The sequence below is a fragment of the Tasmannia lanceolata genome, unplaced genomic scaffold, assembly GCF_043159265.1.
Source record: "Tasmannia lanceolata isolate RefF3 unplaced genomic scaffold, GAP_Taslan_0.1 ptg000018l, whole genome shotgun sequence".
Classification (NCBI taxonomy): Eukaryota; Viridiplantae; Streptophyta; class Magnoliopsida; order Canellales; family Winteraceae; genus Tasmannia; species Tasmannia lanceolata.
The window spans coordinates 30,296,049-30,368,137 of NW_027518695.1; the positions used below are offsets into that span (position 1 = coordinate 30,296,049).

Here is a 72,089-nt window from a genome sequence, read left to right on the forward strand (position 1 = left end):
TTTATCATTTTATGATTGCTATAGATTTTTTTTATTGAAAATTCTTCTTTGCTTAGCACTTGATTTATTTTTATAAGAATATAATGGAATTTGCGATTATCTGGTAGCCTTTTCTTCTTTCTTTGATAGACTAACACAGTCTTATAGATTTCTGTTAATTTTCTTTAGATACTAGAATCCCCTCTCATTGCAAGGGCTATGAAGGAGTCATCCCGAGCCCATTATTTTAGAGGACTTGCATAGTCCTAGTAATGTTTTCCCTTCTAATATTTTCTTCATTTTATGAGACTGTTTAAGTCTTTTAGGTTTCTTTCCTTTGTCATTTCAAGCCTATCTCTAGGGGACTTGCACAGTCCAAATAGCATTCCATTTTCTCAAAAGACTTGCCTAGTTTTTTAGATCCAAATCTTTGGAGACAGGCATTGTCTCATTAATGAATCAACCTGAGTCAACCCCTAGGAGACTACCTCTAGTCTCACAGGTCTTAAACCCTCTTCTAGTCGAAGACTAACTTGGTCTGTCAGTTATCTCTTTTTCTTATCATTGTTTAGGCAATGATAAGGTTACTTGGAGCCCATCCTTATGCTTAGGAGACTTGCCCAGTCTTGCTAGCATTTTTCTCTATCCTACCTCTGTGTCTAAGAGACTTACCCAGTCTCATTCTCTTGCTAAACCTCCTCTTTGTGCGTCGTTTAGTTTTGGGAGAACACCTTCCTCGGCTTGGCAACATACCCCTACCCTTATGGGTATTGGGTTGCACATTTGTTGCACCCTAGGGCTAGGTAGCTGTCCGGCCCGGCTGGGTGTTTTTTTTCCTTTGCCAAATATGCACAGGGTCTTTTTTTTCCTTATTACTTGTGAGCTTTATTTTGGTTTGATAGTCCACTAGCATAGGAATCCGTCCTTAGTCTAGAGAGTCAGTCCTCTTGTTCATGAATGAAATTCTATTATCATAGGGGTTAGGATTTTATCCAACCTTTCATCAGATCATGTTCTTCTATCCGCTCTTGCAAGGTATAGGATGCTGTCCAACCCTTGCAGAGTCGTGTTTCTGTCTTTTTCCCCCGCAAAGCATAGGATGCTGTCCGACCTTTGCGGGATTCCAGAAGTCTACCCTACCCTTATGATGATAGGATTCTATTCTCTGGTGTCAAAAACAACAAAAACATTTCAAAAATACTTGAAAACAACAAAAACATTTCAAAAACATTCAAAAATTTCAAAAACACTTGAAAATTCAAAAACATCTAAAAACCAAAAATCCTCAAAAATCTGAGTCTTTTAAGAGTAGTTAGGAAATCATTTCCGAACTACGTTGGCTTGATCCCTTTCAACAGGGTATGTAATGCAGCTTGGGATCCACATCCCAGGTCCAGCCAAACTTTTAAACATAGACATTTCAAATATTCCCAAAAACACAAAAAACTTCAAAACCTTTTCAAAAAAAGATCTTCCCCTAGAGTTAGGAGTCTGTCCTAGATATTTAGGGTGTTTTAGAGTTAGGAGTCTGTCCTGATTTGTATTGATGTAGTGTGTCCAGTCGTGTGAGTGTCCTTAGAGTTAGGAGGCCTCAAGTTGATCGGTTAGACATTTAGTCGAACTGATGGCTAGACTAGGAAGCATATAGTCAGCCCATAGTTTTCTTTAGGATACACAGCCTAGTTATACATAGGATGTAGGGCCCACTTGCATTAGCTTAAGGCTAAACAACTTGCATTAGTTAGGGCATATAGAGTCCTAAAAATCACAATTCATTTGAACTTAAGCAATCGCACAAAAAGCTTTAAAAATCAGTCAAGTCTAGTGGAATCGAGTCTAAGATAGCGGTTCTAGATGGTTAGGCATCGTAGTTTATAATAGGTCATCGAACTACGTTGACTCCGATTCTTCCCGAGGCCGGGATACTTAGAGCAGCTGGGATGGACGGCCATCTTGGTCCGAGTCAGGTCGCATTAGAGTTAGGACTCATTTTGTCCAGTCATGTATAGAATTGAATTGTGTTGTGTGTTTTGCTGTGTTTCCTTACTTTAATGTACAGATCTTATACCTTTAGCTGTAGCATGCATGTGTTTGCACACCAGAACTCAGACACCAATTAGGTATGACACTCATAACCTAGTTATTCTTAGGCGACAGTTCTTTCATTTCTTTTTATGTGTGTGTTTATTAATCATCTCTGAGACATGCATGATTAGGTAGACGTCTTCTCGAAGATATTCATTCTTATTTCATGACTTTCGCCCAAAGCTTTTCAAAATCAATAATAAATGGCATAAGAGACCAGGTGTTTGCACTTGGGCGGATGAGGTGCTCTTTAGACCTTCCGATTTCGTAACCAGGCACGAACCCTCTTTTTATAATCTCTGGTTATCCGTTGCAACAGAGCATAGTATGGGATCCTTGGCCCACTTCCTTGGATGGCGACTCTTCTTTGTTTAAGGTACGCCTCGAATCTGGGCTAGTCCCCGAATCGAGAGGTATCTCACCTTTTATATCATCACTCATGCTGTGAGAGGCACTTCTTTCGAGAGTTCGTTGGTAGAGCTCTCCATTCACGTGGATGATCCTGAGACTGTTAGCGTGTGGAGGCACGTCCCTGCCGCCTCTCTCGGATCGGGGTCCACAGTAGGTTCATATCTGTAGACACCCCATTTTGACCGGACCCAAGTTCGCTATGCTTGGGAGAAACCCCATCCGATCATTTCCGCCATGTTTCGCATTTTTCCGTGAGAGGTTGAGAGAGATTATTCATAAGAATCCAAGCGAGGGAGAATTTGGACCCGTTTGGTGGGCCCGCATTGAACATTTGTTTAAAATTCGAATCAACCGAGGGCCCACATTGTGGGGCCCGCGTTGTGGGGCCCACATTGTGGGGCCTCAGTAGGGCCTCTTGTGAGGCCTCTTATGAAGAACAATAATGATGGATTCTCCACTAAGAAACATGATGGGCCCTCCACTAAGAAGAATGATGATGGATTCTCCACTAAGAAACATGATGGGCCCTCCACTAAGAAGAATGATGATGGATTCTCCACTAAGAAACATGATGGGCCCTCCACTAAGAAGAATGATGATGGATTCTCCACTAAGAGGGACAACATGATGAGCTCTCCACCAACACATCTCTCTCTCTCTCTTTCTCTCCCTATATATATCTTCCTTCCCATCCATAAAAAGGAGGAGAAAAAGGAGAGATTTATCTTCCATTATCTTTTTCTCTTCCATTATCTCTTCCAATCACTCCCTCCAATCCCTTTCCCTATATTCTTCTTCCATTATCTCTCCCAATCACCTCCCAATCCTTCCCTCTAAGAGAAAGTGAAAGACGGCGGAACGGATCGGCGGCAACATTTTTTTTTTTTTTTGGGGGTTTTCTTTGCTAATTGAAAGGGTAAGACAAAGCGTATATCCGAGGATTACTTACCCTAGAGACAAGGAGAGCTAGCAAGGTTGGTATTCCAAAACCCTCTTTCATATATCTTAAACTAGAAGCATGCTAGGATTGAATTTGTGATTTATTTTTATTTTTTCTTATTGTTATTCAAAATATGTTTTTTTCAATCTCTGAGTGTTTTGAACATTAAGAAGTGTAGAAATCTGGAATTTCGAAGAATTTTGACTTCGTTTTGACCGTAATTTGACCTTTTGAACTTTACCCTCAAAGGGGTAAAATTCTAAAGATTGAATTTAAGAAGATGTCAACATAGATCCAAAATCAATGAAAATTTAAACATAACATAATTGTAAGATTTTGAATTAGTACGAATTTCTTTATGAATTCTTGATTTGATTTAAAGGGTTTAAAAATTCATTTAACTCTAGGGGTATTTTTGGAAAAAACCAATTTTCAAAAACTCTATAATGTTTTCAAAAGTGAAATTTGGATGAGATGCAAATTAAATCTAATCTAATCTCCCGTGAATTTTTCAAGATTTTTGGTTGCTGTTGGATATTTGTTTATGATTTTGTACGTAAAATCATGCATGCTGTATTAAATCTGATAAAAATAGTAAATTGCAATGAAAACTTCTGAAAATATTTGTTTGATAATTACTACTGGAATTACATGTTTTCATAAAGTTTAAACTGATTTGGATTTGATTTACTATGTGTTTCTTTGTTAATTCATAATCTGGATGGATATTTGTAAAATCGTAAATTAATAGTAAATCATTTTTAAAATTTATGAAACTTTTACAGTAATCCTTTCTTATTGTAATACACATACTATAGAAATTTCATATTGTTTTGAATTGATTTGCTATACGTTACTGTGTTAATTCACAATCTGGACAGAAACTTTCAACATTGAAAAACTAATAGCAAACCACATTTAAAATCTATGAAATTTTTATTATAATCTTATATAATTAAGGAGAAGTTACTGTAAAAATTTCATCTTGTTCTGAAAAGATTTGTTATATGTTGATGTGTAAATCTACAATCTGAATTGAAACCTTTTAAAATCCTTGAGTAAATTGAATTCAAATCAAATTGTTTTAAAAATTTCCAGATCATAATATTCCATCACATATTCAATCATTAAATTATCAAAATAGAAACCTTAGGAATCACTGATTTCCTTTGTAAAATCCTGATGCTGTGATTAGTTTGTATGTTTTATTTTCTCATCACATTTACTCAAACTTAATCTAACAAAACCTGAAGGTATCATAGATTGCGCGAACTTATTGCACACACTTACATCACTTGCATCTAAACCCCTGCATCTCACATGCACACACGTCCTATTTTAGGAACCCGGAGTGTTATCTAGCATGGTTGACTGGGATTTCATCACCTGGTGCCTCTGTGCTAGAGAAGCATTCCACCCTTAGCCTAGTACCTTTATGGTACGTAAACGGATCTCTTGTTCACGTACTGATACGCCGGACACTGGTACAGTATATCGAACATGGATTCGCGCTAAGGGAACTCTTGGCCTTACCCCTAGATTAACCCACACATGCATGTAGTATACGAACACATGTGCATCACGTGTGTGAGCCTAGTTTAGGATATCCTACCCATTTATGTCTAGATTAGGCCGTAGTCCATCTTCCAATGGCTACGATCGGTCCTAGGTACACAAACAAAGTCATGAGTCGAGATCCTTTCTCCACTCCGCTAGATTAGGGTTAGGGTTGATGCCTTCAGGTAACACTGATAAAATGTGTGAAGATTAAAAAACTTTTCCTTTGGGGTTAGGATGTAAATCCCATTCATTTCCAAAGATCTCATATGATTAGTCATTCATGATCCATCCGTTGAAAGCAATCTTATGCTATCTCATTTCATCTTGATCACAGATTTTCAATCTTATATTATCTGATTTGACTCGTGTTTTCATCTCTTTTAGAGAGTCTTTGACTCATTTATCCTTTAGTTGGTGTTAGTGGAGTCTTTGACTCGTGTTTCTTTTCCTTTAGAGAGTCTTTGACTCGTATATCCTTTAGTTGGTGTTAGTAGAGTCTTTGACTCGTGTTTTCACCTCTTTTAGAGAGTCTTTGACTCATTTATCCTTTAGTTGGTGTTAGTAGAGTCTTTGACTCATGTTTCTTTTCCTTTAGAGAGTCTTTGACTCGTTTAGCCGTTAGTTGGTGTTAGTAGAGTCTTTGACTCGTGTTTCTTTTCCTTTAGAGAGTCTTTGACTCATATATCCTTTAGTTGGTGTTAGTGGAGTCTTTGACTCGTATTTTCATCTCTTTTAGAGAGTCTTTAACTCATTTATCCTTTACTTGGTGTTAGTGGAGTCTTTGACTCGTATTTCTTTTCCTTTAGAGAGTCTTTGACTCATATATCCTTTAGTTGGTGTTAGTGGAGTCTTTGACTCGTATTTTCATCTCTTTTAGAGAGTCTTTGACTCATTTATCCTTTAGTTGGTGTTAGTGGAGTCTTTGACTCGTATTTCTTTTCCTTTAGAGAGTCTTTGACTCATATATCCTTTAGTTGGTGTTAGTGGAGTCTTTGACTCGTGTTTTTCATCTCTTTTAGAGAGTCTTTACTCATTAATCCTTTAGTTAATGTTAGTGGAGTCTTTGACTCGTGTTTCTTTTCCTTTAGAGAGTCTTTGACTCATTTATCTTTTAGTTGGTGTCATTGGAGTCTTTGACTCGTGTTTCCGTTTTTAGAGAGTCTTTGACTCATCTGTTTTATTTGCAGTATTATTAGAGAGTCTTTGACTTCGTTATCTCATTTCAGTGTTATCAGTTGCTCTTATTAGAGAGTCTTTGACTCGTTTATCCTTTAGTCGCTTTTATTAGAGAGTCTTTGACTCATTTATTCTCCAGTTACTGTCATTAGAGAGTCTTTGACTCATTTGCTCTTATAATAGTATTATTAGAGCATAGTTGATTTGCCGTAAGTGTTTGATAGGTAAAGAGTTCGTTCCGAACTACGTTGGCTTGATCCTCTTCCACGAGGTACGTAGTGCAGCTTGGGATCCACATCCCAAGTCCAGCCAAACCTTTAAAAATAAAAATTTTAAATCTTTCAAAGTTACAAAAATATTCAAACCATTTTCAAAAAGATCTTCCTCTAGAGTTAGGAGTATGTCCTAGCTGTTTAGGTTGTGTTCTAGAGTTAGGAGTTTGTCTTGATTTGTATTGATATGGTATGTCCTGTCGTGTGAGTGTCCCTAGAGTTAGGAGGCCTCGAGTCGATCGGTTAGACATTTAGTCGAACCGATGGCTAGACTAGGCATATAGTCATCCCGTGGTTTTCATTAGGTTGCACGGCCTAGTTACACATAGGATTGTAGGAACCACCTGCATTAGCTTAAGGCTAATCAATCTGCATTTAGTTAGGGCATATAGGATGTCCTAAAATCCACCATTCATTGGAATTTAAATAATAGTTCAAGAAGCTTTAATAACTAGTCCGGTCTTTTAGATCGAGTCTAGGATAGAGGTCTAGGTGTCTTAGGCATCATAATTTTGAATAGGGCATCGAACTACGTGGGCTCCGATTCTTCCCGAGGCCGGGATACGTAGCGCAGCTAGGATGGATGGCCATTCTGGTCCGAGTCCAGTCCTGCATTAGAGTTAGGACTTGTCTTGTCCCGTCATACATAGCATAGATTTGTGTCTCATGTTTTGATATGTTTTCTTACTTTCTTGTACTGATACTATACCTTTGGTTGTAGCTTGCATGTGCGTGTCCACCAGAAACTTAGACACCCATTAGGCATGTCACTCATAACCTAGCTTTGCTTAGGTGACACATTTTCATTTTATGTGTTTATTTCTTCATTCTCAGGAAATGCATGCTTAGGTAGACGATTCCTGAGGATTGTTCCCATTTCATATGATTTTTACCCAAACTTCTTTGGAGTTAATGAAAATGGCATAAGAGACCAAGTGCTTGCACTAGGGCGAATTGGGGGTGCTCTCAGACCTTCCCCATTCGTAACCAGGCACGAACCCATATATATTTCTGGTTATCCATTGCACAGAGGATTTGATTTTAGGGTTCCATGGCCTATCCATGGATGGCGACTCTGAGTTCTTTTTAGGTACATCTCGGTTTCGAGCCCTGGCTCCTGATCAGGATGTATCTCATTCGTTTTGTATCGCCACTCGTGCTATGCTGTGAGGGTGGCATCCGTTTCGAGAGTTCCTTGGCAGAGCTCTCCTTCACATTGTGGAGATCTTAGAGGATTGCTGTGGGGACCTCGCGTCCCTCGCCGCACTCGTCCTCTCCGGATCGGGGTCCACAGGCTGGCGACTCTGCTGGGGAGTTCTTGAAACATTGCCTAACTCTTTAAAAATGCCATTTTTATTAACTTTGGAGAAATTTGAGCTAAAATCATTTTAAATGGGAACTCTATCGTTAGAATCCAGGGGCACCAGGTAGGTGCGTAATTAAAACAAAGGATTCACACACTGCACATCATGCATTGTCATATTTTTTATTTTTTTTATTTTTTTTATTATTTTTCATTGTTTTTCATTATTGGCTCCATGGGATAGATTCAATGCGTGCCTGACTGGGATGTTATTACATCCTGATGGTACTGTTGAATCTATTTCCAAGCTATGCGCCAGCGCTGCAGCATATTAAGTATGTTTCATACGCATAGTACCCATTAGATTGAGTCCGGAGCCCTACTTTGTTTTATATATATTATATATATACTTACTGACCTAGTGAAGCCCAACTAGGAAGTACCCGTGTTTATATAAGGATATTGCATTCATATAGGGTCGAACATGTGTTGCTCACACATGTGGAGCCTAGAGTTAGGAGCTTTGCCCCATTTGTAGACTAGGGTAGCTCATTTTATATGGCTACAACATGGTCCTAGCACACTCATCAGTCTGTCTTGAGTCGAGATTTTCTCGACTCCGCTAGATTAGAATTAGGGCTGGTGCCCCTGGTTAGGATTTGTGTGTATGTGTATTTACTTATATATACTGATTATGTATATTATGGTTCTCCTCTTAGTTAGAGATTCCTTATTCCTTTCAGTCGGTTATATCCATTCCGAATTTAGATCTAGATCTAGTCAGTGGATTTTGACCGTCATTACCTTGGCCGGGTTTAGCCCTTGATCTGTTGATTATAGGGTTTGACCCATTGTTGTATATTCTCACCTTTGGTTAGTCCATCTGTTGATCGCCCTTCTCTAGTAACCGTTATTCATACCTTTCGATTGAGCTAGGGTGATCCCTTGTATAGTCGTTATACTGCCGGATTTTATCTAGAACATTTTGAGCATGACGGCTACTCTTTAGAGTCTGTTTACTTAGTCTGGACCTTGACCTCCTCGTATAGCCGTTATGCTGCTGGATTTTATCCAAAAGCATGTTAAGCATGATTGCTATCCTTTGGAGTCAGTCTGCCTTGTCTTGATTTTCATGTATACATCATTCAGTAGGATTAAATCCTTACCCGTTTTGTCTTGAGATCTGGCCGATAGCTCGTTTGCTGTCCTTATGACCATGATCTACCATTTCTGATCATATTGATCGTACAGTTGTTGATATCCATCATTCAGATTTTAGATCTGGTCTTTGGCCCTACTTTTGTCATTCTTATGGCCATGGTCTATTATCTGAGCCATTGATTTTTTGATCCATGTTTAACCTATCATATATCTTTTACCCTTGGATCATATCGAAATCATTAATGGAAAAGTTTGATCTTACCTGTATTCTTTGAGTGCATGATCATTGCTGAGATCGAAATTTATTTTGATTATGGATGTTTATCGTTCCTGACTCTTTCATTCCCAAAAAGAAGAGCAGTTATACTCAAATGAGACTTCAAGGTGTGGATTGAGAATTCATTGAAACCCTGTTGATGTAGGTCATAATATCACTGTCTATTTCGCTTTGACCTTCATAGACAATATTTCTTTGATTTTTAGAATAAAATACCCTTTGGTGTATTTCAAGATTACTCTTTTCTCTGTTTGTTCAGAATCTTTATCCCATGACTATTGATCTAGTGTGTGTGCTTCCAAGTCAAGAGTCTATGTTTAGCGAAAGACCATTTTTTCTAAAGACTGACTATTTCTAATCATACTTGATCCAGGCAGTCTATTGTTTTACCCACATTGTCAACATAAGCCTTTTGTTGCCCCATTTAACCTAGACCTTGTGGAGTTGCCTTTTCTGTGATTTCTACTCCGGGATTGAACTTTATAGTTATCATTATCATGAGGAAAGGTGTATCACCTATAAGCTTTCAGTGTCAGTTCACTACCTTTGAAGAAGTGTCATGTATCTTTAGATTTGTCTTTCATTGAGTGTACATCAACTTTCTTCTCTCTAAGTTGAAAAAGTTCAGTTACGTAGATGTTAAAAAAAAAAAAAATGAAGTCATGTCTGTCAATCTTTCTTATACAGAGTCAGTATTCTGTTTTCTATCAGAACTGTTGAAGAGCCCATTGAGGTGTGTCAAAAATCATCAATGTACTTACAGTCCTGAATTCAATAAAATTGTTGATTTCGTATCTTTGATACTCTATGATTCACTCTTAGATCTAATGTTTAAACAACTAAAGACCCCCTTCTCGGATGAGAATGCAGACGAAATTCACCTCGAGATCTGAAAGATGGTCGAACGAGAGGAAGAGCGTCGAGCATAGCCACTTAAAGAAGAAATCAAATCCATTGATAGTGGTATCGAAATCCGAAACTCGGGATGGATGGATTGGAAAAACTTTATCTCCTAAGGAGCGCAAAGAATTGATAAACCTGTTTAGAGGGGTTTGAGGTAGTTTTGCTTGATCCTATAAGGATAAACCAGGGGAATGCCCTGTCGTTGATCAAAGCAAGACTTCATCTGCTTTAGACATCCAGTTGAGGAATAAAATTTTAAAGAGATAAGCGTCAGGCATCCTGTGGAGCTGATGAGATATTGAGAGAAGATTTTCAGACAGAGTTGTGGAATCTTGAGCATAAATTCAAGATCTTTGAGACGGGAGTGGAGCACAGTGGTTGAAGTTTTGCCAGAAAACCACCAGACTCCTCAAAAAAAAAAAATTTCAAAGGCTTTGAACCTTAAACAAAAGGGCTTGTACATCAAATACATCAGGAGGCCATCCTTGATCGTTTGAGCTTTTATAGCCAAAATCCTAATGTTTTAAAATCCATTTGTAAACCCTTTGGGCCAAAAGCAAAATTAAAACAACTTATTTTCAAACACATTATAAACCCGGGGCATTTATGCACCCGAACTACGTCGGACCTGATCCCCACCTCTTCAGGGGTACGTAGGCAACTTGATTAATTCAAGTTCGGTCAAACCTTGGGATAAAATCCCCTTTGAAAATTTTGAAGCTAAATGCTAAACCATTCTTTGAAAAATCCCAAAGCGAACTACGCGGATCTGATCCTCCATCTTTGGGGTATGTAGGTAGTCTGGCTAGACCAGATTCGGTTCAAATCTTTAGAACCTTAGGTATTCAACCCTTTCGAACCCAAGCCCACCTAGAAAGTCCTTTTGGTGAAACAAGCAAAGGTTCGAGGCGAATGAAAAGAAAAACAGAAAGAAAAGAATGAGAGTCTGAAGACCCACTAGGTTGAAAACCCGAAAGGGCGGCCTAGAGATATACATTTGCTAAGTTAACAGCCAAAAGAGTTAGCTTATGCAAAAAGTCAGGGTAGTGGTCTGCTGGATTGAAAACTTGAAGAGGTAATCCAGTCAAGGGCAAAGACTTCCCATGAACAGTTGAGTTGAATAGAAGCAGAAGGAGTTCCTCAGTTACGTAGAATTCCCAAGTTTGAGTACAAGCAAAAGTTGAGATAAGTGGTCTTTCAGACTGAAAGCTTGGAAATCAAAAGTTATGACTTCTTTTGAAGAGAGAAATCAGGGAGACGGAGAAGCCACCTCTGCACAGGGCAGAATCCTGGAATCCGAGTAGTGTCAGCGAGACTTATTTTGACACCTTTTTAAACTAGGGGCATTAAGACCGAGCAATCCGAAAGGGGTAATAACCATGACGGAGATCCCGATGGAGGAAATTAGGCCATCTTGACATAGTTTTTTAGACTACTCTGAGAGTGGCTGACCTTACCATTAAAAAATGATACATTTGATTTAAGAGTGAATCAAAATTTAGTCAAATCATTTGAATATTGTAAGTCTTCTTTGAAAGAGTCTTCAGGAGTCTGTTCCTTGTTTATCATTGTTTTCTTTTAGAATCAAAAGTGTTTGGCACTGGAGAGAATGTGTGTATACCTTCCAAAGTGAAAAGAAAATTCAAAGTAGATCCTGGTTTAAGAATCAAAGAAGGGCAAGAGATTTTTTATTCTGACCTGCCTGAAACATCAAAGCCTCAAACACTGAGCAAAATGAAGAATTCTTACGTTCAGCCTTTGTAGAGTTGGTTTTACCACTATACCAAAGAAAGAACCCATGCAAACTCAAATTTTTTCTACTTACCTTGGTTCTGCCTTCTTAAGACTTTGTCATGGAAGCACATCATACTAGGGGCATCTTTTATGACTTGCGTCATAAAAGATATTACACAATGATAACTGGGATATCTATTCTTAGCAAATAGAAACCAGAGAAGCTTGAACATACTCTTTGAGTTGAATTCCTTGATCCAATTGTTTCTTTTGGAGTCAGTTTCAGAAACTTTAATTCCCAGCGGAGTATAAAATCTACTCCTGCATCCTTCAAACCTCATCAGAATGCTTCTCACCTGTTAAAGAGAGTCAGCACCTGAAAATCTCATCAATCTATTTGAGTTTTGCTTTCAGCAAAGATCATGCGCTCCTAGTTATTCTTGGTAAGAGATGACTGGCCCATTAGTGAAATTGATCAAAGATGGTAAATTCTTCATTCCTTTTGAAAGATTTTAACAGAGTTTGAAATTACCGAACTTGTGTTACGCGGTTTGGTCTTTTTGAAAGATTTTAACAGAGTTTGAAATTACCGAACCTGTGTTACACAGTTTGGTCGTTTTGAAAGTTTTTAACAGAGATAGAAATTACCGAACCTGTGTTACACGGTTTGGTCCTTTTGAAAGATTTTAGTAGAGATGGAAATTATCGAACCTGTGTTACACGGTTTGGTCTTTTTGAAATGTTTTAATAAGGAAAATATTTCCGATCCTGTGTTACACGGATTGGTCTTTTCTTCCTTCTCCCGGGTATTTAGTACCCCGATGATTAGTAGTGTAATGTCAAGTAGTGACTTACCTAATCATCGTTCCGCAATGTGCAGCTTCTTAACGAGTTAGGAGTCATGTGTATCTGCGAAGAGGTTTGTAGGGGACTGTTTAGCAGGACCTACGAATTTGGGTTTATGTGGAACTGTTTAGCAGAACCGCGTGATCCAGAGTGATTCGCTACCTTGAAAGAGAGGAGTCAGAGTTACTCGGATAGTTAAACAGATTTATTTTTAGTAATGATCTGTATAACTATCGCTAGGCTTGAGACTTAGTCTCGCCTCTGGTACTTAGTACCCAGATGATTAGTAGTGTAATGTCAAGTGGTGACTTACCTAATCATCGTCCCGCAATGTGCAGCTTCCTAACGTGTTAGGAGTCATGTGTATCTGCGAAGAGGTTTGTAGGGGACTGTTTAGCAGGACCTACGAATTTGGATTTACGTGGAACTGTTTAGCAGAACCGCATGATCCGGAGTGATTCGCTACCTTGAAAGAGAGGAGTCAGAGTTACTCGGATAGTTACACAGATTTATTTTCAGCAATGATCTGTATAACTATCGCTGGGCTTGAGACTTAGTCTCGCCTCGGGTATTAGAAGTTTGAGTTTAGCTTGAATATTCGATTACCCTAATAATTGGTCGAGTCTTTGACTGATCGGCATGATTTAAAAAAAAAAAAAAAAAAAAAACTCTTTGAGTGTTTGGTTTTGAACTTGTTTTGGACGAGTTTCAATACATTGGTCTTTGGCCTATTTTTGCAGGTTTCTAAAAAGAAAAAAAACTCTTTGAGTGTTTGGTTTTGAACTTGTTTTGGACGAGTTTCAATACATTGGTCTTTGGCCTATTTTTGCAGGTTTCTAAAAAGGAAAAACTCTTTGAGTGTTTGGTTTTGAACTTGTTTTGGACGAGTTTCAATACATTGGTCTTTGGCCTATTTTTGCAGGTTTCTAAAAAAAAAAAAAACTCTTTGAGTGTTTCGAATTATACTTGTCTTGGACAAATTGCAATGTGGTTTCTAAAAAATTAAAAAAGAAAATGGAAGCTCTTTGAGTGATTGAAGTGATTAACTTGTTTCTTTGGTTGGTGCTCTTGGAGCAATTGTTATGTTTACTTTGGCTTAGCCTGATATATAAAAAAAAAAGAAAAAGAAAAAATGTTTGTGTTTTTGTAATCGTTCGTTCGTTTTTTATTAATTAGTCGAGTCATGAGTATTAGGGAGAGACTATCTCTTTGAGATGTCTTAGTTGCCGAGTTAAGAGTCGGTGAGAGACTATCTCCCTATTGTTAGTAGAGTTTTATCTTTGTGAATATCGTTTTAAAACTGAAAACCCAAAAATTTGCTTTGTTTTGGTTTCGGGTCAGTCAAAATGTGTCGTCTGTTCAGCTTTGCCATTCGCGTGTTACACACGCTCTGCCAAAGAGGGGCATCTGTAGACACCCCATTTTGACCGGACCCAAGTTCGCTATGCTTGGGAGAAACCCCATCCGATCATTTCCGCCATGTTTCGCATTTTTCCGTGAGAGGTTGAGAGAGATTATTCATAAGAATCCAAGCGAGGGAGAATTTGGACCCGTTTGGTGGGCCCGCATTGAACATTTGTTTAAAATTCGAATCAACCGAGGGCCCACATTGTGGGGCCCGCGTTGTGGGGCCCACATTGTGGGGCCTCAGTAGGGCCTCTTGTGAGGCCTCTTATGAAGAACAATAATGATGGATTCTCCACTAAGAAACATGATGGGCCCTCCACTAAGAAGAATGATGATGGATTCTCCACTAAGAAACATGATGGGCCCTCCACTAAGAAGAATGATGATGGATTCTCCACTAAGAAACATGATGGGCCCTCCACTAAGAAGAATGATGATGGATTCTCCACTAAGAGGGACAACATGATGAGCTCTCCACCAACACATCTCTCTCTCTCTCTTTCTCTCCCTATATATATCTTCCTTCCCATCCATAAAAAGGAGGAGAAAAAGGAGAGATTTATCTTCCATTATCTTTTTCTCTTCCATTATCTCTTCCAATCACTCCCTCCAATCCCTTTCCCTATATTCTTCTTCCATTATCTCTCCCAATCACCTCCCAATCCTTCCCTCTAAGAGAAAGTGAAAGACGGCGGAACGGATCGGCGGCAACATTTTTTTTTTTTTTTGGGGGTTTTCTTTGCTAATTGAAAGGGTAAGACAAAGCGTATATCCGAGGATTACTTACCCTAGAGACAAGGAGAGCTAGCAAGGTTGGTATTCCAAAACCCTCTTTCATATATCTTAAACTAGAAGCATGCTAGGATTGAATTTGTGATTTATTTTTATTTTTTCTTATTGTTATTCAAAATATGTTTTTTTCAATCTCTGAGTGTTTTGAACATTAAGAAGTGTAGAAATCTGGAATTTCGAAGAATTTTGACTTCGTTTTGACCGTAATTTGACCTTTTGAACTTTACCCTCAAAGGGGTAAAATTCTAAAGATTGAATTTAAGAAGATGTCAACATAGATCCAAAATCAATGAAAATTTAAACATAACATAATTGTAAGATTTTGAATTAGTACGAATTTCTTTATGAATTCTTGATTTGATTTAAAGGGTTTAAAAATTCATTTAACTCTAGGGGTATTTTTGGAAAAAACCAATTTTCAAAAACTCTATAATGTTTTCAAAAGTGAAATTTGGATGAGATGCAAATTAAATCTAATCTAATCTCCCGTGAATTTTTCAAGATTTTTGGTTGCTGTTGGATATTTGTTTATGATTTTGTACGTAAAATCATGCATGCTGTATTAAATCTGATAAAAATAGTAAATTGCAATGAAAACTTCTGAAAATATTTGTTTGATAATTACTACTGGAATTACATGTTTTCATAAAGTTTAAACTGATTTGGATTTGATTTACTATGTGTTTCTTTGTTAATTCATAATCTGGATGGATATTTGTAAAATCGTAAATTAATAGTAAATCATTTTTAAAATTTATGAAACTTTTACAGTAATCCTTTCTTATTGTAATACACATACTATAGAAATTTCATATTGTTTTGAATTGATTTGCTATACGTTACTGTGTTAATTCACAATCTGGACAGAAACTTTCAACATTGAAAAACTAATAGCAAACCACATTTAAAATCTATGAAATTTTTATTATAATCTTATATAATTAAGGAGAAGTTACTGTAAAAATTTCATCTTGTTCTGAAAAGATTTGTTATATGTTGATGTGTAAATCTACAATCTGAATTGAAACCTTTTAAAATCCTTGAGTAAATTGAATTCAAATCAAATTGTTTTAAAAATTTCCAGATCATAATATTCCATCACATATTCAATCATTAAATTATCAAAATAGAAACCTTAGGAATCACTGATTTCCTTTGTAAAATCCTGATGCTGTGATTAGTTTGTATGTTTTATTTTCTCATCACATTTACTCAAACTTAATCTAACAAAACCTGAAGGTATCATAGATTGCGCGAACTTATTGCACACACTTACATCACTTGCATCTAAACCCCTGCATCTCACATGCACACACGTCCTATTTTAGGAACCCGGAGTGTTATCTAGCATGGTTGACTGGGATTTCATCACCTGGTGCCTCTGTGCTAGAGAAGCATTCCACCCTTAGCCTAGTACCTTTATGGTACGTAAACGGATCTCTTGTTCACGTACTGATACGCCGGACACTGGTACAGTATATCGAACATGGATTCGCGCTAAGGGAACTCTTGGCCTTACCCCTAGATTAACCCACACATGCATGTAGTATACGAACACATGTGCATCACGTGTGTGAGCCTAGTTTAGGATATCCTACCCATTTATGTCTAGATTAGGCCGTAGTCCATCTTCCAATGGCTACGATCGGTCCTAGGTACACAAACAAAGTCATGAGTCGAGATCCTTTCTCCACTCCGCTAGATTAGGGTTAGGGTTGATGCCTTCAGGTAACACTGATAAAATGTGTGAAGATTAAAAAACTTTTCCTTTGGGGTTAGGATGTAAATCCCATTCATTTCCAAAGATCTCATATGATTAGTCATTCATGATCCATCCGTTGAAAGCAATCTTATGCTATCTCATTTCATCTTGATCACAGATTTTCAATCTTATATTATCTGATTTGACTCGTGTTTTCATCTCTTTTAGAGAGTCTTTGACTCATTTATCCTTTAGTTGGTGTTAGTGGAGTCTTTGACTCGTGTTTCTTTTCCTTTAGAGAGTCTTTGACTCGTATATCCTTTAGTTGGTGTTAGTAGAGTCTTTGACTCGTGTTTTCACCTCTTTTAGAGAGTCTTTGACTCATTTATCCTTTAGTTGGTGTTAGTAGAGTCTTTGACTCATGTTTCTTTTCCTTTAGAGAGTCTTTGACTCGTTTAGCCGTTAGTTGGTGTTAGTAGAGTCTTTGACTCGTGTTTCTTTTCCTTTAGAGAGTCTTTGACTCATATATCCTTTAGTTGGTGTTAGTGGAGTCTTTGACTCGTATTTTCATCTCTTTTAGAGAGTCTTTAACTCATTTATCCTTTACTTGGTGTTAGTGGAGTCTTTGACTCGTATTTCTTTTCCTTTAGAGAGTCTTTGACTCATATATCCTTTAGTTGGTGTTAGTGGAGTCTTTGACTCGTATTTTCATCTCTTTTAGAGAGTCTTTGACTCATTTATCCTTTAGTTGGTGTTAGTGGAGTCTTTGACTCGTATTTCTTTTCCTTTAGAGAGTCTTTGACTCATATATCCTTTAGTTGGTGTTAGTGGAGTCTTTGACTCGTGTTTTTCATCTCTTTTAGAGAGTCTTTACTCATTAATCCTTTAGTTAATGTTAGTGGAGTCTTTGACTCGTGTTTCTTTTCCTTTAGAGAGTCTTTGACTCATTTATCTTTTAGTTGGTGTCATTGGAGTCTTTGACTCGTGTTTCCGTTTTTAGAGAGTCTTTGACTCATCTGTTTTATTTGCAGTATTATTAGAGAGTCTTTGACTTCGTTATCTCATTTCAGTGTTATCAGTTGCTCTTATTAGAGAGTCTTTGACTCGTTTATCCTTTAGTCGCTTTTATTAGAGAGTCTTTGACTCATTTATTCTCCAGTTACTGTCATTAGAGAGTCTTTGACTCATTTGCTCTTATAATAGTATTATTAGAGCATAGTTGATTTGCCGTAAGTGTTTGATAGGTAAAGAGTTCGTTCCGAACTACGTTGGCTTGATCCTCTTCCACGAGGTACGTAGTGCAGCTTGGGATCCACATCCCAAGTCCAGCCAAACCTTTAAAAATAAAAATTTTAAATCTTTCAAAGTTACAAAAATATTCAAACCATTTTCAAAAAGATCTTCCTCTAGAGTTAGGAGTATGTCCTAGCTGTTTAGGTTGTGTTCTAGAGTTAGGAGTTTGTCTTGATTTGTATTGATATGGTATGTCCTGTCGTGTGAGTGTCCCTAGAGTTAGGAGGCCTCGAGTCGATCGGTTAGACATTTAGTCGAACCGATGGCTAGACTAGGCATATAGTCATCCCGTGGTTTTCATTAGGTTGCACGGCCTAGTTACACATAGGATTGTAGGAACCACCTGCATTAGCTTAAGGCTAATCAATCTGCATTTAGTTAGGGCATATAGGATGTCCTAAAATCCACCATTCATTGGAATTTAAATAATAGTTCAAGAAGCTTTAATAACTAGTCCGGTCTTTTAGATCGAGTCTAGGATAGAGGTCTAGGTGTCTTAGGCATCATAATTTTGAATAGGGCATCGAACTACGTGGGCTCCGATTCTTCCCGAGGCCGGGATACGTAGCGCAGCTAGGATGGATGGCCATTCTGGTCCGAGTCCAGTCCTGCATTAGAGTTAGGACTTGTCTTGTCCCGTCATACATAGCATAGATTTGTGTCTCATGTTTTGATATGTTTTCTTACTTTCTTGTACTGATACTATACCTTTGGTTGTAGCTTGCATGTGCGTGTCCACCAGAAACTTAGACACCCATTAGGCATGTCACTCATAACCTAGCTTTGCTTAGGTGACACATTTTCATTTTATGTGTTTATTTCTTCATTCTCAGGAAATGCATGCTTAGGTAGACGATTCCTGAGGATTGTTCCCATTTCATATGATTTTTACCCAAACTTCTTTGGAGTTAATGAAAATGGCATAAGAGACCAAGTGCTTGCACTAGGGCGAATTGGGGGTGCTCTCAGACCTTCCCCATTCGTAACCAGGCACGAACCCATATATATTTCTGGTTATCCATTGCACAGAGGATTTGATTTTAGGGTTCCATGGCCTATCCATGGATGGCGACTCTGAGTTCTTTTTAGGTACATCTCGGTTTCGAGCCCTGGCTCCTGATCAGGATGTATCTCATTCGTTTTGTATCGCCACTCGTGCTATGCTGTGAGGGTGGCATCCGTTTCGAGAGTTCCTTGGCAGAGCTCTCCTTCACATTGTGGAGATCTTAGAGGATTGCTGTGGGGACCTCGCGTCCCTCGCCGCACTCGTCCTCTCCGGATCGGGGTCCACAATATCCAAGACCGAAAATTCCATGGTTTGCTTTGATTGAGCGCCAGTGAGATGCCTTGCTTGGATCACAGCCCAAATTCATACCAGGAAAGTAATTCATTTTTCTCATTATTTTGGCAACCACAGGACTGATAGCAAAAGGTAAACACAACTCCTCCCGAGAGGCCTCTTCATAGGAAATAGCAGCAACGTCGAATGCGAAACCATTCAAGTTGTAGTCTTCTGCTTTTGCAACTGGAAGGATCAGAGTTTCTCCTGTTATCTGTCCTATTTCTGGCTCTTCATCACCTCTGACAGTGAACAACTTCCCATCTTTGATGAACTTCAATTTTTGGTGGAGGGTTGAAGCAACAGCGCCTTCCTTATGCAACCAGGGACGTCCCAGAAGCATATTAAACGAGGCTTTGATATCAATAACCTGAAACTCAACCTCAAATTCTTGACCGCCTATAACGATCTTGATGGTGAGGACCCCGACCACATTTCTGCGGGTGTTGTCATATGCGAGGATTCCAAGGGTTGATTCGGCAAAATTAGTGGGACCGAAACCCAAGGTAACGGTAGTTCTCAACGGACACACATTCAACGCAGATCCGTTATCCACTAACACAGATGGTACTTTCTTGCCTTCACAGACAATAGTGACATGAAGAGCTCTAGCATGATTCCGACCTTGAGGAGGCAGCCCCTGATCTGAGAAACTAATGACTCTGGTGGCCTGGGTTAGAGCAACAACTTCAGCTAGTTGCTCTGGAGATATTTTTGAGGATACCTGTGTGGTATTCAATTCTTTTAACACGGCTTCTCTGTGTTTCTTTGATGCTATCAACAATCCCCAAACAGATATAACGGCCTGAGTTTTCTTCAGTTGCTGTACAACTTCATCATCTGGGTCTTTCACATATTGCGGCTCCTCTCCTCGAGCTAATGCCCCTGTATTTTCGACTCTCAATTCAGCAGGTTTGAAAATTCTTCCACCCCTTGTAACATGTCTGACTTCATCCAATTCTGGCTCATCATAAGTAATAACTTGAGGGACTTGTGGCTTATAGGTGATCACCAAGGGAGGTATCGACTCTCTTAGGTATGACTCATCACAGAAGATGATTTGGGGTTCAGAAATGGGTTCTAAGGCACATATAAGGGTGAGAGGGTCAAACTCAGAATCTCCTATGGTCATGGCATTAACGGCAGCAGGAGGATTAGCATGACCAGGTAGCGGGTTTTGGGTAACATTGGGTCTTGGCTGGAATGCAATGACTTTCTCATCAATGAGTTTCTGGATTCTAAATTTCAAAGCAATGCAGTTGTCAGTAAGATGACCAGGACCTTTGTGATACTCACAGTGTAGGTTAGCTCGCCAATTTGCAGGTAGAGGATTGGGGGGAGGCCGGATGGCAGGTAGGGTTATGCGACCTGAAGCGAGACACTGCTTAAGCACCTCTGAAGATGGAATGGGAAGAGGGGTAAATTCTACCCGGGTTTGTTGCCGAGGTGCGGTCATGGGTAGAGCATAGTCCATTATTAAAGGTTCTTGGGACTTAGAGGACTGAGCACTGGAACGAGAGATACTACTGACTTGGGCTGGAGGGGACTTTTTGAAATCTCTGGGGTTTGGGTTGCTACGGTTGAATACACCTTGAGCCATAGCCTCCTCTATCTGGGTGCTTGCCACAATGAAGTGCTTGAAGTCTGGATAATATTGCAATGACATGTGATACTGGAGTTGGGGGGAAATATTTTTCATGATTATCTGGACCTGCTCTTCCTCAGAAGGGCGCTCCATCATCTGAGCTGCTAATCTCCTCCATCTTTTGACAAAAATTAGAAAGGATTCCCTCGAGTCTTGCTTGGTTCTCTCTAAATCCTTTCTAGTGATTTCTGTCCCATCATCATATTTGAACTGCCTGATGAATTGCTCACCGATATCCTTCCACGTCCTATAACGAGTCTTGTCTAGGACCATGAACCACCTTCTAGCAACCTTGGTTAGGGAAACCGGGAACAATTGAGCCATTTGCTCAGGAGATAAGCCTTGAGGCTGACACATGATGGTAAACATCTGCAAATGTGTGATTGGACAACCCACACCATCATATTTGTCGAAATCTGGCATTTAAAAATTAGCAGGAAGGCGGATTTCGGGGAACAATGTAAGGTCACTGGGATTGAAACCACCCTGGTCTTGAATCTGGATGTCTTGAACTTTCCTGGCAAGACTTTCTAATTTCTCCATAACTGTCTTATCAACCACGGACTGAGAAGGCCTATTGCGATCCTCGCTGTACTGCTCTTTTTTCAAATCTTCTTCGGCTTTATCAGGGATAGTGATGAACACTGGTTGGGCAGGTGCTGCTGAAGTAGCTGCTTGGTGCATGGGCCCTTTATCTTTGGACAACGACGGTCCCAACTTCTCAGAAAGCTGAGCCTTGATAACTCGGTTCTCTTCTTTGAGTTCTTGAAGCTGCTGGAGGATCAGAGTAAGAGTATCGGTAATAGCAGCGGGTGGAAGGCCATCTTGGTTGTCTGCCATTGGTGAGGATGAGAAAGAAGGAGATGCTGGGGTTCTCAGAGAGGATGGCGGGGATACAGATTTCCTCTCCAATCGTGAAGAGATCCGAATCCAAGGAGTAGTAGGGTTAACTATGGTGTTTACTGCCCTGAAATATTTGAAAAACATATTTTAAGATCACAGAGAAAACAGACGATGATACACACATAGACGAAGATAATGAAAGAGAAAGATGGACTTTATTGATTAATCGTTAAAGCTTGAGTACATGGTTCACTCTTTCAAAGATAAACGGATAAGATTAAACATGGAACTAAGCATTCTTTCTAGATTTCTTCTTTGGACGACAATTTTCCTCAGCTGACTCCTTTAAAGGTTTGATGATTCTGACATCCTAAGCAGATGAAACGGCTTTGACAATCTTGGGCTTGAGATCCTCAGGCGGATAGAAATGACGAAGGGGAGGCACAATGGATTGCCCCCTCCCATACTGACGCTGAATCCTGGCAGGAACATAGAAGGAAGTCTTTTTGAGACCAAGAAGACGAACGTAGTTAGCTTCTCCAGTGTTGAAGACGGCTTCTTGGATTCCAGAAATTTGCCAATAAATCTGATCTTGTTGGCGAGAATTTAACCATTCAACCTAATCGCTTTTATGATCGAAAGAAACATCATGACGCCATTCACTGAAGGTGTGTAACGTATGATTAAAATGGACAAGAGCTGCAATTTTTAGCTTGTGGCATAACCACACCTGAAGTAATGCAGGACATCCTCAGAAAGAACCAATGAAAAAGCGAACATAAGAACCTGGACCTGAGCTGGCACGAAGACGAGCCATATCATCCAATCCATTGAAGGTTTCTGCAAGCATAGTAGGAATTGGATTGGCGCCACGATCCATTTGATCAACGAGGTCCAAGAGAAGAGCTGACGCAAAGCGAGAAGGCTGGACAGTGAGGAACCTAGCAAAGGAGCAGAATCTCAGAGCACGACGTCGGGCTTTCTGAATATCAACAGCACCAATGTGTCCAACAGGAGGGTAAATGTCAATCAGTTGTTGCATGGACACTTCTTGGCCTTTCATGAAAGAGTTCATGGATTCATCTGGATTATTCATCAAGCGAAGGAACAAAGGACGATAATCTAGAACACAGGATGGCTTCACTAGAGGGCCATCCACAGGATATTCCAATAAGGCACACCATTCTTCAAAGGTGGGACACATCTCTTGGTTGCCAAAACGGAAGACATGATGATCGGGATCCCAACATTCTGATGCAGCATAAAGTAATCCCCAATCGAGCTTAATGGTCGCCATATAGCCGAAGAGATTTTTCTCTTGCTCACTTATGGCATAGATGTGAGATTCTCTTAATGTACCACGGATCCAATCAAGAATTGTACGAGTAGACATGGTGCCTGTGAGCCAAGAGGAAGGATACAATGATCAGGGTTATATGAACACGAGATTGGGATAAGTTCCTGCCAGTAAAAGAAAGTATGAATACATGATCGAATCACATGATAGAAGATTGAAAGGTGTACGATCAAAAGATGAGATGAGATAGCATAAGATTGCTTTTAACGGATAGATCATGAATGACTAATCCTATGAGATCTTCGGAAATGATGGGATTTATATCCTAACCCCAAAGGGAAAGCTTTTTGATCTTCGTACATTTTAACAGTGTTACCTGAAGGCATCAAACCCTAATCCTAATCTAGCAGAGTGGAGAGAGGATCTCGACTCATGACTTTGTTTGTGTACCTAAGGACCGATCGTAGCCATTGGAAGATGGACTACGGCGTAATCTAGACACAAATGGGTAGGATATCCTAAGCTAGGCTCACACACGTGATGCACATGTGTTCGTATACTACATGCATGTGTGGGTTAATCTAGGGGTAAGGCCAAGAGTTCCCTTAGCGCGAATCCATGTTCGATATACTGTACCAGTGTCCGGCGTATCAGTACGTGAACAAGAGATCCGTTTACGCACCATAAGGTGCTAGGTTAAGGGTGGAATGCTTCTCTAGCACAGAGGCACCAGGTGATGAAATCCCAGTCAACCATGCTAGATAACACTCCGGGTTCCTAAAATAGGGCGTGTGTGCATGTGAGATGCAAGGGTTTAGATGCAAGTGATGTAAGTGTGTGCAATAAGTTCGCGCAATCTATGCCTTCAGGTTTTGTTAGATTAAGTTCGAGTAAAATATGATGAGAAAATAAAACATACAAACTAATCTAACAAGTATATAAGAGATAGAGTTTTTATGAGCCAGTTAAATTAAATTCAAATGAGTTATCCTTTGAAGTTTTGATGAAGTTAGGTGATCCCTAGCAGAGTCGCCAAACTGTGAGACCCGATCCCGCAGGAGGGGTGGGGCACGAGCCGCCACGCTCTCTCTTGGTCTCTCGTACCCACGCGATTGGCGTGTGCATTTTAATTATTGATTTTAATTCATCTTTTATGTGAACTTGGGATCACTAAGGCAATCCGAATTCCACACAAAAGAGACTGACAGAGTCGCCACCTAGATGTGGGATCTAGGACCCGAAATTAACCAGAAATCTAGACTCGCTACCTGGTTACAAGAATGGAAGGTATGGGGAGTTATCCACCACATGCACCATTCCTGCCCGATAATCGGTCTTCGATTCCAAAAGCTAACTCTTTAAAATTTATTTTAAATGGCTCATTCAACTCTCTGTTAATGTGTGAACTAAGTGACATGCATCCTAAAATCTAATTTCAATGTAGATCCTAAGTGTGTATCTTGATTTCTTTATTTGTTTGAATTCAATCTAAGTGAAAGTTCTCCTAAAATTCTAATTTCATGGAAAATCCTAAGTGATTTAATTAAGCATTTACAAGAAAATTAATATACAAAACCCCACAATTTGTTGTGGAGCCGACTCGTGGTTGGTATGCCATCAGACATCCAAGCTGCCTACCCAAGCCTCACTGGGATCAGAGTCGACGTAGTTCGGTGCACCTAAGCTAAACTACTTATGCCTAACTCAACTAAGACACCGATCTAGACTGGATTGACTGTTTCAACAGTTTTAAGAGAAGTTATTTAATTCAGGTTGAAGATTTTATTATCCTAGGATTTCATCTAAGATGCTATATGATCCTATCTAAGTGCAAGTTGTTCCTTAGACTAATGCAGGTTAAACTACATCCTAGGTAACTAGGCTTGTCCTAGGGAAAGATTGGGTGACTAGTGCAACTAGATCTATGGCACGGTTGCTATCCATAGCAAACGTCCGTGATGAGGCTGGACTCCTAATTCTAGGACTCCCTAAAACCTAAGACTCCCTAAAACCCAAGACACGACCTGACATAAGTGTTCCTAAGTTGGGCTCTAATGGTTCTTATATCGGAAACCATAATCCAATGGTTCCGAAAGACTCGAGAGAAATCGATTCAAGTTCTTGAAGTTAATTAATTTCAGATTTCAAGGATTTTTGATTTCTGGACATTTAAGGAATACCAAAGGTTCTAGGGTTCACCAATTTCGGCCTCAAATGGCATCTAAGGAAGGGAATCGTGCGCTCTTTCCTTGTGCAATTTAATACTTAGGTTATAGCACCTTATTGCGTGGCATATCTCAGGATTTCCGTGGACAGTAACCTCGGAGCTAATAACATGCTATAGCTTAAATATTCAAATTGTCAAAGATCGGTTGCAATTGAGATACGATTATGGGTGCACTGGCCATTTTACCAGGGAAATCTAAAGATCCTAAGATTTCTGTTTCAATGGATTAAGGAGTGAACATGTGACAAAAATTCAAGGTTCTTTAGAAACTTTATGATGATTTTTAATTAATTTCAATTTTTCAATGGATTTTATCAATTTTAAACCATATGAGCGATTTTACAAGTGAAGTTATTGCAAAAGAATTCGAAATGAATTGAAATTTCTACAGAAACAAGATGGAAATGTATGTAGCTTACTGGAAGAGTTTTGCAGATTTTTACATTAAGCTCCTATTTAATTTTGATTTAACAATAATGAGACCAGATAGCAAAAATAACACAGAAACTACTAGAAATAGAAATCTAAATTATTTGAAATTTCTAAAGTAATAAGATATAAGTAAACATAGCATGCTGTGAGATGTTCATAAATTTTAGAGACTATTTACTACTAATTTCGGATTTTTCAATTTTAAGACCAGATTATAAATTTACACTACATCCCTTAAGAAAAAAGATCCAAATCAATTTAAAATTTTACAGAAGCAAGAAATATGGAATATAAGACTACTGTAAAAATTTTGAGAATTTTAATGGTGATCTGATGTCAGTAAAAATTCTCACAGAATCTGATAATTTTCAAAGAAAGCATCAAATAATATACCAAACAGAATCGAAATTTTTTTAAAAATTCATGGTTGAATATATCAGTACCATATTATTTTCCCACTAAATTGCATTAATTTTAGAATCTATTTAGTATATATTTTATTTTTCTTCATCAAAAAGATGTTTTCGAAGAGTTTTCTATTTTTAAAATATGATTTTTGAGAAAATTACGACTCCGGAAAATGTCCTTTAATCCTGTTCTGATGTGATGAACACAAGAAAAATTTGAAATTCCATAAGATAAATCATCCCGAGATAGCTATTTTTTCAAATTTTGTAATTTCTCAGCCATTATTTTAAATAAAATTCCACTCTTCACTCAAATTTTCAAAATCCTTTGATTCAATGTCTGATCCGATCCGATGGTTATTTTAGTCTATTTAAATAGATCAGTGTATTAAATTTCGGGACTAATCGGAATTGAAACACTCATGTAGATCATGATTTTGAGCACACACATATAATATCGAATTAAATTCAATTAAATGCTAAAAACCATGCAAAAATATATAAAGAATACCAAATAATCCTGGAAAAATCTGAGAATAGTGCACCTACCTGTGATGGAGATCCTCGCCGAATCCAAAAGCCGAAAATTCTGAAAAATCTCGCCGGCGCTCGATCGTACGTCCTTTCTTCCCTTTCTTTCTTTGTTTTTTGTTTTTTTAATTTTCACCACTGTGTAGAGGTAGGGAGAGAGATGGAGAGGGTGAGGAATGACTGAGAATGAGAAAGATTGAGATAGAAAGGGAGTGAGAGTGTGAGACAGAGAGCGTGAAAGATAGACAGAAAGTGATAGAGAGGGATATAGAGAGAGGGTGATATAGAGAGTGATATAGAGAGAGAGGGTGAGAGGGATTTAGAAAAATCCGAGAATGCTTGAGGTTGTGGAGCCGCTCCACCTTTGCCCAGATCTAGAGCTTTTTCTCTCTTTTTTCTTTTAGAACTGCTACTCTTGAGAAAACAAAGAAAACAGAGCCTCGGCTGTGTGAGAGGTATCAAGAGAGGGAGAAGAAAAAGTAACAGAGAGTGTGATGGGGGATGGAGAGAGTTCGAGAGACACAGAGAGTGTGATGGGGGGAAGAGAAAGAAAATCGAGTGATGGGGAGAGGGCAATGAAAACAGAGTGAGGGGATAGGGAAGAACAGAACAGCCGATACTCTGTTGCTTCTTCCTTTCTTTTTTTCTTTTTTTTTTCACCCCTGGCGAGAGAAAACCTCCTCCCTTTTTTATTCCCATCTGTCCATGCCTAGACTAAAAAAAGGAATAACTCCATTCCCCCGTACATCACTTGCCAAGAATAACCAGAAAGAAAAAAAATCATGCCATAGTGTGATTCTCTTTACAATATTTTCCTTGTTTATTTTTTAGAAAGATTCGATTTTTTTTATTTTTTTTCCTCACCACCTAAAAGTAAAACCTCAATAAAATAAGTAACCCCCCAATCGTTTAGTTTTGTCCACAACCCAAGTTAACTATTGCCTTGCATTATTTATAGGGAAAATGACCAAATAGAAGCGGTTTCTACTGAGAATGACATTTCAAAAGGGCTGTTTTCTAAATCACCAAACAGAAGTGATGTTGACTGGTTTGGATGACCATGGGACGGAAATACCCTTAGTTAAAAAACACGGTTTTAACTTTACTCTATTTCTCTCCCTCTGTTTTTACTCTCTTGATTTTTTTTTTTACTTTTTACTTTCCACTGTTTACTCTCTCTCTCTCTCTCTCTCTCTCTCTCTCTCTCTCTCTCGCTGCAAATACGAGCGTCGGCGGAGAAATTCCGGCAAGTCTCTCCATCTCTCCGTCTCTCTCTCTCTCTCTCTCTCTCTCTCTCTCTCTCTCTCTCTCTCTCTATCTCTCGGCCTCTCTGTATCTCTCTCTAGGTAAATCTGAGCGGCAAATCTCAGCGGGAAATCTCAGCGGGAAATCTCAGCGGCAAATCTCACAGGTTGGTAACCCATTTCTCTCACTGTCACTCTCTCCCTTTCAGTCTCTATGTGGTTTTGTCATTTAGGGTTTTGATAAGTCAGTGATTTAGTCGTTTTCTCAGTTAGGGTTATGAAAAATCAGTGGTTTAAACCAATCTCAGTGATTTAATTGATAAATGAGGGATTTGAAGTAACTATTGATGGTTATAATCCCCTAATTTGTTAGAAAGCAGTGGTTTAAACACCTAATTTCTGAGAAATCGGTGGTTTAAACTCCTAATTTCTGAGAAATTATTTGTTGAAACACCTAATTTGTGAAAAATCAGTCGTTTAATTGATAAATAAGGTGTTTGAACTAACTATTGGTGGTTTAAAAACCTAATTTAGGAGAAATTAGTGGTTTAATTGAGAAATGACGCGTTTATTCTCCATAGTGATTTGCTCAACACCCTAATAGGCTTGTAATAAAATGAATGGACATGTCATTGCTCTATAGGGGCTGAATTTGTTACAAATCAGTTGTTTAAACCCTTACTTTTTTATGTTAACAGTGATTTAATTGATAAATTAGGGGTTTATTCTCCGTAGTGATTTGGTCAGCACCCTACTAGGCTATTAAAAAATAGAATAGACATTTCAGTGGTATATTGGGTTTGAGTTTGCGAGCAATCAGGTGTTTAAACCCCTAATTTTTCATGTTAACAGTGGTTTAATAGATAAATTAGGGGTTTAATTCTCCTTAGAGATTTGCTCAACACCCTAATAGGCTTCTAAGAAATTAAATGGATATTTGTTAATTTGTTTCCTCACATTGTGTTTGAACAGGTCCACATCTGATTATTTGGATTCATATTCATCTTTTGCATATAGTAATCATCTCGTGAAATCATGGTAATGCCTCCTGTTATTCTTTTAAGTGTTGTATTTCTGGTAATGTGCTATATATCTAATAATGCTTTATTTTCCAGCCGTCTTATGTTACGTCAAGATGCTGCCCCTCCAAGTTTTACGACTTCTTCCAGTCCCTGCAGTTGAGGAATGTACATACTGATATCCTAAGTAGAAGCCCATTTGGAGGCTTGCTTAACCTAGAAGGTGTAAAATTGCACAAGGCAATTTTGACCACCCTCGTGCGATCCTGGATACCCAAGTCCAGGGCATTTAGAGTAGGCGGCATCGTAGTCCCCTTTGAGGTTAAGGATGTAGCATTAGCATTAGGTCTAAGCCTTAAAGGGGATAGAATAAGGATAGACTGGCATTCGACGGAAGAGGTCGAAGGTTGGAGGTTTGGCAGTCCAACGGCAAGATTCGCTGAGATTGCGAAGGTTATTAGGGCAGAGTCCATGTCGGACGAGATTTTATCGATCCAGGCGACAGTCAGACATGTCTTGCTACTCCTCTGCTGCTCTGTGCTTTTTGCACATGCCGACGCCACGGATCACAAGACGAAATCCTGCATTTTCCCCTACTTAGAAGCAGAGACCATCAGAAGAATTGGTTGGGCATACCCTGTCTATGACTTCCTCATAGAGTCATTGGATTCATATTCGAAGAAGGGGATGGGATATATCAACGGTTGTGCTATTCTGCTACAGGTAAAGAGTACATATAGTATGTACCATATAAGTGATATGTAAGTTAAATTTTTGTTCTCTAATCATCGTACGTCTTCATTCCAGGTGTGGCTATTCGAGCATACTACCCTGTGGGAACCTTCAGTTCCAGATGCGCGTCCACGCCTATTGAAGTGGACATCGAGGATCGATACACGGATGAAGGAGCAGACAACCCTCATTACCCTGATCCGTGATAGGAAGCTAAAGAAGAAGGAGGTGAGACATAAAGCTTCTGTACTCCTCTAGGTCTCACTTATTCTAACCGAAATGAACTATTCGATTTCAGGTTGTGAAGTGCTTACTACCTATTCCTGAAGAAGAGAGTCTCTTATCCATCGTAGCAGATGATGTAGACAATCTCGACGATCCTCTTCTTCCTCGAGAAGAGGGACAGCGGCAGTCCGTCGTAGAAGATGATGTCTTAGATGTCGAGAATGTGTTGATCGGAAAACGTTCTACTCCGATATCAGTGGTAAGGAACATCACTCTCTTGCTTACATAGGGTCATTGTATTCAAGTTATCTAAATTTTCTTTAATCTTCGTAGGTTTATAAGAGAAAAGATGTTGGAGACAATGATCGTCTCCAAGACATTCACATTTCAGAGGAAGAAACGATAGCGTCCCTGAGTCTACTGGTACGGTCTTTATAGTTCATTTTCAATAACTATATATTTCATATGTTATTAACTTCACATTTACGTTTTGCAGAGCAACGTAGCTGTTAAGAGAAGAAGATGGACAAAAAAAGAAACTGATAAGGAAAAGAATAAAGTGGATGGAGAAGAGAAGCCTATAAGCAGGGCTGAATTAAATTTCATAGTGGGGAGGTTAAGACAACTTGAAGATCAAGTGGCTGAGTTGGAAGATGAAGTAGCTGAGTTGAAGAGGAAGCTGGCTGAAGGGGACCAGGAGGCTGAAGGGGAGCAGGAGGCCGAAGGCCAGGATGGAGATGAAGGAGTGGGGGAGGTGATGAAAGGAGGGGATGACCGACAGTTGGTCATCATTCCCAGCCAGGATACACCGGAGGTGGTTGAAGGTGAAGGTCCGGATGGAGGGGACGACCAGCAGTTGGTCATGTTTGGAAGCCAAGACTGACGAAAGGGAATAGAGCCGGTAGTAATTTCCATCCACGACACTCCAGTAAAACCTATGGGTCGGAAAGTTTGGAGTATTGAGAGAGTAGTGAAGCTGGGTTTAAGAAGGAAGAAAGCCTCTAAATACACTAGTTCGCCGTTTAGAGGTATTGGGCGTAAGAAGACGAACAATAAACAGACGGTGACAGAGCCGCAAAACCATCGGTTGCTCGGACCGCTTCTTGCACTTCCGAAAAGGTAAATTGGATTGAAGCTCTTCTGTAATATAGTTATCTACCCTTTGTAAATGCTAAACAATTCGGAGTTTTGCAGCCACCGAGTCATACAGATCAACAACGAGTACATGTGTGCGGAAGACTTGGTTATTCTTAACGACCCCGTAGCGTGGTTAACTTCTCCGGTAAGTGTTTTGGTTATTTTTTCTAATACTGACTTCTTTCAGTAGTGATATTCGTCTCTAATATCTATATGTTATCTTACGTAGCTTATGAACGTATACGGCGAGTATCTGAACGTCCGGGATGAACAGAATAGAAAACCTGGAGAAAGAGCCTGTGTTTCCATCAGCACCTACCTCTACGTAAGAATAAATCGTTTTTCATTCCCAAACTTTCATTTTATAATTTTTTAGGAAGCTTTGAATGTGTGTTGGTCACGAATCACTTTGCTTGTATTGCTTCTATAGGATTGTATAACTGACAAGGGCTACGCCGGGCCCGACTCCGTTGAGAAGTACGTTTGCCGCTTGAATCAATGCCCGCCGGATACCCTAAAAAGAGTCCTCTTCCCGGTGCATGTCCCTCAACATTGGATTCTTCTGGTCCTTGATATGGTGGACGAAAAGTTCTACATCTACAACTCTTTGAAAGATGTTAAGTACTGGACAGAGGTTCGACCATTGGTGAGTTCGAGTCTCACCTTCCTTCGTTAAATTTGTAAGTATATAAAACTGTTACCCTGTAATGATTGTTTCATAGGTTCGATACCTGGAGGGGCTATACTTAGAAAAGTGGAAGGTGGACGTAAGTAAGTTTCTAGTGGAAGAACTTGACAAGAGGCCCATACAGAGAAACAGGTACTAAATTTCATTAGAATCAGGGGTTAGGAAACTTAAATTCATTGTGCCTCTTATTTGCGCTCCACGAGCTTGGTCGATGGTGTCTTCTTCTTTTGCAGCAATGATTGTGGGTTGTTTGTGCTGAAGGAGATGGATTGCCTGGCACGTGATGTGCCGCCAAAGTTCAGTCAGGCAGAAATCACGGTCATGAGAAGACAACTACTGGAGGATTTTTTAGATGGCCGGTGTGGCACGACTGTCAACTTGTAGGGGCTGTGGTGGTGTTGTTGCAGGTCGACGCTCTCGAGACATATCATTTCGAAATTGTAATGTCTGTAAATTGTAATGTATTATGGTGATTGTCAGACCACTTATTCCATTTCTTCAGTTCCAAATTGTAATGTGTGTAAATTTGTCCATTGTGTAAGGATCAGACAATCTCTTCCATTTTCCAACTCCAATGCAGGTTCAAATCGAATGTAACTTTCATGACCTTGGCATCTAATAATTGGTTGGATTAGGATTTGATTGTTGCGCATGGTCATGAGTTCACATATGCTGCTTGCAGTGAGATACACTATTCGAAACAAATTCAATTTTTTTTGTTTTCATGGGGATAGGATGGATGGAAAAGGCTCCAAAATAATGGACATAATGGAGGTGGTCAAACAAATCCAACATAGCACAATAGGGTACATATGATATTTATGTTAGAAAAAAAAAAATTTAGTACTGCTCGGAAGTCCGACATTTACTCGGAATTCCGCAGCAAAAAAAAAAATTTCTCGGAATTCCGAGAATTATTTTCGGAATTCCGTAGAACGTATATGCAAATTTATGTGTTTTTCACAACCCTGGTCGGAATTCCGAGAGTTTCTTCTCGGAATTCCGCAGTAAACTTCGACTTTTTGGAAAATGCAAAATCTATGTGGTCGGAACTCCGAGAATTATGTCTCGGAATTCCGCAGCGAGTCTGATGGTTTTTAAAAAACTTTCGGAATTCCGAGACATAGTCTCGGAATTCCGAAACTTATGTAACTCCTTTTAAACCCTCGAACGTGGTTTTTTTTTCATTTCCCTCTTCTAATCTCCCTTCGTTTTCCGTTCTCTCTGAAAACCGTTTCCAAACCCTAACTCCATTAACCATTCTCCCTTACAATCCGTTCAAATCTAACCCTAATTTATCATCTTCATCCTCCACAACCCTGTTTTTTACCCAAAAACCCATAAAATGCGTCATCCCTGCTAAAACCCCCAATTTCTCTTCCTATTCCTCAATTTCCTCCTCCTTTTGTCAATTTTCTTCCATTCACACTCCTTCTCCTTCCATTTTCTCTTCTTTTTCTTCCACATTCCTCATTTTCTTTGTCATCTCTTCCATTATAATCAATTTCTCTTCCATTTTCTTTCATAATCTCCATTTTCAGAAATCTAAGGTTTCCCATCTTCCGTTTTACCCTCCATTACAACTTCTCTTATTCCCTAACTGTTCTCAAGATGCCTCGAACCAAAAATGTCCAAATCAGAGGTTCTACCCAACGCCAGGACGATGAAGGACCATCGAGGAAGCGGTCTAAGAAAGCTACGGCTCCGGCTCCCGAACCGGAGCTTATTCCAAATTCCTACTTCTCCTCTGCACAAGCGAAGAAGGCATGGCCGAAAATGGCTAATCGTGGTGTCCGCACCGGACGCTTCATAGAGCCCGACGTCCTCAAACACTTCGACCTTAAAGCTCGGTTTGACGCTCTTGGATGGACACAATTTCTTCATCTTGATGAGCTTATCTATCCTAGATTGGTACGTCTTTTCTATGCCAATCTCACAATCAGTCCTACGTACTTCGAAATTGAGTCTCGCGTCAAGAAAACAACGATTCGACTCAATTATCATGAACTTGCTGAGATGCTTGAGATTAGTCCCAATGGTTTTGAGCATTACTTTTGGCCTGGAAATGGGATCCATTCACTTAATGATCTTGATCACGACACTGTGTATGGTCGGATTACCCGGAGTTATAGATCCAACATGATAGTGAAAGCCTCCCATCTCATTCCTGAAGCTAAGATGCTTCACAACTTCATGTTCAGCAACTTCACCCCTCGCGGGGGCATGACCGATGCTCTAAGGCCCTTAGAGGCCTACCTCATCTATTGTATTCTTGAGCGTCGCAAGGTTTGCCTACCCTATATCATCTTCCGTTTTATGTTCCAAACACTTAAGCGGTCCAGAGCCTCCTTGCCATATGGCATGCTCCTTACGTGTATCTTCCGCAACTTTGGCATTGCTCTAGATAGTGAGGCGACCATCATTCCTACCGCTCCATTTGATGATAAGTCTTTCCGGCGCATGGCTCTAAACAAAGAAGTAGTTGAAGTTGCAGCTGGAGAAGAAGACGAAGAAGGAGAAGAAGAAGGAGAGGAAGAAGTAGAAGAAGAAGATGAAGAAGAAGAGGCGGATCAGGATACTGAGGCACCTGTGGCACCACGGGCATCTCAGGATTTCACCGCTATGCAGGAGGCCCTTCAGCTATCCATGGCTTCTCAGTTTGAGAAGCTCACTACTCACGTTGACAGGGAGATGACCAGTCGCTTCGAAACGCTCACTACTCACGTTGACACGGAGATGGCCAGTCGCTTCCAGGCGCTCAGTACTCACGTTGACACGGAGATGGGTAGTCGCTTTCAGACTCTTACTACACACATTGATGAACAGTGGACCACCTATTACCAGTACCTCTCCGGTGGTCAGTGGGGTCAGCAGCCTGCCAGTTCCTCATATCCTCCACCACCACCTCCAGAGCAGTAGATGGCTTCAGTTCTCCGATGATGATGGATACTTTTTTGCTCAGACGCTTTATATATACTGACATATGATGTATTAAGCTTATCTTCTTGGATGATAATTTGGATAATGTAGTTCGTATGCTGGCCAAGCACCTGATAGGTAGATTCTGTGATCAGTCGCTTTCAGGTTTTGACAATTGTAAGTGCTCCTTTGCTTCGTAAAAAAAAAAATTCTCATTAATTATAGCACCCCATTACAGAAAACATACATGTACTCCAAAAAAACATACAATTATTCCAAAAAATGTTTATGAATTCCAAAAAATGCCGGGCCTGCAATTCATACTTACAGAAAAAACGGAGGCAGGCAGGATAGACCAGGCCTGCAATAAAATTTGCACGAATCGATTAACGCCAGCACGGGTTGTATCGAGGACTAGTAAAAAAAACATGTTAGATTGATCATACCTGTTCTCCATTGGTGCGGAAGGCCCGATTGGAGCCTCGTTTTGCTGACGATTTACGATGGGAGGATTCTTGCACGATCTCTTATTATGTCCAAGTTGCCCGCAGGTACCGTACTTATGATGCACTCCTCTTTCCAGTCCTCTCTCCACTCTGACTTTTTTTGGTCGCCCTGGCTGTCGTCTTACTTTTGGCGGCAATACCAACGGCAAAGTATGGGAAGGATCTGGCCATTGCGATCGATCTAACGTGGGATAAACTACTCCATCATAAGTCTTCCGATATGCATCGGCCAGATACCAATCCTGGCAGTAACAGTATGGATCTTGGTGGTTTAGTCCCATGGCTGCTATCGCATGCCCGCACGGAATTCCCATCGTTTGGAACATACGACACGTACATGTTTGCTTAGCTAAGTCCACCTGGTCAACGTGATACCTGGACGTTACTTGAAATTCGGTCCAACTACACTGCCACGGCGTATAGGCACCTGCTTCTTTACGTGCTTCCGCCAACCAGGATTCCGCTTTTGGTGTCAAACGAGTCGTCCATTTGCTACATGTCTTCTGACGGAACTGAAAGAAGTCGCAAACTTTCCATCTTGTGTGTTCGACAAGTGCTGCAATTGGCAACTCCCTTGCTCCCTTTAAAACGGCATTGAAGCACTCAGCTGCGTTAGTTGTCAACACATTATATCTGCATCCCTCAAAATACGCGCTCGCCCAATTTTCTTTAGGAATGTCCGATATCCATTGGTGTGCTCTTTTACTCTGACTTTTAATACTCTCCATCGCATCCTTAAAAGCACCCTCCCTTAGGGAATATGCAGCTGTCATAAAGAGTTTCCGGAGCTTTTCATTTTTAAAGGTTGAATGGAAGTTGGCACTGAGGTGATGGATGCAATAGCTATGGTGTGACCTGGGCAAAGCTTCAGTTACGGCTCTAGGCAACCCCTTCATCCGGTCCGACCCAATCGTGATGACATCTCGACCCTCTGAAATGAAATTATGACGGAACAAATGCAGAAACCATACCCAGCTTTCATACGTCTCAGCCTCGACTACTGCAAATGCTAGCGGGAATAACCCACCGTTGCCGTCTATCCCAGTTGCGGCTAGTAGAGTCCCCCTGTACTTCCTCCGCAAATGGGTCCCGTCAATTAGGGCGAGGGGCCTAACTGTTCGGTTGAATGCAAGTATGCTAGGGCCAAATGACCAAAATAAACGGGCGAAAGTATCATCCCCTCTTGGCCGTAACTCTCGGGATCGGCACAACCGTATTATTGTGCCATGATTCCTTCTTACCAACTCCTCAGTATACGCAGGCAAGATGCGGTAAGACGCCTCGGCATTTCCGCACTTAATTTCGTGTATAAGCTCCTTCGCCATGTGGGCTTTTCGATAGGACAATGTTATACCCTACTGGACCTTGATGTACTCTCTTATCAAAGTAGCCTTGACGTCTTCTGGCCGGGGGAATAAGGCTACACAATTTTCAGCAGCCCATTTTGCAGTGGCCATGGGATGATCGTTCCCTTTCACTGTGCCTGAGCATGTGTGTTGGGGGATAAATGTTTTTACCTTAACATAATCTGTGTAAGTGGTCCCTGTGATACGCCACGGGCAACTACGCTCCTTGCATCTAACGCCATACTTTGTGGGATTTTTCTCCTGTGGGACAAACACAAAATGATGCTGGATTTCATAGTCTTTGACTTTCTTTTCAAAGACTTTAAGATTTGGGAACATTGCCCCAACCGTGAACTCCTCAAGTCGCACAATCTCATTTACTTCATCAGCCCCTACAACCATTTCATCTGCTTCCATCGGCTGCCTTTCATACATATTTCCCAAAGCATTGCCTAGATAATTAGTAGGTTCATCCTGCTCATCACCCATGTCCTCACTGTCACTGAAGTCCTCTTCATCATCACCAAAGTCATCATCATCGTTATTACTGCCATCGTTCGGTCTAATCAATTCATTAGCATGAACATCACCTCCAAAATTCCTAGACAACTCCTCCTCGTATTGGCTTGGGTGGGTTGTCTCAAACTCGGTCTCAGTGGTGTCAGTCTCATTAAAATTGGGATCATCAAAATCCTGATTCAAGTCCACTTCGTAGCTGCACATCGGGTAGCAATTAGAGATAAAATATTCGATTCATAAATGAAAGGAAGGAATATGAATAGCACTCAACAATTGATCTCTACTATAATTTACCGATGTATGTTATGACTACTGCTATGTCTTCTTTTTTTTCCTTCTCGAGCAACGACCGATGGACTCGGTAATGCAGGGACAAAATTAATTTTCGGCCTCGAAGCGTCTGCAAATGAGGTAGGGATCGTTGCGACACCAACATTCCGGTAAGAAATATGATCTTCATAAACTTCACTTAAGTTGGCGTGACATCTGCGCAAAGGTGAGTAACAATAAAGGGAAGGCAATTTCACAAATGGATTGTAAACAATCAACTATTTTACCTATCACTCGTATATCTATCACCACATCTTCCTTCATCAAGAGGATCTCCACACCGATACAGCAGACCGACATCCGTAGGGTGAGGAGAATTGTTTCCTCCAAAATTCTACTCTTTAGTTACATACAAGCTCAGAGAATTAATAACCGTACTATCAAAAAGCATCATCACCAGATCAAGGTCGTTATCATCTCGAATATCGTATAAGATGATCTGATATGGGTCTAAAATATATCGACACTTGATGGATAAAGAAACATTACTTCGATTAGTCCCAATTTTCCTGTGAATTAGAGTGTCAAATTCTCTAAATTTTATTTTCTGACCCACAATTAATGGCAACTTCTTCCCTCCTACGTATTCAAATGATACCGCATCCTTTACAAAGCCGTCGACGTGTAAGATAAAAGAAGCTCTTCGTTCTACTGTTCTCCTGTTTACACAAAATTAAACCATTGTCAAAATAACAAATTAAAAAAAAAACCATTCCAATTAACAAGTAAAGCACCCATTTTTGAATTATGCACAACTTCAACCATTGCTAAGTCTCCATAAAACAACATAAACCACTACTAAGACCTACTAAGTCATGACAAGGAAATATGAACCACTACTTACCCCATATAAAGCACTTAGAAATACTATAAACCACTGTTAAGCCAATATAAACCACTGTTAAGCCAATATAAACCACTTATAAACACTTTAAACCAATGGTTATCCTAAATAAACAACTTATAAACACTCTAAAACCACTGGTCTATATAAACTACTTATAAACACTCTAAACCACTGATAGGGTTATATAAAGCAGTTGTAAAAACTCTAAACCACCGATAAACCTATATAAACCACTTATAAACAGTATAAACTACTTCTTACCCTGTATAAACCATCTATAAACACTCTAAACCACTGATAAGCCTATATAAACCACTTATAAACAGTCTAAACCACTGATAGGCCTATATAAACCACTGTTTACTTTATATAAAGCAGTTGTAAAAACTCTAAACCACTGATAAACCTATAAAAACCACTTTTAAACAGTATAAACTACTTCTTACCCTGTATAAACCATGTATAAACACTCTAAACCACTGATAAGCCTACATAAACCACTTATAAACAGTCTAAACCACTGATAGACTTATATAAACCACTGTTTACCTTATATAAAGCAGTTGTAAAAACTCTAAACCACTGATAAACCTATATAAACCACTTATAAACACTATAAACTACTTCTTACCTTGTATAAACCATGTATAAACATTCTAAACCACTGATAAGCCTACATAAACCAGTTATAAACAGTCTAAACCACTGATAAGCTTATATAAACCACTGTTTACCCTATATAAACAAGTTGTAAAAACTCTAAACCACTGATAAACCTATATAAACCACTTATAAACAGTATAAACTACTTCTTACCCTGTATAAACCATGTATAAACACTCTAAACCACTGATAAGCCTACATAAACCACTTATAAACAGTCTAAACCACTGATAGGCTTATATAAACTACTGATAGGCTTATATAAACCACTGTTTACCTTATATAAAGCAGTTGTAAAAACTCTAAACCACTGATAAACCTATATAAACCACTTATAAACACTATAAACTACTTCTTACCCTGTATAAACCATCTATAAACACTCTAAACCACTGATAAGCCTATATAAACCACTTATAAACAGTCTAAACCACTGATAGGCCTATATAAACCACTGTTTACCTTATATAAACCAGTTGTAAAAACTTAAACCATTGATAAACCTATATAAACCACTTATAAACAGTATAAAATACTTCTTACCCTGTATAAACCATGTATAAGTACTTTAAACCACTGATAAGCCTACATAAACCACTTATAAACAGTCTAAACCACTGATAGGCTTATATAAACCACTGTTTACCCTATATAAACCAGTTGTAAACACTCTAAACTACTGATAAGCCTATATAAACCACTTATAAACACTATAAACTACTTCTTACCTTGTATAAATCATTTATAAACATTTTAAACCATTGTTAATCCTTATAAACCAATTATAAACACTCTAAACAACTGGTAACCCTTAATAAACCACTACTTACGATTATAAACCACTACGGAGGAATCTTACCCAAAGAACCTATATAAACCACTTATAAACACCCACTTGAGTACTGGTTTATGGTAGTGAAATACTGGTTTAACTTAAGAAATTAGTGGATTTTAGTAAAATAACAACGATTATAAAGTGTTTAAAGTAATTTAAATAAGATTAAATAGTGATTGAAGGCTTTCTGCAATTGAAGACAGTAGTTTAACATGAAAAACTTTCATTCAAGTTTATAAACATGCCTTATAATGGAAAGAGAAGGGAGAGGGGTACCTTTCCATTCAATGGAAGCTTTCTGCAATGGAATGGTGGTTTCTAGTGAACATTTTTAAGATTTCCAAATCTAATAACGTTTTTTTCCAATATTTGTTGAAAATGGAAGCGTTGTGCAATGCAATGAAGGGTTAGGAAGGCTTTCACATCTAAAATGAGGTTTTTAGCATTAGAATGGAGCTTTTGGCATCTAACAATGGAGGTTTTTGGGTTTCAAAAATGGAGGTTTTTGGGTTTTTCATACGTACGTTTTTTTGGTAGGTGGGAGGAAGAAGAAGAAGAGGGAAAAAGGTGGGTTTTGGGATTTGTTTTCTCCTAAATGTAATCATTTCAAATAGGTGATTTGATAGGGGGAGAGAGAGAGAGAGAGTCAAGGGCATTTTAGTCATATGCACTCTTGATTGGTGATTTAGAAAACAGCCCTCTTGAAATGTCATAGTCAGAAGAAACCCCTTCTATTTGGTCATTTTCCCTTATTTATATGATCCAAAGATTGGAAAATTTCCTTTATTCACAATTGTTCTTACATTCGGCCATTGTATACAATTATAAATTTGGATATTTCCAATTTAGAAAGATTGGGTGTGCTTGGAAAAGTAAAGACTGAGGAGAGAGATAGTTGCACCGCATTAGAAACATGAGAACTTGCTTTATGACCGAATAATATTTTTGTCTTTTGCATGAAAACAACCTCTCCAAAATATGAGAAGCAAGGGTCTCACGTGTAACTTTTCCCACAAATATCCATACACATGGCTCTTTCAAAAATTAAAAGAGAGAGAGAGAGGTTGACCCAATGGTTTGCATAATATGTTGAAAAATGCGTACCGACTCAAATTGGGGCCCACCTTGCTCAATGACTTTAACGAGTTAGAAATTGGACCACAATTAAATGCTAGGCTCCTTGGCCGAATTTTTCATGACATCCATTCATCGAAATTTTCGGCGGATCCGCTTGCTTCATCTTAGTGAACCCCATTCCATGTCGGGCACACTTATTCTTCTTATAAAATTTGATTGTTAATATCCATAGTAAACTCCACAGATGACTTGAATATTCCTTACATGGGCCAACTCGCTCGATCCAAATCCAATCCAAATGGTCAATGCGGGCCCGGCAAATGGGTCAAAATTCTCTCTTGCTTGGATTCTTCTGAATGACCCTCCTCGATACCCGACAAAAAAATGCAAAAATATTGGAAATGACAAAAAGATCGAGAAAACATAAGGGACGGACACCGAAATGAAGAACACTGGAAAACCGATAGAAACACTAACATCTTTGTTGACTAAGGCGGAGCAAAATGGGGGTGTCTACACATGCTTAGTTGTAGCTTTTTTTTACTGCTTTCCTGCTTATTATATCTCATCATATCTCTTTAGTTTAGTTTTTTATATCTGCTCATTCTTACATGTTTAGCTGTAGCTATGCATGTGTATGTTTACCGCTTTCTTAGATGTATTGAGTTAGAATTAGATGTGATGAGTTAGGACTTGGATGTTTATTTTTCTTTTACCTATCCCCGGGTCATGCATGCTTAGGTTGACGTCTTCTCGGGGATATCTGTTCCCATTTTACATGATTTTCGCCCAAAATTCTTCAAAGTTAATGAAAATGGCATAAGAGACCGAGTGCTTGCACTCGGGCGGATGGGGTGCTCTCTAGACATTCCTCATTCATAATCAGGCACGGACCCATATATTTCTGGTTATCCATTGTACAGAGGATTTATTTTTGGGTTCCACGGCCTATCAATGGATGTCGACTCTGAGTTGTTTCAGGTACGTCTTGGTTTCGAGCTCTGGCTTCGGATAAAGAGGTATCTCACATTTATCGCCACTCGAGCTCTGGCTTCAGATAAAGAGGTATCTCACATTTAAATCACTCAAACTCTATAGTGATTTATTCCAAGAATATTTAAATATTAATATAAATAGACCACATATATAGGCATAATATGTGTATATCTCACTTTAGATCACATGCCTCTCATTAAGTGGATTTTAATAATCATCTCTTTTAATGATTCCACTTTAGTTTGGAGTTCACATATCTAGAATGTTTTAAGTTTAATCACTTTGTGAACTTGTCAATGTCATATGGATGATATATAGATATTCAGATCATTCCATGGTGACAATGTGTTCCAATGTGCACACTTAGAGATTTTTATTTTTCTAGTGCATCTAAGTTGGTGTGAAGGGTTCTAAGATGATTAAAGATTTTTTTATCACTTCACATACATTAGTGAGTTCATTTTCACTTGTTTGAATATTTTAAGTTCATTTAAGAGTTCTTTTCAACAAGTGATTTTCTCATATAGTTTGCATGTCACAGATGAATTGTTAAGCTTATGGACATGCCACATATGACTTAGTTCAATCAAGATGGATCATGATTCCTTCATTGAACTAAGTTGCATTCGCAACTTCCCTTAACAATTGTGATACTCTAATTTAAGGGGACGTTGCAATCCAATGATGTTTAAGAGTCTTTCAGTAGTGAGAGACACCTTGAACTAATGAACTCACAAATTTTCACTTGTGAATTTTCTATGATTTTAACCATAAGTTTATAAATTCATCAAGGTTTACGTTTTAGACCCATTTTTGTTTACCCTTTTTTATTATTATTATTTTAACTCCAATATCATTTAGTTCTTTTAAGGATTTTAAGAGTGCTTTACTAGGAGCTTAATTTTCAAGTTACATATCTTTGTTCCAATTTTGCCAGACAAAATATGATAGACCCGGTGAAAATCTTAAGATCTAGCAAACACTCAATTTAACTTATTTGGTTCCGGCTCGCCTATTTTTCCTCGGCCCGTGGCCTCATGGCCCTTCGCCGTCGTTGCTTTTTCTTTCATCGGGGCCAGCCTGGCCCTGCTCTCGGGCGTAGGCTTCTTCTGCTCGTACGAACTTGTCAGCCTTGGATTCAAGTTCCTGCAGGTCCCGTGGTGGCTTGAGGGTAAGATGCGGCTTGAGATTCGGGTTGCGACCGCTATTTGGATGTCCATGTTAGAAAGCTGGGCCAATTCGGCGTTGAATTTTAACATGAAGTATCTTAGGGTCTCGTTTCTTCCTTGTCGGAGGGCTAAGAGGGCATCCGCTAGATCGTGGCGGAGGCGGTTGTTGGCGAACCTTGTGATAGGACACAAATACGGCTGTGTTTCCAGATATCGCCACCTGTCGTCCATGCATGACCAGAGCCCAATCATCATGAAGAAAGACGTTGGAAAACGGCAAAGACCACACAATCATGACACGTGTCACCCTCCCGCTGCCCAAGCCTCATCATCAGAAATTATGGAAGGAAATGACCGCCAAAGCCATGCGCGCCGGCGAAGCAGGAGGACGGCCCAATCCTGCAAAGGAAGGTTTTCTCTCCATAATGATGAAAGGGGCCGCGCACCTCCCTTTAAGAGGGAGGAAGAGGAAGAAGGGAGGGAGGCCCTTTCGCTAAAAAAGAAGACTTCACCCATTCTCCACTCCGGACACCGAAAAAAGAGGCGAGGCAACAACAGAGGAGGCTAGGAACTCAATCCTACTCTCCCTGCTAGTCCCCTCCGACCCACTCACTCACGCACCTAGAAAAGATTCTGCACGTTGCCCCTGGTAACCCTGATCGAAACCCCTTCCCCCTCTCGCTATTCTTTATGTTGATTCGTCGAAGGATCTGACTTGGGTGTCGAAGCGGTTGTCCGGGACCCACCCCGGACCCCCTGACCCCTCTGTTTGTGATTGCAGACCCCGCGGAGGCCCTCTACTGACCGCGCAGTCGCAGACCCGGATTCAGACGCCATCATATTGGCGCCATCCGTGGGACTCGTCGAGTACTGAACGCCCTATGGCGATGAGAAACCACACCCAACAGCAAGAGATAGGGGTAATGACCAGAAGCCAGGCTCAACGCGCACAAACCAACACCTCAAGCTCCCGAGAACCCAACTCACCGCCCTCGGGCTGACACCAGCCCTCCTCTAGCGCACCGCAGATGGTCCCCACCATGGAGATGTTCAACGAACTCCGCAGAGAACTACTCCAGCGCTTGCCTCCTCCGGCCCCGGAGAAGCCCCTGACAACACAGGACCAGACGGAAGCCTATGATGAAGGAAACGAGGAACAGCCAGGGGAGCGTCATCCCCGGCGAAAGCGAGCACCGACTCGTCGGACACCGTCCCCATCCATGAACAGCCCTTTGCCCCCCGTATTCAGGGGACACCAGCGAGACAGCGGGAGGCAGGCCACGCTAAGCCGCGCCCCCCCTGTCCAGGCAGCCCACCTCCAGGAACCGCCCTTGGATCGGGTGGAAGAAGTAGCAACCTCAGCACAGCCGCCTGGCGTGGATCCGATAGCCGACCTACAAAGGCAAATCCGAGAGGTAAAACTGGAAATGAAAAAACCCTACGCCCACGGCATCCTCGATGAGTGGGAAAGGGAGACGGCATCCCCATTCACCTCGGAGGTCTTAGAAACCCCAGCAGAAACAGGCATAGACCTCTCCCGCTTCGGCCTATACGATGGAAGCACGGATCCTCTCGAGTTTCTCGAAACCTTCAAAACGGTAATGACGCTTCGAGGCGCGTCGGACGGATTCATGTGCAGAGCCTTTGCGTCCCTACTAAGAAAAACCGCTAACGACTGGTACATGAGATTGGAGCCTGACTCCATCGCATCCTTCCACGAATTCAGGAGGAAGTTCAGCACAAGGTTCGCCAACAACCGCTTCCGCCATGATCCAGCGGACGCCCTCTAGCTCTCCGGTAGGGAAGGAATGAGACCCTAAGAGACTTCATGTTAAAATTTAACGCCGAATTGGCCCAGCTTTCTAACATGGACGTCCAAATAGCGGTCGCAACGCTAAAGCACGCTACCACCGATCCAAATCTCAAGCTGCATCTCACCCTCAAGCCACCACGGGACCTGCAGGAACTTGAATCCAAGGCTGATAAGTTCGTCCGAGCAGAAGAAGCCTGCGCTTGAGAGCAGAATCAGTCCGGCCCCGATGAGAGAAAAAACGATGGCCGGAGGGCCATAAGGCCACGCGCCGATGAGAGGCAGGCGGGCCGGAACCCCGTCCCCGTCTTCGAGAGACTGGGAACCGCCCCGCTGAAGTTCCCCCTCTCCCACGTTCTACTAGCTATCAGGGATCAGGGTCTCCTGACCCCCTGTGGGACCCGATCCCGCGAGAGGGGTGGGGCGCGAGCCGCCACGCTCTCTCTCTTGGTCTCTCGTACCCACGCGATTGGCGTGTGCATTTTATGATTGATTTTAATTCATCTTTTATGTGAACTTGGGATCACTAAGCAATCTGAATTCCACACAAAAGAGACTGACAGAGTCGCCACCTAGATGTGGGATCTAGGACCCATAATTAACCAGAAATCTAGACTCGCTACCTGGTTACAAGAATGGAAGGTATGGGGAGTTATCCACCACATGCACCATTCCTGCCTGATAATCGGTCTTCGATTCCAAAAGCTAACTCTTTTAAATTTATTTTAAATGGCTCATTCAACTCTAAGTTAATGTGCGAACTAAGTGACATGCATCCTAAAATCTAATTTCAATGTGAATCCTAAATGTGTATCTTGATTACTTTATTTGTCTGGATTCAATCTATGTGACAGTTCTCCTAAAATTCTAATTTCATGGAAAATCCTAAGTGATTTGATTAAGCATTTACAAGAAAATTAATATACAGAACACCACAATTTGTTGTAGTGCCGACTCGCGGTTAGTATGCCATCAGACATCCAAGCTGCCTATGTACCCAAGCCTCACTGGGATCAGAGTCGACGTAGTTCGGTGCAGCTAAGCTAAGCTACTTATGCCTAACTCAACTAAGACACCGATCTAGACGGATTTGACTGTTTCAACAGTTTTAAGAGAAGTTATTTAATTCAAGTTGAGGATTTTATTATCCTAGGATTTCATCTAAGATTCTCTATGATTCTTATCTAAATGCAAGTTGTTCCTTAGACTAATGCAGGTTAGCCTACATCCTAGTTTACTAGGCTTGTCCTAGGGAAAGATTGGGTGACTAGTGTAACTAGACCTATGGCACGGTTGCTATCCATAGCAAACGTCCGTGATGAGGCTGGACTCCTAACTCTAGGACTCCCTAAAACCTAAGACTCCCTAAAACTTAGGACACGACACGACACCAGTGTTCCTAAATTGAGCTCTAATGGTTCTTACTACGAAAACCTAATCCAATGGTTTCGAGAGACACGAGATGAATCGATTTCAGTTCTTGAAGTTAATGAATTGCAGATTTTAAGGATTTTCAGTTTATGGACAATTAAGGAATACCAATGGTTCTAGGGTTCACCAATTTCGGCCTTGAATGGCATCCAAGGAAGGGAATCGTGCACTCTTTCCTTGTGCAATTTAATACTTAGGTTATAGCATCTTATTGCCTGGCATATCTCAGGATTTCCGTGGACAGTAACCTCGGAGCAAACAACATGCTATAGCTTAAATATTCAAATTGTCAAAGATCGGTTGCAATTGGGATACGATTATGGATGCACTGGCCATTTTTCCAGGAAAATCTAAAGATCCTAAAATTTCTGTTTCAATGAATTGAGGAGTGAACATGTGACATAATTTTAAGGTTCTTTTAGAAGCTTTAAACTGATTTTTAATTAATTTCAATATTTTAATGGATTTTATTAATTTTAAACCATATGAGTGGTTTTACAAGTGAAACTGTTGCAAACGAATTCGAAATGAGTTGAAACTTCTACAGAAGCAAGATATGATGAGATGTAGCTTACGGGAAGATTTTTACAGATTTTTACATTAAGCTCATATTTAATTTTGATTTAACAATTAATTGACCAGATTACAAAAATAACACAGAAACTACTAGAAATAGAAATCTAAATTCAATGAAATTTCTACAATAGTAATATATAAGTAAAAATAGCATACTGTGTGATTTTCATGAATTTTAGAAACTATCTACTATCAATTTCGGATTTTTAAATGTTCAGACCAGATTATGCATTAACACTACATCCCATATGAAACAAGATCTAAATCACTTGAAAATTTTACAAAAACTAGAAATATGGAATATAAGACTACTGTAAAATTTTTGGGAATTTTATCGGTGATCTGATGTCTGTAAAAATTCTTTGAATGTCTGATAATTTTCAAAGAGAGCATAAAATAATATACCAAACCAAATCCAAAAATTCTCAAAAATTCATGGTAGAATGTACCAGTATCATATTATTTTTCCATGAAATTTCATTAATTTTCGAATCCGTTTAGTATATAATTTATTTTTCTTCGTCAAAAATATATTTTTGAAGAGTTTTCTATTTTTAAAACACGATTTTCGAGAAAATTACGACTCCGGAAAACGTCCTTTAATCTTGTTCTGATATGATGTACAGAAGAAAAATTTAAAATTTTTAAAATTTAAAATTCTAAAAAATAGATCATCCTGAGATGGCTATTTTTTCGAATTTCGCAATTACTCAGCCATTATTTTAAATAAAATTCTATTCTTCACTCAAAATTTTGAAATCCCTTGATCCAATGTCCGATCCAATCGGATGGTTATTTTAGTCTACTTAAGTAGACCATTGTATTAAATTTCGGGACAGAACGGAATTGAAATACTCATGCAGATCATGGTTTTTAGCACACACATATAATATTCAATTAAATTCAATTTAATGTTAAAAATCATGCAAAAATACATAAAAAATACCGAATAATCCTGAAAAAATCCGAGAACAGTGTACCTACCTCTGGTGGAGATCCCCGCAGAATCCGAGAGCCAGAGAACCCGAAAAATATCGCCGACGCGTAATCCAATGCCCGCTTTCTTTCGTTCTCTTCTTTTTTTCTTTTCTTTTTCTTATTTTTTTTTGTTTGCTGTGGATGGGGTGGATGAGAGAGAGGCCGAGAGAGAGAGAGAGAGATAGTGAGAGAAGTAGAGAGAGAGTGGGATAATGAGAAGAAAACAGAAGGTGCGAGAGCGGAGAGGGAAACCGAGTGAGAGATGGGGAGGAAAACAGAGTGAGAGACGATAAGTGAGATTGACAGAGAGATGGAAACAGTGGGAGAGATGATGAGTGGGAGAGAGGATGGAGAGATCGAAGAGATAACTTGAGAGATGAGAGAGATCGATCGATTGAAAGGAGCTGCTGTCCTTTTTTTGTATAAAACGAGAGATGAGAGAGACAGAGATACGGCACTCTGTTTTTTGTTTTTTTGTTTTTTTTCTTTCAGGAATGGAAATCTCAATACTCAGTTTTGAGAGATGGATGAGAGAGACAAGAGCTGCTGAGAGGGAAACCGAGAGACGACAGCAAGAGAGTTGAGAGCTAGAGAGATAGAGACGACAGATGGAGAGATGGCCGGCTGTTGAGAGAGCTTGAAAGATGAGAGCTGCTGTCTTTGAGGAGAGACCGGCTGCTGTGTGATCTATGGAGAGGAGTGAGGGGGCTTGATATTCAAAAGGATAAAGTGGGAACCAGAGCTGCTCTGTTCTCTGCCTTCTTCTTTTTTCAACCCTCTGTTTTTCTCTCTTTGTGATGGCCTGCTCTTTTTCTTTTTTTTTGAATCCTCCTCACGAGAGAGAGATGGCTGTTATGAGTGAAGAGAGGTGATAGGGCTGGCTGTTTGAAGAGAGGAGATGAGAAGATTGGCCCTTTCAACAGAGGAGAGATGAGAGAAATAGAGAAGACCGGTGAGGGAGAAAGTTCCGAGCGAGAAAGTTGAAGGGGGAGCCTCCTCTCAAAGTCCAACGTGAGATCCTTATTACCCCATCTGACCGAGTATGCATAGAGTAATCCGAGTGAGGGTTCTCCCCGAGGGCTGTCGAGAGCGAGGGCTGCTGTTTTTAGGAGCCTCTCTTTTTTTCAGAGCTGCCGTTTGGGAGGAGGGAAATGATAGCTGCCCCCCCTAGTTTTTCTTCCCCCTCGTCCCTTTAACCGTCCTCTCTTCTAAATTAAACAACTCAGAGAATCCTCCCTACCAATGAGAGAGAGATCTCTCCTCTTAAACTTAGTAACATGCTATATATATAAAAAAAACATGCCTCCTTATGTAATTTAGCAACCCACGTTTCCAATTTTCAATGAACCCAATTGAGATTGAAAAGTGATACCCACACACCCCCTTCACATAACAGACACGTTTTGGCAATTGAGAAAACGTGCAATATTCTTGGTGCCTTTTAAACAAAGAGGCAAGTTGTCAAATTAATTTTCAATCTCTTACCCTCCTTTAAAAACTAGTATATTTGGAATCCTTGCAAGCTGGGTGTATTTCCCAATTAAAAGCATTTCCCTTCTTTAATTTAGGAAACTAGTTTACTAATTTGGACGGCTCTCACTTGCTTACTATTTTCTTTCTTTACCAAAAGTAATACTTTCCCATGCACGCCCCTTCCTGTGCATGTCATTCCCCTTAGATGATCAACACCATTCATTTGCAAACCCATTGTACTAGTTGATCATAGACACACTTTATTATATTATTGTGTACTTCTCACTTGCATTTCGTATGAGCCCATATAGCCCCTATAAAAGTCAAGCTTCACCTTTACGTGCATGCATGATTTTATAATTTATTCTTGAAATTTCCGGTGGATTGTTCATATTTTTTAAAATTACCAATTCATGGTATGCTTAGATTATACATAACTTTCCCCCTTGCATGCATGCATGTGGACCAGATTTCTTTCCTTTTTTACAAGTAACCGACCATATTCTTTTGAGAACTTTCCCTTATATGTTCAAATCCAGCGTGTCTGGTTTGGATAATCCAACCATCCAAGTGATGACCACAAAATGTAAATGGATTGCCCTCCCCAAAACCGTTCTCCTGGGCTGATCCAAACCCTCTAAATAACGGCTGAAGCGAAAATAGGGTTGTACCTTTTAAATCGATTTCGCTTGAGGATCTTGACCGTCCATTTGATGGGCCATTATATTAATTGAACATTCGTTTATTCCATTCCCTCAACTTGATCCAAGCCATCCACTTAATGGGCCATAAAGATTGCATACCCAAAATATCATTTCCATATGTGGGGCCCACATTTCGACCTTAATGTTACCATACTACCTTCACAATGGATGATCTAAACTGTCCATTTGATGGGGTCACTTGACAATCTTGATCGTTGATTGTTGGACTATAATATGAATAGGACTGCACCCCCTCGAACTATTCCCAAAGACTGATCTGAACCGTTCACTTTGACAGGCCATGGCATGGATAACTTGTATCCTCCAAATATCACCCCCACGGGATGATCCAAACCATTAATTTATAAAGCTGTGCCTAAAAAATCATTTCTGAGGATTATCCGAATAGTTCAACTTGATGGTCACAACAAACATTGGTTGCTAAAACGACATCTCTGAGATCTTGACCGCTCCCTTGATGGACATCTTTATGCATTAGATCGAAGTAGGCTCAACACTCATTTTTCATTAAAACCATATGCGGGCCCCCTGGTTGGTCCAAATTTAAGCAAATGTTTAATGCGGGCCCACCGACGGGTCCAAGCTCTCCCTTGCTCGGATTCTTGCGAATAACCCCTCTCGACACTTAGCGGAAAAATGCGAACATTGGCAGAAATGATTGAAAAGATCAAGAAAGCATGAGAGGTAGACACGGGAATAGAAAACACTAAAACCGACAATGACACACTGACTTCTTTGTTGATTAAAGCGGAGAAAAATGGGGGTTTCTACACCCCCCCCCCCCAAGAAAATGGCCACAGACCCAAAGAAGAGGTCCGCCAGAAAATTCTGCGAATTCCACGGGGACCACGGCCACGAAACTGACCATTGCTTCCACCTCCGCCTACAGCTCGAAAAGCTGGCCGAAGAAGGACACCTAAATCAATATCTCAGGAGCCCTGGCGAAAGCTCGCGCGCGGTCCAGCACCCGCCCGATGAGCCCAGAGTTAGGCATCGGTCACCCAATAGACGCCGGTCCAACAACCGTCGCCGATCCACGAGCCGACACTGATCCCCTAGCCGGCTTCGCTCTCGAAGCAGACGCAGATCCCACAGCAGACACGATACGCACCGCCACCAGTGCCCCCGGAAAGAAGAGCCCCCCGAGCAACCGCAGGCCCGCAAACAGCCACCCACCATCATTGGAAAAATCAATATCATCATGGGTGGGCCGGCAGCGGGAGGGCCGACAACCGCCGGTCGGCGGGCATATGCTGAACGTGTATTCTCCATGGATATGCCTTCCAAAAAGGCCCGAACAGATCCTCCCCGTGAGGACCAGATCATCACTTTCTCCAACAACGACCTTGACGGGCTACAGGTCCCGCATGACGACGCACTGGTCATCAGGCTAGTCGTCGCCAACTTCGACATAGGAAAAATCCTAGTCAACACAGGAAGCTCCGTCAACGTGCTGCACCTCGACACTTTCGAAGAAATGTTAAAGTGCACAAATTTAGCTGTTGTCAAATGTTATTGTTGTTCCCAAAAAACTTTGACATGCCCATTAAAAACAGAAAAGTCAAGCTGTGTTAGTGCAATTATTGTGCTGTAGGGATACCATTCCCCTTAAAAATGTGGGATCTATCGCTATCCAATTATTACCCGAGATCTTGTGCTAGATTCGGGAAACTGTCGGGCCATTCAAATTACGGAGGTCAACGGGGTCAACACATTCTGCGGGGTTGGCCATGTGGAATGTCGGTAGCGGATTACAGGAGTTTGGTGTAAGATTCTCTCATAGATCTCCTCACGGAGACTTTTCCGTACGGCGTGCATTGTGGTTTGTTCTCGTCCACCGCCTTTCATGCACTTGCTTTTCCCCTTTTCTTTCACACAGGCTTTCTTTTTTATAAAGACACCACCTCTCACCTCTCTTTCTCCCGTTTGATATTTTTTAGTTTTCACTACATTTAGGGCATATCTGGCAACCATGAAAAATTATTCCATGGAATATTTGTTGGCCCAATTGTGAAAGGATATATATGGGATCAAAGGAGGGGGAGAAACTTGGACACTATAGTGCATGAGAAATCCTCAAAAACCAATGAAAAATTGCACAACTTCAGCTTGGGGATTTATTTTCCACGTTTTCCAAAGGTTTTGCAAGCTCTCCAATCTCCCACCCTCACACTAGTGTCTATCTCTCTAGTACACATCACAATTGGCCCACTAATCCTCCAATATTTTTTCATGGATGTCAAACATGCCCTTAACCCTAAGGAAATGTTAGGCAACCATGAAAAACTATGAAAAATTATTGCATAGAATATTTGTTAGCCGAGATGTGAGACAAGAGCTAAGAAGAAGCGTGGGAGAGAGCATGAGAGGGAAGGAATAGAGAGAGCATGAGAGGGAAGGAATAGAGAGAGCATGAGAAATCCTTCTAGTATAGTAGTAAAACAAAAAAAAAAATGCTACTTCAAATTGGGTCTTCATCTTCTTATTTTCAAGTTATTACGGTATTTTCATAAGTAGGGATGTTAAAGGATCTAATTTGAATCCTGCTAAGAGTTATATTCGGGTCCTAATTGATCATGATCTATTTCAAATCTAACCGTCCATTGAAAAGTACTAAAGGGCTCTTTGGATCTATGGATTTTCTTTTCTTGTAAAACTTTTCAAAAACGAAAAAAGAAAGAAGAAGGAAATTTGGTCAAACGGCACCTCAAAATATTTAAAATAGTGAGATGGACCCATTGAATTTCAAACTTGTCAAAGGGTTCCATTTTGCTTTTCCTGACAAGGTTTTTGACCGAAATACCCTTCCACCCTCAAAATACACGTTAAGCCATAAAAAAGGAATAAAAAAGTGTTCCCTTATTTTTCTACCAACCTTTTACCTTCCCCAATCCCCATTAACGCCTGGAACAAAAAAAAGGAGAAAAAGGTGAGTTATTTTTGTCCTCTTAGGGTTTGTGCTTGTAACCCCTAATATCTCATTTAATGTGTTTGATAACTCTGTCTTTTTATGATGGTGTATAAGGGTGTATTAAGGGTTTATAAGGGTTCATAAGTGTTATTAATGTTTGATGGCCCTACCATTGAGTTGAACCCTTGTTATGTATTTCATAACTGTCATGATTAGGGTTGTCTAAGGGTTTATAAGGGTTGATAAGTGTTATTAATGTTTGATGGCCCTACCATTGAGTGGAACCCTTGCTAGGTATTTCATAACTGCCGTGATTAGGGTTGTCTAAGGGATTATCCAAAAAATAATCCCTTATTTTTTGGCTTTGATAATCCCATAGAAAACTCCCATTTAGGTACTGGAAACCACCTTTTAGTCCATGACCCTATTTTATTCCAATCTGTCCAATTGAAAACACCCTAGATAAGCTCCATTACGCCACAACTTTATAGCCCCTTTTAGAGTCTCGAAGTTTATGTTAGAGAGTTTAGAACCCCTGTGTAAAATTATAGAAAAATGCCCGAATCAATGGTTTCTCTTCTTTTACATTATGATGCACATTTGGAGGATGAGGTTTCTTGGGACTATGTCGGGGGGAAGAAGACATTGTTATCGGTTTCCTGCCGAATTAATTTTGATAAATTTCAAAGTGCAATCCAAAGAAGAATTGGTATAACAGAAAGGAATGTTTTACTATCGATCAAATGTCGATACGTTGTTGATCCATATATAATCACTTTAATCGAAGTTAATGATGATGATGTCCTTAAAACATTGTTGAGGATGTTTGACAGAGACATGTTCAATTCTATGATGATATACATAGCAAAAACCATAAGTGAGAACAATATTAATTCATTGAATTCGTCAATGCTTCCCCCAAACAATGTTTGTATTAGTAGAACCTTTATTAATCTTAACATTCTGTCTACTTCGATTCCGCTCCAAGAACGTGCATGCGAACAGGAAAATGTCAAACTTCGCCCGCGTTTTGAAGTGGACTCGCAAAAAGACTACGAAAGTGAATTTGTAAGTGAAGAGATCCTTGATACCAGTATTGGAGGTGGTCCATGAGAACGCTGCATAAGGTACTTGGGTTCTTTGGTAATCTTTCAAGACTTCCATAGTTCAAATTATGAATTAATTATATGGATTGAGGCTGATTATATATTTTCGAACTATACAGGTCTCGATTTGACTTAAAAAAAACATTGGCAAGTGGTTTGCATGCTAACCATGTTACCGGATGTATAGATGAGTTACAAAATGTTGGAGATCAACACAACATAAGGTATTTTTGTTCTTTGGTAATCTTTCAAGACGTTCATAGTTCAAATTATGAATTAATCATATGGATTGAGGCTAATTATATATTTCTTAACTATACAGGTTTTGATTTGACTTAAATGAAACATTGGCAAGTGGTTTGCATGCTAACCATGTTACCGGAGGTATAAGATGAGTTACAAAATGTTGGAGATCATGAAGTGGACGTTAATAATGTTTTTGAAAATGATTTCTGTGTAAGGGGTTTAGATTATGAAGAAGAAAGAAATGACGATGATGATGATGATGATTATGAGGAGGAGGAGGAGGAGAAGGAAGTGGAGGACGAGGATGATCATTATGAAAACATCGTTGTTAGTCCAACCGCTCAGCCTATCAACGGAGGCTACAACGAAGGCTTTCCTATCATAGGGGGTATTCCTATCAGAGGTGGTACTCAATCGGTTTTGAGTGACAGCAGTGGGCCAGTGGAAGTAGATGACATGTTTGTTGGAGCCCAAGAGATAGACGCTGATACATTAAAATTTGACCAGTTAACAGTTGGGGCAATGTTTTATGACATGAGACACTTCAAGAAGGTTGTTCGAGAATATGTTATTCGATAGAGATTCATCTTTAAGAAGGCAAAGTCATCACGCAAAAAATACTCCGTTCGATGCAAGGAAGATGGTTGCAAATGGCGTATAACGGGTGTGAATCATATGACTTTTGTGGTAGTGAAGTCGTTTGTTGCCGACCATACATGTACAGCGAAAATAAGGGGCAATGATCACCCTCTCGTTACAGCAGCTTGGGTAGCTGAGACATGTTTACGTTTATTCGCTCGCCCAGAGGATGTCTGTACAAGGATCATAAGAGAATATATCAAGATGCATTAGGGTATAACTATTAGCTATTAGAAAGCGTACAATGCGATGAACATCATACTTGAGATTAAGTGTGAGAATGTCGAGGACTCTTACCGCATATTGCTCGCATTTGCAGTTGAGATAATGGGCCTGGAAGCTACATGCGTGTTTTTCGACATAGAGATTTACGTCCAAGGGGAGATGATAAATTTGCTCCCTTATTCTGGACATATGGTCCCTGCGTACGTTCTTTTCGAACATTGAGACCTATAATTTTGGTGGACGGAACACATCTGTTAGGAAAATATCTTGGAATCTTATTGATTGCAATTGGTGTCGATGGTAACAACGGTTTATATCCATTAGCATTTGGGGTGGTGGAGACGGAGGATGAAGATAGTTGGGAGTGGTTTCTGAAGTTGTTGAAAAGGCACGTATTGCCAGAGCAGATGAATGTATTCACTATATGCTCTGATCGATAGAAGGGGTTGTTGCAGGCAGTACCTACAGTATTTCCCAATTGTTATCATAGTTATTGCATGCGTCACCTTGCTACCAACTTCCGGTCCGACTTCAAAGATCTTCTACTTGAGAGATTGTTCTGGAGAGCCGCAAGGACATTGAGAGAGAGTGTTTTCAAAGAAACATTGGAGAAGATTAAGGCAAAGAATGAACGCGCACATAAGTGTATAAGTAACATTCCGAAGGAAAACTGGGCTAGTTTTTATTTCAAGGGGGTTAGGTATGATGTATTGACTACGAATAGATCGGAGTGTTTCAACGCTGTCTTGAAAGATGCCAGAAAATTGCTGGTTGCATCATTGGTAGAGCACACTCGACATCAGACTACCCAGTTCATTCAGAAGCGTCAGAAATTTGGTAGCAGTTGGCACACAAAGTTGACTCATTATGCAGAAGAACGTATGGAGTCATCACTGAGGGAGGGCTGCCAATATACAGCTTATCGAGTAGGGACTCATGAATTCGAAGTAAATTCCCTTGAAACTACAGATTCCGTCGATTTGATAACTCGAACGTGTAGTTATCGTGCCTTCCAAACATATGAACTTCCGTACGGACATGTAATCGCAGCCATTAACATCACAGAATTCGATCCGTACGATTGCTGCGACGAATGTTTTGATGCAAAGAGGTATCCGGATACATACGCTGAGGTTGTGCATGCAACACTAGATCGGACACAATGGCATGAAAGTCCTGAACCGTTGATGATAATATTACCACCGCTTGCGAAGCGACCGCTTGGAAGGCCACGTACGAGAAGAACGGATCGCGAGTTGAAAGGTGGATTACATTACAAGTGCACCCGATGCCGACAACTTGGTAACAATAGAAGAAGTTGTAAAGAACCTCCTGTCGTCGAACTGAATCTCGACGAAACTGCTATTGGACCTTCTGCACCAATACTCACGAGGTCGGGCGTACCTTGTCAAGCTCCCTTCTTTGCATAAGGGTTTAGGTTTTTTGGAGGAGAAGTTGTATATGATTTTTTTATGTACTCATATACTCTTACGAATTTTTTTGTTATTTTGTAAACAGTGGCTGTATTCAGATACACTTATAAATTTTTTGGAGTAGAAGTCACCCTATTTTTGAAATGGTAACGGATCAATTGCTGAGTTATTACAGTGGGTCCCACAATTCGGCATAACTCGGTCTGATATGGTCAAGTAATAATAGAGGTCCCCTCCATCCCTGGTAATTTCTAAATTTTCATATGTGATACTCCCATTTCATCTCTTCGTCGCCCCATTTTCATATGTGATACTGTGGGACCCGATCCCGCGAGAGGGTTGCGGCGCGAGCCGCCATGCTCTCTCTTGGTCTCTCGTACCCACACGAATGGTGTGTGCTTTTTATTATTGATTTTAATTACCCAACCAAGCAGGCAGCAACCAAGCCATAGGGTGCAAACAAACGTGCAACCCAGTACCCATAAGGGTAGGGGTAAGCCGCTGAGCCTAGCAAGGTGTGATTTAATTCATCTTTCCGTGAACTTGGGATCACTAAGGCAATCTGAATTCCACACAAAAGAGAGTGACAGAGTCGCCACCTAGATGAGGGATCTAGGACCCATAATTGACCAGAAATCTAGACTCGTTACCTGGTGACGAGAATGGAAGGTATGGGGAGTTACCACCACATTCCTGCCCGATAATCGGTCTTCAATTCAAAAGTTAACTCTTTTGAATTTCTTTTAAATGGCTCATTTAACTCTATATTAATGTGCGAACTACGTGACATGCATCCTAAGATTTAATTTCAGTGTAATTCCTAAATGTGTATCTTAATTTTCTTAATTTGTTTCAATTCAATCTAAGTGAAAGTTCTCCTAAAATTTTAATTTCATGGAAAGTCCTAAGTGATTTAATTACTTTTAATTTAAGGATTGATGTACAAAATCCCACCACTTATGTGTGGAGCCGACTCGTGATTGGTATACTATCAAGCATCCAAGCTGCCTACGTACCCAAGCCTCACTGGGATCAGAGTCGACGTAGTTCGGTGCACCTAAGCTAAGCTACTTATGCCTAACTCATCTAAGACACCGATCTAGACTGGATTGACTGTTTCAACAGTTTTAAGAGAAGTTACTTAATTCAAGTTGAAGCTTTTATTATCCTAGGACTTCATCTAAGATGCTATATGATCATATCTAAGTGCAAGTTGTCCCTTAGACTAATGCAGGTTAACCTACATCCTCGGTAACTAGGCTTGTCCTATGGGAAAAAGGGATAAGTAGTGTAACTAGATCTATGACTCAATTGCTAATAATAGCAATCGGTCGTGATGAGGCTGAACTCCCTAACTCTAGGACACCCTAAAACCTAGAATACAACATGACACAAGTGTTCCTAAATGGGGCTCTAATGGTTCCTACGATGGGAAGCCGTAATCCAACGGTTCCAAAGACATGGAGTGAGTTAATTCAATTTGTTGAAGTTGATGATTTTCGATTTCAAGGATTTTCGGTTCCTAAACATCTAAAGAATACCAAAGGCTCTATGGTTCGCAAGCTTCGGCCTTGAATCACAACCATGGAAGGGAATCGTGCTCTCAACCCTTGTATAATTCTAGCACGTAAGTTATAGTATCTTATTGCCTTGTATATTTCTCAGGATTTCCGTGGACAGTGGACCTTGGAGCCAATAACATACTATAATTTACCCACTCCAATTATGCTAGATCAATCGCAATTAATATACGATTATGGTTACGATCTCGGCATCTAAATTATCCTAGTATGTTATTTTACAAAGGAAATCTATTACTCTTAAGATTTCTGTTTCAGATAGCTTAGTGATTGAATACATTAAGAAAATTTAGAGTTCTCTAAAAATTTTCAAGGTGCTTTGATTTTTAAATGAATTTATCACAATTGGATCAGATTAATGATTTTAGAAAGAATCCTATAGCTAATTAAGTTATATGTTCCAGAAATTTTAGGATAGGATGTATTCTTGAAAAATATATTCTTCTTTAATTTTTCATGATTTTAAAGATTGAAATTATATTTTTAATTGATTTTCTACTTTCGGGTCAGATTGATGATATTACACTAACAAATATAGCAACTTAATTCCGAATCCAACCAAACTTTTACTAGACTATTCTCAGATAAATATAAAATTATGAGAAAACATTCAGACATTATTTCGATAATTATCTATTTTTAATAGATATATTCATATTCTAGTCAGAGCAATTAAAAATCAATATAAAATATTAAAATATACCCAAAATTTCCGCGAAATTTACAATATGATTCTGACTGGTCAGTTCATCTTGCTACCAAATTTCAACTTTTAAAGAGTTTTTTTAATGATATGTCCATCATATATATGAAAATCAATGATTTTATCAAAACAATTCCAATAAAAATAATAAATAAACTCCAAATCTTTTGAAAATTTTTGAATGATATTTAAACACCAAAAATCTACTGAGGACCTAATTTCAATCAGTTTTGAATTGTTTTGTTATACGAACGATTTTTAGAACCATGAAAAGCCTATTTCCGGGTATTTTTTGAACGAATTTTTGAGCCGACAAGATAAATAAAACCTACCGGAATTTTTAGATTTTTGGTGCTATTTTAACCACATTAAATCTCAGAAAACATAGCTTCACGAAAAATCCTTGATTTTAAAACACTCACTTTGTAAAAACGATTCAAAAACCATCAGATATCCCAATCGGTTAAATACCCAATTTTCTCATATAACGATTCATTTTTCTACCAAAATTGATAATTAAATAAACTGACCCATCAAAATCATGCATGGTAGCTTTTACGAAAATCATGAAGAAAACAAAGAAGAAATGGCCCTAAGCATGCTTTTCTACTTTTGATCTTACAAAGATGAAGGAACCTACCGTTGATCGCGCTCCTCGTCTCTAGGGTGCGTAAATCCGAGATATACGCTTTGTCGCACCCTTTTATACGCAAGAGAAAACCCCTTTGATGACTCTTCCCAAGATGACCCACACCACAAGTTGACAAAAGAGAAGATCGGATACCAATTTTTTGTAGATCATAAAAGGGGATATTGGGTTGTGTATGGGAGCAAGAGGGAATTAGAGAGGATGTTTAGAATATGGGAGTAGATGAAAGAGGAATTGTTGAATCCTTGGTCACTTGAGAGATTGGGAGAAGAAAAGTAGATGGTGGCTTTTAATGGAAAAAAAGAAGTAGGGATTGGCCAAGCTATGAAAAATGGGTGGATCGAATGAGGTGTGATATTAATGAATGGAGAAGGTATATTTATGATGGCGATAGATGAATTGGGTTAAGCAACATGAGGCTCGGCTATGGAATATGGGAGGGGAGAGGTTTTGTTCTTCTTCTTTTTTCTACTACCCAGCTTTTTCCCTTTTTTTTCAAGAAAAGTCCCCGTCCCTTTATTCACATGCCATAGTATTTGTATCCTCTTTCTCCCCTCCTTCCAGGAAAAGAAATAATAGAAAAATCAATGTCACCTTCTTTTTTTTTTCATCAACCCCACATAGCAACTTTCTTTTTATAATATGAGAATGAGAGAGAGTTGCCAACATTATTCAAGGTTGTCCCAAAACTCCCATTTACGCGAATTTTATCAAAACGGCAATCTCAAAAGTCCCTTCCCAACTATAATTCGACTAAGTATAGAAAGCTAAAAGATCTTATGTAATTCTTAAACTCCAAGTGGGACCTACATGGGGAATGAAAAAAGAATGAGAGAGTTGGTCGGTTCCTTTGTGAGAAAGAAAGAGAAAGTTCCCATGCAAACCCACTCTCCTTTCCCAAGTTGTCTTTTATGGCTTCCTATGAGAGAGAAAGTGATCTACATATAACTCCAATTGTGAGATCATCTTCCTTCTATGATGACCCAACGTCCCTTTTTTTATAGATTTAATATATATCTTTCTTTATATAGGATTTGTATAAGAAAGGGAAACTTACAAGGTTGCATCTAATCCAAAGAAAAAGACAACACTCAAGTAGGTCCCACATGATATGGCCGAAATCTCAAACCCCATTAAATTCAAATATTTGATAATCGTTATATAGTGGGCCCTACTATGGTATACGGATAAGCATGAGGGAGAGAGAAACATTATACAGTCGGCATCATAGGATGATCCAAACCGTTCACTTTGTGGGCCATAACTTGAATTGGTTGCACTCCCCTAAATCATACCCATAGGACGATCCAAGCTGTCCAATTTTGGGTCACCTCCCAAAAGGGTTGTACCCTCTAAAGTATTTCCATAAGCTGATCCGCGCCGTCCATTCAGTGGGTCCGCGGCGTAAATGGGCGCTCCTCGCAATCTTTGTAGGGTGATCCGATCCATTCAACTCGGCACTTAGCGAACCCCATTGCATATTTGACCAAAACATATATGGGTCCTCCATAAAAATTGATTTTCGAAATAAGTTCAAAATTCATGTTTTTTCATGAAAATTAATGCCGAGCACAGTTGCTTGATCAAAATGCTCAACGCGGGCCTCCAAATGGGTCCAACTTCTCTCTTGTTTAGGTTCTTGTAAACAACCCTCCTCAACACTTGGCAAAAAAATACCATATGTAGTAAAAATGACCGAAAAGGTTTAGAAAATGTAAGAGACGGACACGAAAAGGGAAGACAATGAAAAAGACAGATAGAAAAATACTAACTCCTTTGCTGATTAAGGTGGGGCAAAATGGGGGTGTCTACAGATACTCCCATTTTCCTTGACCTGGTAACCCCTTTGAGGCCCAACAGACATGAACTGAAAAATTTCCAGGTGTGATAACCCCATTTCATCTCTTGGTCACCCCATTTTCATATGTGATACCCCCATTTTCCTTGACCTGGTAACCCCTTCCAAGCCCAACAGATAAGAACCGAAATTTTTCCAGGTGTGATAACCTCAGTTTCATATGTGAGAACCCCATTTTCATATGTGATACCCCCATTTTCCTTGACCTGGTTACCCCTTCAAGGCCTAACAGACATGAACCAAAAATTTTTCAGGTGTGATAACCCCATTTCATCTCTTGGTCACCCCATTTTCATATGTGATACCCCCATTTTCCTTGACCTGGTAACCCCTTCTAGGTCGAACAGATAAGAACCAAAATTTTTCCAGGTGTGATAACCCCAGTTTCATATGTGAGAACCACATTTTCATATGTGATACCCCCATTTTCCTTCACCTGGTAACCCCTTCCAGGCCCAACAGTCATGAACCGAAAATTTTCATGATGTAATAACTCCATTTCATCTCTTGGTCACCCCATTTTCATATGTGATACCCCCATCTTCCTTGACCTGGTAACCCCTTCCAGGCCCAAGAGATAAGAACCGAATATTTTTTTAAATAAACAAAACTGCCTGAGGGGTATTCATGTAAGAAAACATGTAAGGAAAAGTAAACTGGATCCACTTCATAAATTTGAAATGTGGGGGTACCGTTTCACTATTTCCACTATTTTTTGACCCTTTTGACCAAATTTCCAAGAAAGAAATCCTAGGATTGGTCAACCCTTTTATTGTGGATTTTAGAATTATAGAATTAAACTTTCCTTAAAAACAAGGAATGTAGAAAACCTAGTTAAACCTATTATTTTTCTTTCCAGAAAAGTTTAATTCTTGTTTACTGGCGAAGAGACATTTTGTTTCATTTTCCCACTCATTCTTCCTCAGTAGCCATTTTCGTCTGGAACGAGCGCCCTTCCCTTGAATACCATCCAGCTCCGACGTTCCTCTTGCTAGTTATGCTTGCAAGATCCATATCCACCGTTGCCTCCGGCCACTGTCCAGCACCTCCCCCGACGAAGGGAGATCAGTCTCATTGTTGAACTGATTCGGAAAGGAAGGGAGATCAATCTCATTTTTGAACTGACTCGGAAAGGAGATAGATAGAACTGGTATTTCTTCCAAGACAGAAAATACAGGCAATCTCAACAAACCTTTCTTGGACCTCTCGCTTCATCTCATTAATGACTTCTAACAGCTTCTTGCGCCAACTCAAGTTCGTACATACATCTAGGGTTAGGGTTTTCCAAGTGAAATTAACAAGAGGGGGGGGTGAATTGGTTTTAACACTAATTTATACCTTTTTAAAATTAATTATGAAACCTAAATTAATTTTTCTTCTCTTGATTAGAATTTTGGTTAGTGCAAATAAGATTAAAAACAAAATGAAGTGCCAAACCAAATAAGAATGAAAGTGCAAGATAATGGAAGGAACACACCTATGTATAGTGGTTCGGGCAAAGCCCTACTCCACTCTTCTTAAGATCGTCATTAAGGATTTTCACTATGCGAGACCTCCACGATGCCCGGCTCCGAGGCGATTACACTTCTAAGGGATATTAAATAAGGATGCCCTTACACCTTTACACCGACTCTCCTTCTTCGCCGAGTTCTAAGCGATTGCTCTCTAGGGTATTAAAATAGGATGCCCTAACCACCTTTACAAGATAAGAAGATGAATAGCTTGGCTTCTCTTGAAAGCTTGATGCTCGTTGTAGTCTCTTGAATGCTTCTCCAAAGTAGGTTGCAAGTTGAAAGCCTAAATCCAAACTCAATTGATTTGCAAGTGCAAGGCAAGTTTGGGGAGAAAACAAATTCTTAAGCTCAAATGGGTTGTAAGTTTGTTTGAAAGCTTAAGGAGGTTTTTCAAAATGTTCAAGAGAGGAAAATAATCCTCTTGAAGGTGTATATATAACCTCTTGACAAAATATGACCGTTTGGGGGTGTTGTTATCAAAAATCAAAATTTAATTCAAATCCCAAAGGCTATTTTCTAAGCTGTCGCGAGGTTCTCGAAGTTCCGAGAACCATTCTCGGAGTTCCGAGAGAACGGCCAGAAGATGAAAAATTCTACTGGACCATTTCTCGGAGTTCCGAGGGAACTCTCGGAGCTCCGAGAAGCCTAAAATAATCAGATTTTTGAGATTTTATTGCTTATTTGATTTTGGGCTTTGGAAATCAATTCCTATGATAATTTTGGAATGTTTATGAGGGTCCCAACATGTTGGTCCACCACATAACCATTCACTAAACCTTTTAAGTTCTTAAGTGTTTTTGAAAAATTATTTTAAACACTTTGTCTTGACTTAGAAATCTAAAGAGAAAGGATGTACAATGGTATCTATGTAACTTTCAACTTCTCTTTAGTCTTGGTCTTCAATTGATCTTCCATCTTGTGTATGCTTGCTTGAGAGATGATGTGAGCTCCACTTAGCTCCTTTGACTCTTGTTTGGTACATCTTCAAGCATGACCATGTAGTGTGTTGGTTTCTTCAATGATCAATCCTATCTTAAACACAACACTTCAAGGCAAATTGATTAGTATTCAATAACATAATCAATTATGTTTAGAATCATCAAAACAAGATAGGAGAGTAGACCCTTGGGCTTACACCAAGGGTAAGGTCTACCAAAACAACAAATTCTGCTATGCATTTGTCTCAACCCCTTTTCTCTTGGCAGGCTGAAGGTTTCTATTGGAGTTCCACACAAAAGCAAATAGTCACACATCAGTAACGTGAAGTGGATGGGGATGGGTTATAAGGGAATGGCGTGGACCCCGATCCCGAGGACGGTGGGCGTGGGGCACAAGATCCCGCGTCAGTCCTCTAAGATCTCCACAATGTGAAGGAGAGCTCTACCAAGGAACTCTCGAAATGGTGCCACTCAAACCATGGGTGACGATATAAATGAGATACCTCTCGATTCAAGGACTAGCTCGGAACCAAGATGTACCTATAACAAAGAAGAGTCGCCATCCAAAGAAGTAGGCCTTGGATCCCATGAAATACTCTGTTGCAACGGATAACCAGAGATACAAAAGTCCGTGCCTGATGACGAATGGGGAAGGTGTTAAGCCCCCCCAATTCACCCAAGTGCAAGCACCTGGTCTCTTATGCCATTTTTAATTAATTTTGAAGAGTTTTGGGCTAAAATCATGTGAAATGGGAATGAGTATCCCCGAGAAAACGTCTATCTAAGCATGCATGACCCGGGGATGGGCAAAAAAAATAAACATCCAAATCCTAACTCACCGCATCTACTCCTAGCCCATCACATCTAGGAAAGCGATAACATCCGCATGCACAGCTACAGCTAAGCAAGTAATAGCAAATATGATAAGCAGAAAAGCAATAAATATCTACAGCTAAGCATGTGAAACTAAACGCACAAGGAATAAGCAAGCTGAAAGTAAACACACAAGGAACCAAAGACAAACACACGATAAGCTAAAAGATGCGAGGAAAGAAAGGAATAAGAAAATAGACGGTATGCGCAAACCCAAAATGCCAGGGAAAAGAAAATGGGACATACGATAGACTCAGAGAGCGATTCTAAAGGAATCGAGCTCAGTGATCCTGATCCGCTAAAGATCGGACAAGTCTCGCAATCGTCATAGCCTATCATTGGGCTCAGCGAGGATGATACCTGTGAAGGGGCCACGCTACGTCGTCACCCGTCCCAAAACCCGATAAAACGTCGGAAAACCGATAAAACCGGCAAACCACGATCAAAATCGGAAATGAAATAAAAAGAAGGCTCTGAGTGGCAATCACCATCCTTGCCCATTTTGGTTTTTGTATTTTTGGGAAAAGCTTGAAAGATATTTTTAGATGCTGAAATGATTTTTTTTTGAAGGGTTTAAATGATTTTATTGAAAAGTTTGACTGAACTTGGGATGAGAATCCCAAACTGCCTATGTACCCTGTGGAAAGGGATCAAGCCAACGTAGTTCGAAACAGCTTTTTGAAAAACGCCTTTGTTGTTTTTGAATTTTTGTTGTTTTTGGATTTTTATGTATTTTCTATCCCTTTTGATTGAAAGGGGGTTTTGGCTCAGGAGGTTGTCGTCCGTCGTCGCCTAAACCCGACGAGAGTGTTCCTGTAATCGAGGGAATCCTGAAGCCCGAGTAGGATCCCTAGGAACGTGAGGAGAGTGAACCCGAAGAAGAAGAATGTGAAGATACAAACTCAGATTCGCTAAAAGACTTACACAAAAACTGATGGCCCATAGTCTGAAGATTTCATATCAAAGTCCCAAATATCCTCATACAACAATGTAAGAAACTATATTAGCATGACTTCATTTCCAAAAACTCACAGATATAAGCTTAAACAATGATATGAGCAGGGTTTCAAGATCCAACAGATCAAGTAGGTGAATTCAAAGATACTTAAAGGAGTATTCATCTCAGATATATGAATATAAAGCCAAGGATAGATACATACATACATGATTTCTTATCTTAATGCCTAGCAATATTTCAATTGAAACCAATATGGATATAAATACCAAAGTCATAACAATAGCCTCAGACTGGACCAATGACATGCTTTCAGGAAAACAAGGTAAGCCATCGTAAACATTTCATCAACACAAGTAGGGTTAGAAATGTTACCTGAATTGAATAGATTCACCTTGCCAGCAATGAAGGTCGAGACAGTGGTGGTTGAATGGCGGTCGGATCATATGGATCTTACCGGGGAAGATGGTGGGGGTGGATAGATCTAGAGGTTGAAGATGGTGGAACCGAGGTGAGATATGGGTTTCAAGGGGAGTAGGAGTAGGGCTTGAGTAAAAATAAAAGGGGAAGAAGATGATGTCCGGACAAGCGGTTCCAGAGTCGAGCTTACCCTCCCTCTCTTTATCTCTGCTTTCCTCTCTCTAGCTACAAAGATGGGGCTCCCCTGTTTTTTTTTTTATTCTTTGAATGGGTGAGAAATATGGGTATCAAACCCTCATTTCCTCTACTTCTCCTTTTCTAAAAAAAAAACAAACCTTAAAAGGAGATCTGTAAATCTCCAAACGATGGTGCTGATTCCTCTCTCTTCACAGATCTTGGTGATGGCAAGAGGTGGAGGAGATGGCTGTGAAGGTATGATGGCTTCGGGAGGATGGGTTTGGGACGATTCCGGCAAGTTTGCCGGAACCGATGGCAAGGGTGGCGGCAATGGAGCAGATGTGGGTTTTGGGGGTTGGAAAATGGTAGCAATGCAAGGGTTAGCTGGAGGAGTAGTGGCCGGAGAAGGGGGGTTGGTCGGAGATGGTGGACGGAGGTGGAGAATCTAGATGGGTTTTGGGGTAGAAAAATGGTGGTTGGGAGCGAAAATGGGTTAGAGGTGGCTGGCTGGAGGAGGAGCGACCAGAGGTGGTGATGATGGGCAGAGGTGATGATGGTGAAGAAGATGGGTTTGATGGGGTGTAGTAGAAATAGGGGTGGCTAATGATGGAGGGTTGGATTGGATCTCCAGCAAGGTTGGTCGGATTCCGGCCAAATCGCCGAAATCAATGGATGTTAAAGTGAACGAGATGGGTTTTGGTGCTGAAAATGATGGAGGTAGGGGCTGCTAGGAGTAGGTGGAGAAGGGTGGAAGAGGAAGAGGGTTTGGGTTGGTTTGGGTCGGATTCCGGCAAGCTTGCCGGAATCAATGGAGATCGTGGTGGTGGCGGATGGAAGATGATGGCAATGGAGGCTCGAAAATGGACGGAAGATGGCCGCTCCCCTCTCCCTCTCTATTCTCTCTTGCGGCTTCCTTTCTTCCCCTTGCCTCACTCTCTTTTTGCCTTCTTTTAGGTTTTTCTTTCTCCACAGCAGATGAAGCCTCCTGCCCCATTTTGCCATCATTCGATGGCCATGTAAAGGGAAATGATATTTTTGCCCCCTTTTGCTCCATGGGCAGCCCCCATCTTATGTATTTATGACTACTCCTTTACTCAAAAGGGGGTGTCTTGGTGAAGTAGAGATCCAACACAAAAAAAAGCAATGATATATCTCACCCCTTTCTTCTCTAGGACAACCCCGTTACACATGTTTGCTTTGATTTTCTTTCCATAGGGGAGGGGTCTAAGTAAGAAGAGGGGTATATTAATAATAATAAAAAATAGCATGCTTGCTTCCTTTTCTTCCTTAGACAACCCACTCTATGATGTATTTTGCGTCCATTTCTCCCATGGACAGCCCTTGATAGTGTATTTACTATATCATGGGGGGCTAGGTAAGAAGGGAAAAATACACTCCTTTCTTTTGAAATGATGTTAGCATAACCATGTTTTGCACAACCATCTTGGAAAATGTAATAACCTCTTAACAACACCTTAAACACTAAGACGAAATGACTTAGCATGCGTAACAAAATATGGTGTTGGGGGATCATCAAAACTCGGGGAATCCAAATAGAGGGTACAAATGGGACTTGGTGATTATCTGAGTTTCAATGGGACTTCAAAAATCATTTGAAAATGAGGATATTTCGGGCTCTTTCGCATTCGGGGCCCACTTTTTCGGGAATTTGGGGATTCGGTTCGGGACCTCGACTCAACTTCGGGATTTATTCAATTTTTGGGAAATTTGGGTCAGGTCAAAATGGGGTGTCTACAAATGGGTACCCTCCCTCTAGCACCTAGCTTTTAGGGGTAAGTTCTACACGGTTAAATTCCCTACAAATGGTATCAGAGCTGGGGCGTGGTAACTCCCGGGAAGATCTCGATAACCCCGGTGTGCCGCCGAGGATAGTGGAATTCCCTCGGAGAAGATCTCGTGGTTCCCAAGTAGCTTTTAGGGGTGAGTTCTACCCGGTTAAATTCCCTACAGTTTCCAACACATCTAACCTTTCAGTCTTGGAGAAATGCACCCGGGAGAGATACTAGAGCCATTGATGGAAGTATAGGAGAGGAGTTTTCCCCATGGGATGATAAGCCATACGAATTGTTGTCAGGTAGAAGGAGAGCTTATCTTGATGAGCCATGGCAGATTTTCCATCCTAACCCTAATATCTATTCCCCCTCTTTTCTGTTGAGACTATCTTGTGGCTTATTACCAACTTTGCATTGAGATCACAATAGAGTTCAATGATTGGTTGAGACAAGTTCTCGAGATGGACTCCCTACTTTTGAACCTAGACTTCTATTGATTCTATCTTGTTGGCATGTTGAAGCCTGTTCCGCATAGGAAAAATAAAAATGACATATGATTGGAAATTTTCAGGTTTTGAAGAAGCCAGTTGGACTCTATAATGTTTTAGGTGAAATGTATGCTAATATTCAAGTTTTGAAAGTGTTTTCTTGGAAAGCAAAGCTTTCTGAGAAGGTACGTGTTTCTTAGAATTTTTTAAAATTATGATATTTTTATTTTTTTTCAGTTGTACGGCTCTATTATTTGCAGTTGCTTTATATGAATGAAGTTTATATATTCTGAAGAATGTTATTATAGGTATTATTGCTGTTTTTGTGCACACATGATCAATTATATATGGTAATGCCTCATGAGAGGTGTTACAGTTGTGCCTCATGGGAGGTGTTACAGTTGAGCATCATGGGAGGTGCTACAGTTATGCCTAATGGGAAATGTTGCCTCATGGGAGATGTTACATTTATGCCTCATTTGAGGTGTTATAATTAAAGTTTTATACAGCAGTTCCTCATGGGAGCTGTGACCGTTAAAGTCTAAAGCTTTAAGTGAGGTAGGTTTTGCTTATTCGGTATAAATATTTCTCACATATGAGTAAATCAAAAAGTTATCTTAAGACATCGGGATTACCCAACTCAAAAGCTTCATTTGTTGAAGCATAAGGGTTCAGCAATAGAGATAAAGTTTGTATCAATTTGAAAATAAGCATGAAAGATCACATTTACTTTTAATTTCTATACCACACATCCATACTATTTACTATATTAATGTTGTTAGTACTTTGATATGCACGGTCCTATGTCATAATATGATATAACTGTTAGATTATATGCCCTAAAAGCCAATAGAACTTGTATTGAACTGATAATAATTGAATAAATTGATTCTTTCATGACATCTGATGGGTATTTTATGGAGTATGTGATATACTTTTAAATGTACATTTGTCCTTAGCATCGTAGGATAGGGCATTTACATAGAGATTATGTGGCAGGGAGATATGACCTTCCGATTCTTTACAGACCTTGAAATTCATGGTTGGGGTTAACGTTGGACACCTCATACATATGCACAATCGTCATCGATCCTGCCTCCAAACACGCATTGTGTTGGCCTATCTCAATCACTGGGGTAGTAGACTCTAAGTAGGTTGAATGGGTGCGATGAACGGATCACGCACTTGTGGACCCCGATCCCGAGGACGGTCGAGCAAGGACGCGAGGTCCCCGTCGATCCTCTAAGATCTCCACACGTGAAGAAGAGCTCCACCAAGAGACTCTCGAAAGAGTGCCACTCACAGCATGGGTAGCGGGTAAAGTGAGATACCTCTCGATTTGGGGACTAGCTCGGATTTGAGACATACCTTAAACAAAGAAGAGTCGTCATCTAAGGAAGTAGGCCCTGAATCCTATACTATGCTTTGTTACAACGGATAACATGAGATACAAAAGGTTCGCGGCTGATGACGAATGGGGAAGGGGTTAGCCGCCTCCAATTCGCCCAAGTGCAAGCACCTGGTCTCTTATGCCATTTATTATTAACCTTGAAGAGTTTTAGGCGAAAATCATGTGAAATGGGAACGAATATCCCTGAGATAACGTTTATCTAATCATGCATGTCTCGGAGATGAATAATAAGCACACAAAGTGTCAGCTAAGAATAGCTAGGTTATGAATATCATGCCTAATTGGTGTCTAAGTTCTAATGGGAAACACATGCATGCTACAGCTAAAGGTATAAAGTCTGTACATGAAAGTAAGAAAATACAGCAAAACACACAACACAACACGACTCCACACACGACTTGACACGACAAACCTTAGACTCTAATGCGATACTTGACTCGGACCAAGATGGCCATCCATCCCGGCTGCTCTACGTATCCTGGCCTCGGGAAGAATCAGAGTCGACATAGTTCGGCAGCCTATTCTAAACTACGATGCCTGACCATCTAGAACCGCTATTCTAGACTCGATTGGTTTTTAAAAATAATTTTTTGTACGATTGCTTAAGTTCAAGTGAATTGTAATTTTTTTTAGGACTCCCTATATGCCATAACTAATGCAAGTTGGTTAGCCTTAAGCTAATGCAAGTGATTCTTATATCCTACGTGTGACTAGGCTGTGCGTCCTAAGAAAAATAATGGGATATCTAAGTGCATCCTAGTCTAGCCATCGGCTCGACTAAGTGTCTAACCGACCAAGACTCGAGGCCTCCTAACTCTAGGGACACTCACACGACCACTCACACGACCAGACATGGCACTCACACGACCAGACACACGAAGCAACAACCTATGCGGGACAGACTCCTAACTCTAAGATAGACCAAACGTCTAGGACAGACTCCTAACTCTATAGGAAGATCTTTTTGAAAATGGTTTGTAAGGTTATTTTTATAGAATTTTTGTATTTTGTGAAGGTTTGAAAGGTTTTGAAGCTTATGGAAGTTTTTGAAGTTGTGACTGAACTCAGGATGCCAGCTGCAAGCCTGAGCTGCCTACGTACCCCTCAGCTAGGGATCAAGCCATCCGTAGTTTGGATTTTTTTCTAACTACTCTATGAAAGAAGGACGGAATCCTAGATTTTATGAAAGGCAGGATGAAATCTTATGACTCAATGAGGAAGGGACAGAATCCTAAACTCTATAAGGTTAGGACAGACTTCTAAACTTTATAAGGGTAGAACAGACTCCTAAACTCTATAAGGATAGGACAGACTCCTAAACTCTATAGGGGATAGGACAGACTTCGATACTCTATAAGGGTAGGACAGACTCCTAAGCTCTATAGGCGTAGGACAAACTCCTAAATTCTAAAAGGGTCGGACAGACTCCTAAACTCTATGAAAGACCCCAAGAAAGGAAGAAATCCCTTAACTTGGGAAAAACTCTAAGGCACGAAGGGAAGGGGTTGGCTCAAGAGGCATTCCGACATAGTCCAACCCAAGGGAAAGCCCCTAAGATTAATGAATAAGCCCAAAAAACTGATAGGAATCTGGAAACTGTAATAAATCTCGACCTAAACCAAAGGACATTTTGGAAAGAGAGAAAATAGAGTTATAGCAAAAATTCTGAGTCGTATCCTATGCCAACCATGGCTCCAAATAGGCACAATATGAATAACAATCGATAGAAAGGGTGATATCAGAATCGATAATCAAATATCATAGTCCCTTGGAAATATGCACTTGCCTTTCTAACATAGACACACTGACTTACAAAAATCGATACAGACCGAGAACCAAACCTTAATTGATTATTGACATCCAATTGTACACCTCAAAAATCCAATACCATGATAGAATTGGAACTAGCAAACGAGACTACAACCTTATCCTCTCCTTTGGGTAGTTCAACAGGCAACACACACATGCAATAATTTAGAACCACCACCTCCGACAATCATTTCTAATACCCAATATCCTTCTCCCAATCAATTCGACGATATAGATTATTGACGACAAGAAAACCCTTTCTAATGAAGAATGCAATAACATTTAAAACATTATGAGAAAATTTTGGAGTGAAAATTTGTCCGGTTTCCAAGAACTTACAAGTAAACAAGCTCTCCACATATAAGAAAATGAATCTCTACACATCAATGCTAAGTTTTCAGCCATTTTAGCAAAAATAAATTTTGGTTTCAGGAAATCCAGTGAGACTGAAAGTGGGCTCTCAGGTGAAGATAAAGAGAAAAGTAGCAAATCAACGAGCACTTATAAGATTGAAAAGGGGATTAAGGAGCTGAGATCTGGGGAGACCAGAAGAT

General features: G+C 40.0%; 2 protein-coding genes and 1 long non-coding RNA gene across 4 annotated transcripts; 2 read left to right on the top strand and 1 right to left on the bottom strand.

The window, feature by feature from the left end:
• Window positions 1-31,534: 31,534 nt before the first annotated feature.
• Window positions 31,535-32,208, top strand: LOC143849362 (uncharacterized). Of its 2 annotated transcripts, XR_013235657.1 has the most exons (3): window positions 31,535-31,565; window positions 31,642-31,739; window positions 31,841-32,208. It is a non-coding gene; the product is annotated as an uncharacterized LOC143849362 (long non-coding RNA). The 2 variants fall into 2 exon arrangements; XR_013235656.1 differs by lacking the exon at window positions 31,535-31,565 and having other exon boundaries at window positions 31,574-31,739.
• A 2,642-nt stretch (window positions 32,209-34,850) lies between these two features.
• Window positions 34,851-36,357, bottom strand: LOC143850275 (uncharacterized). The gene is made up of 2 exons (XM_077359533.1): window positions 34,973-36,357; window positions 34,851-34,887 (listed from the first exon to the last, which is right to left on the bottom strand). Exons 1-2 carry the CDS (start codon window positions 36,355-36,357, stop codon window positions 34,851-34,853), a joined length of 1,422 nt encoding a protein of 473 aa, XP_077215648.1.
• Window positions 36,358-54,958: 18,601 nt separating this feature from the next.
• On the top strand, window positions 54,959-56,364 carry LOC143850276 (uncharacterized). Its single transcript, XM_077359535.1, has 2 exons — window positions 54,959-55,134; window positions 55,425-56,364. The coding sequence occupies exons 1-2, from the start codon at window positions 54,959-54,961 to the stop codon at window positions 56,362-56,364; spliced, it is 1,116 nt and encodes a 371-aa protein (XP_077215650.1).
• The last annotated feature ends 15,725 nt before the right edge of the window (window positions 56,365-72,089 follow it).

Excerpts from the sequence above, each read along its gene's own strand:
- LOC143850275 (XM_077359533.1), bottom strand. The coding sequence starts at position 36,357 with ATGGCGAAGGAGCTTATACACGAAATTAAGTGCGGAAATGCCGAGGCG. Across the intron at positions 34,888-34,972 it reads TCCGCACCAATGGAGAACAG|GCCTGGTCTATCCTGCCTGC; the intron begins GTATGATCAATC and ends ATTTTATTGCAG.
- LOC143850276 (XM_077359535.1), top strand. The coding sequence starts at position 54,959 with ATGAACATCATACTTGAGATTAAGTGTGAGAATGTCGAGGACTCTTAC. Across the intron at positions 55,135-55,424 it reads TCTGGACATATGGTCCCTGC|TTATTGCATGCGTCACCTTG; the intron begins GTACGTTCTTTT and ends TTGTTATCATAG.